General features: G+C 44.4%; 1 protein-coding gene across 1 annotated transcript; it reads left to right on the forward strand.

Annotated features, from left to right (window-relative positions):
* Positions 1 to 6,515: 6,515 nt before the first annotated feature.
* PEX19 (peroxisomal biogenesis factor 19) lies at positions 6,516 to 53,551 on the forward strand. The gene is made up of 8 exons (XM_085866554.1): positions 6,516 to 6,661; positions 11,719 to 11,870; positions 13,010 to 13,112; positions 17,341 to 17,375; positions 29,854 to 30,027; positions 33,908 to 34,066; positions 53,197 to 53,241; positions 53,431 to 53,551. Exons 1-8 carry the CDS (start codon positions 6,622 to 6,624, stop codon positions 53,467 to 53,469), a joined length of 747 nt encoding a protein of 248 aa, XP_085722680.1. The 5' UTR covers positions 6,516 to 6,621; the 3' UTR covers positions 53,470 to 53,551.
* Positions 53,552 to 70,829: the final 17,278 nt, after the last annotated feature.

A 70,829-nucleotide genomic window follows, 5' to 3' on the forward strand; every position in this document is an offset into this window, starting at 1 on the left:
GGTGGGTTGACAAACGATTTGTCCTGAGTGACGGGGTGAGACATTTTCCAGGATTGAAGGACATGTTCCATCTATCAGACCAGCATCTACCGTAGTCATTTCAAGGTCGATAGAGAATGACATTCTGTCTGTCAGTGGGTTAGGGAACTGTACAACACAGTCTAGAGTCAACTGCAAAAACAAAAGTGTTTTCCTGAGCATTGGAGTTGTCGTTTATATATATGTAGTTTGAGTAGAGAGCCAATCAGAAGAAAGCAGAGCATCTGGCAAAAACCCAAGTTTTGTTTATAGTCGTGCTACAAGTAGACTTGAGCCTCTCAAATCTATAGCACATTTCTCCATGGAGAATTTCAATTGTCTTTCTTTAAAAAAAAAAAAAATGGAACCTGAACATTTTGGGAAATTTGCAGATAGTTGAGGAAATCTCGCTAGGCTCTTCCACGTGCAATTCTTGAAATATTTGGCTCTACCTGCAGCACTTTCAGCCCCTTCCTATATTCAAACTTTTTTCTTTCCTGGAGATTATTTCTGAATCACACATGCTGTAATCAACCACAATGGAGATTTTCTTGCATTTGGTTGTGCATAAGGAGCCTTCACGCAACAGCCTCGCACAAAAAAAAATAAAGGTTATAATAAAATTCTAGACCCCATGGCATGTCAGTGAAAACTGACTTCCACATTTTGTCGGTTTTGAGTAATAATCTTGACGAGGGTATATAGGAATTAAAGAGATGAGTAGTAGGAACAACTATGAGAGAAAAGAGTATGGTTGCAACTGTAGTAATGTGTAGTTGCGAAGAACTATATCCTGCCGTTTTCCCTTACCAGGACTGCCTGGTGTGGATAAGCTTCTGTTGAGTTTTTTTAGCATCCTCTCTGAGCAGTCGACATGTTTATTGTGATTTTGTTGCTAACGATTACTTTGCAATAAAGTGCATGTTAATTTTTATAATGTATACTAGAATACTAGAAATATCAAATGAGAATGAGAGCGGTTGATTTCCTGTTAATACAATTGGTGGCCACAGTATCCCTGGTGTTGGCTTAATGGTTAGGGTGGTAGGCTTTTAATGGTTTGGATCCTGAGTCCAAATCCCACTTGGTTGTTGAATTAATACCAGATGGGGTGGATTCTGCCTGTCATCCTTCCGTGGTCGGCAAAATGAGTGCCAGCTTGCTGGTATCCTGTGTCGGAGTGGCGACCCATCCAGGATTGTGCCCAATAGCTTAGGCACAATACTGCTTAGGCAGCACCAATGCTCTGTATGGAGTCTGGTCCCAATGGATGGATGGCCACAGTGGATACACACACACACGTATTTATTTACAGTGCCTTCAGAAAGTATTCACACCCCTTGACTTTTGTCACATTTTGTTGTGTTACAGCCTGAATTTAAAATTGATTAAATTGAGATTTTTTTTTTGTCACTGATTTACATAAAATACCCTGTAATGACAAAGTGGAATTTTTCTTTTTTCAAAGTTCTCACGAATTAATTAAAAATGAAAAGCTGAAATGTCTTGAGTCAATAAGTATTCAACCCCTTTGTTATGACACTCCAAATTGAGCTCAGGTGCATCAAATTTCCTCTGATCATCCTTGAGATGTCTTGACAACTTGATTCAAGTCCACCTGTGGCCAACTCTATTGATTGGACATGATTTAGAAAGAAACACACCTTTCTATATAAGGTCCCACAGTTGACAGTGCATGTCAGAGCAGAAACTCTACCATGAAGTCCAAGGAACTGTCCGTAGAACTCCAAGATAGAATTGTGAGGAGGCATAGATCTGGGGAAGGGTCAAAACAATTTCTAGAGTGTTGGAAGTTCCCAAGAGCACAATGAGCTCCATTATTAGGAAATGGAAAGAATATGGAACTACCTCGACTCTTCCTTGAGCTGGCCATCCGACCCAACTGAGCAACCGGGCAAGAAGGACCTTGGTCAGGGAAGTGATCAAGACCTCAATGACCACTGACAGAAGGACAGAGTTCCTTGGCTGAGATGGGAGAACCTGCTGGAAGAATAATGGTTTCTGCACCACTTCACAAATCTAGGCTTTATGGGAGTGTGGCCAGATGGAACAAGGCCTTTTGCAGCACGTGACAGCACGCCTGGAGTTTGCAAAAAGGCACTTGAAAGACTTGACAGCGCGAGGTAAAATATTCTGTGGTCTGATGAGATGAAAATTGAACTCTCTGGCCTGAATGCAAAGCACCACGTTTGGTGAAAACCAAACACAGCTCATCACCCATCTAACACCATCCCTACTGTGATGTATGGGGATGCTTTTCAGTGGCAGGAACTGGGAGACTGGTAAGGATAGATCATAGAGTGAACAATGAATGGATCCAAATGCAGGCAAATCCTTCAGGAGAACCTGCTTCATAGTGCAAACGACCTTCGACTGCGGTGAAGATTTACGTTCCAACAGGACAATGACCCCAAGCATACAGCCAAATCAACAATGGAATGGCTTCAGCACAAGAACGTGATACTCCTTGAGTGGCCCAGCCAAAGTCCAGACTTGAATCACATTGAGAATCTGTGTAAAGACTTGAAGATTGCAGTGGACCGATTGAAATAATCAGAAATATCGAATTACCTCTGCCACCAAAGGTGAAGGAGGTCATGTTTTTACCCCTTTCTGTCTGTGCACAGGATACCTCAAAGTTGTGGACGGATCCAGATGAAATTTTGTGGACAGGTTCAGTGTATGACAAGGACGGACTGATTAGATTTTGGTGAAGATCCGTATCTGGAAAAGAAAATTACTTTGATTTTTTTTAAGTGATTCTTCACTATTGAGAGGAGGACATTAGGACCATACTCTTTGCAGAGCGTTGGTGCTGCTTCAGCAGTCTCCTTGGTTATTGGGCACAATCCTGGTTGGGTCACCACCCTGACAGTATACCAACATGCTGGCACTCATTTTTCCGACCTCAGAAGGATGACAGGCCGAGTTAACCCCACCTGGTATTAATTCAACAGCTGACAGGGCTAGAACACAGGACCCTGGGATCACAAGCCACCACCCAAACCACAAAGCCAATGCCAGGCTTCCACATAATTGGAAATGATGGTAAAGTATTGTTACGGTTGTGGGGGTAGATGGAGGAATTTACAGAAAGTTAGGATTGATTAGAGTTGTTCGGTCCATGGACGTGTAGGAGACATCTCAATGTAATTAAGTAGGGGATCTGTGAGCTTAAGTGTTACATGTCACCACACAGAGGGTGGTACCGTGTTAATTAGATAGGGTGTAAGAATAAGTTCCCACAGTATGTAATTGCCCACCTGTAACCTATTCCTACGTTTTTGCATTTACAACGAGCCAAACGTTCCGAGCAGGCAGAAGCGCCGCCTCCAAGGGTGACGGCAGGTGAAGTCACGCCCCTGAGGCTGATGATTGATGGGCATGACGTCAGAAACTAGCCAAACATGCCAAACGGGCGGAGGCCCACCTTCTCAGGTTTCGTGCGAGCAAGCCACGCCCCAGAGGAGAAAACGGTAATTCGGCGACATCAGTCAGTCAGAGTGGGGAGATAGGGAGAGCGCACGCACGAGGCAGAATTGAGAGCTCAGGAGAGCGCATGTACAATGTCAGTGTGAAGAGGAATGCACGAGTGCAGAGTGAGGGACGCACACAGTTGAGAGAGAACAGAGAGAGGAGATGGCCTGAAAGAACAGGGCTTTACGGCTGGCTTTCCTTCGACGAATGAAGAAGACTACACGATTCTCGTATTCGTGCTGAAGAGAATTGACTCACGTGGTGCTGGCCTTTGGCTCGTGGTTAGGTCGTGAGGAACGGACCCTGAGCCTCGTGTCTGTCAAGTCGGTGAGGATGATCGATGTATGAAGCAGCTGCATGGGGTCTCTGAGCCTTGGTGTTGAATACCTCTCACGAATTTCCTGATGTACGTTTGTCCCGATGCGAGAGAAGCTACTTGGCGCCATTTTCGATGCGTCTACACGTGTAAATAGAAGCCCCTCGATTCCAATTTCCAGAAAGACCATCTCTGGGCCAAGCTAACTACCAGAGTAAAGGAGGGGTTTTCTTTTATGTTGTTTCCCTTTGTATTTAAGTCTGTGTGTAGAGGCGCCTCGACTTCGAGTTTAATGTACCTCACATATTTATAATTATTACATTTATCATTGTCCTTTTGAAATATTTGTCTATTTTCATTACATGTGTTCATTTTATGAAACTGTATCCGTGTATTTGTCGTGGGGTTCGACGTTCGAGTATAAACCTCCCTGTGCCGTGCATCCATTTCTGTGCCCCGTCGCTCCGCCATTGCGCCCCTGCCCTTGTGCCGTCCTGGTGCAGCGCTTAACTGTTGTCCCGTGAGCGCATTAATCTCCGAGAGTCTCGGCTGTAGGACTCCCAGGGAAAAGTTCGACCGTCCGGGGCTGGCGGTGTTAACCGCCCGTCACCACAATTTGGGTCGGGGGATTAACCTTGGCCGGCCACCCCTGTGACAGTATGTTCTGTGGAAAAGGCAACTCAATTAATTTAAGTTTATACTGTGGGAAAGAAGCAGGCACCCTGGCAGTGTCCTCGCAACCTTCGACACTCACACCTGCCAAGTGGGGCTCAGATGAATCAAAGGAATGATGGACTGGGAGGAAAGAATTGTTGTGGTAAACGCTGATCAAAGCCACGTTCACACATCATCAAAGGCAAGCCAATGCAGCCTCCTTGACGCCAGACTTTGGAATGACCTTGTACAAGACAATAGGAGGCGAGCGCAGAGCCAAAGGAGGCAGGAGAGAGAACACGATGTAACCAGAGAGAAGCTACAGCGGAGTGCGCGGCAAGTCTAAGCTGTAGTTTGTTCGATAGATTGGGCTCAACAACAAAGAGGGTGCTGAGAGTGGCATGTCGACCACTGCCCTGAGTCGGTCAAGTTGCATCATTGTGGCTGCTGGTCGATCTTACCTGCTGGCCAGTTGGGTTGTCGAGGAACCCACGCAATGCTGCTGGTATCACAGAGCTGACGTCAAAGCAGACAAATCCTCTCTGGGGATATCAAAAAAGGAAAAAGCAAGTTCCTTATTCCTCATTCCTCTGCAATGCCAGATGCAACGTGGTCCTTAAAGGCGAGTAGTGGACTGGGTTCATCTGCTTTCTTCGGTGGTATGAAAGTCACCCTCTGGGGACTCGCAATGCAGCTGGCCAGTTGGACATCACTTTGTGTGTTCTCTTGCACTTATTGGAGCAACAAAGCCTGCTTCGAACGTGAACACAACCGACTTTAACATCAATTCGTGCCTTGCTGTGCGTCGTACGCCGGCTTCACCTGTTAAATAATAGATGGGACATATATTTGTCCGTCAGATTTTTCTGCCGTGCTCGCCATACGGATGCACGAAAGCAGCACGTACCAGTCCCATGGTGTAATCTATTTATAATTGCAGCAATCTGTGTGTGTGTGTCTGTGACTGCTGTTTCTCGACAACCACTGGTCCGATCTCATTGAAACTTGCCAGGTATATTGCTGGGGCCCTGTGGATGTGCCTTTTCAAGGTTTGATATTAATCGGACAAGTGGTTCTCAAGTTATGGCCATTTATTGACCAAACCAATGACAGTACACGGTGCTATGACGTCACGATTGATGTCACAATTTATTTTTATTTTTTTATTGTTTGCACGTACGGGCACGTGCACACACGTACGGGCATGCGAGAGCGAAGGAACGGCCTGTGTGGTTGTTGTTTCTGGCACGCAGTTTGAAAGTTTTTTTTTTTTTTTTGCATGTATGGCCACGCACGTACGGGCACGCAGTGTGTGTGTGTGTGTGTGTGTGTGTGTGTGTGTGTGTGTGTGTGTGTGTGTGTGTGTGTGTGTGTGTGTGTGTGTGTGTGTGTGTGTGTGTGTGTGTGTGTGTGTGTGTGTGTGTGTGTGTGTGTGTGTGTGTGTGTGTGTGTGTGTGTGTGTAACCGCTGTTTCTCGACAACCCCTCATCCGATCTAATTGAAACTTGCCACGTATATTGCTGGAGCCCTGTGGATGTGCCTTTTCAAGGTTTGATATTAAGCGGACAAGTGGTTCCCAAGTTCTGGCCATTTATTTACCAAACCAATGACAGGACACGGTGCTATGACATCACAATTGACGTCACAATTCTTTTTTTTTGCATGTACGGCCACGCACGTAAGGGCACGCACTGGTGTAAAGAAATCGTCTGACAACAACAATCACGTGTTTGGTTTTTATGGCAGAGAGTAGATAATGTGTTGCAATCCCCTATCCCAGTTCATAAAATCCATTATAATGGTAATTTTTTTTTTGTATAAATTTATGGCTGTGTAGTGATTTTGTAGCCGTCACGTTGGCTCCGAAACGCGACCCCACCGTCCAAATGTTTCCAGGCCGACTGGATTTTTTTTGTGCAGTGCGTAACGGCCAAAGCGGTATAGGTAGCAACGGTGACCATTGTGTTACTCGTTACTTCTCCCATGGTAGTATCACAGTCATTAAGCCTCCATGTAATATTACTCCCTGCCGGAAGACGAATAATAAATTTGAAAATATCATTTTAATATATCCGGGTTAACCCAAACATGGCCGAGGTGAAATCTTGAAATTCCCCAAAACGAGGCGACGCACGATGATGGCACAAGATGCGGAGTTGGATGAATTGCTCGAGAGTGAGGCTGTGTTTGTGTTTGTGTTTGTGTGTGTGTGTGTGTGATTGAGTTTGAGCTGTATTTTTACCTCATTGTCTGTGATATAATCTTGTCAATACATTTCACATGACTAGCAGTATTATCTGATGTTATTCTGTTTCAGTGATTCTTAACCTTGTTGAACATTTTGACCACTTTGAATGACCTGCAATCTTTGCCTTTTCCACATCTATTACAGTCATTTTGGGATTTGTGTTACTCCCACAATTTTAAGGCTGTTCGATGTTTTTTTTTTCTTCTACATATCCAAGCCACATCTATTTATTACGTACGCAAGTATTGCGGGAATTTAATGGTTCGGTTTTTTTTCTCTCAACATATCCAAGCCACATCTATTTATTACGTACGCAAATATTGCGGAAATTTAATGGTTCGATTTTTTTTCTCTACATATCCAAGCCACATCTATTTATTACGTACGCAAGTATTGCAGAAATTTAATGGTTGTGTACCCTCTCCCACCTATCCCCAACTCTCCCGTGTTGGCAGCAACAGACAGAACTCCTTCAGTTCACTCTCTCTTCTTCCTTCCTTGGTTAATGCATTTGTGACTTCTTCCCGCTGGTTGCATCACCACTGAGCTGTGGTTATCCAACTGATACAGAGTCATCCCATGCACGTTCGGACAGGAGTTTGTTTTAACATCCACTGATTGTGGTGGACGGGTCCTCAACTTGATGCCCCATCGTGTGCGGCCTTTCTGGCTGCTGGTTGCATCATTGGTTAGGAGCGCGGCTATGCCGCTGATGCAGTGCCCCTATTGCCAGTAGACTGGTGCTCATTTCGCCGACCTCGGAAGGATGACGGGCCGAGTCAAGCCCCTGGTGTTAATTCAGCGGCAAACAGGACTCTAACTCAGGACCCTAGGGTCCCAAGCCACCACCGTCACCACTAAGCCAACGCCAGGTTTCATCCTGAATGTGAAGCACCCAGATGGTAGTTTATAATTAGGTTGGGAATCGTACACGGTCTCGATAGCTCAAAGGCAACTGCGGTCTCTCTCGGCTATCCTGCCAGCCATTACATCCTCTTGGAGACACCGATTGAGGGATCTGTGTTTCCAATCACTCCCCTTTCTGAAATCCTTGTGATCTTTACGTTCCTATGATTGTTGGTTAATTGCTGCAAAGGATTTGAGCCGTTTGGTTCTTGTGGATCAATGGAATTTGAGTTCAATTTCACATTCGGGGATTTTCAACGTCGAACTTCCATTCTCCTATTTTGGCCTCGCAATATGTGGTGTTTTATACGGAGAGGGACGTAACGCTACATCTTGCATTTTTGTACATTCGGTGCAGACAAGATACCTGAAGGATCACATTCTCCCCAAGTTGTAACCACTTTAAGTTTTCTAAAACTGCCTTTTAGATCCTTCAAAATCTTTTAATTCTGAGAAGCATTCATTCCTAAGACAAATATTTAAAAATAGAACCACTGGACACTGGACACTGGACTAGCCTCATGTTGTAACCCAAGTTGGGTAGCATTCTGACTGTTGGTTCTAAAGAAGTTTTTTTTTTAAAGGGATTTATGGATTTTTCACAAAAATTGACCAAGTTGGCCATTTTGACACATTTCCTGTCATGTGATCGGCATGATCGCCACAATGTAACATCACGACCCTGTCCTAATGTTGAAACCCAAATTTGGTAGTATTGTTGTGGGCCGGGGGTCGGTGGCGAGGACGACCGCAAGACGGAGCAGTAGGGCCGTCTTCCACGGAACACCCGGAATCGAAAGGTCGTCAACCCAGATAACTCCGGAGTTGAGGGGTCGCTCAAAGGACCATAGTCGCCAATATTTCGACGGCATGAGGGAGGGTCCACTTGTGTCATTCCAATTTACCTAAGTACCCACGCCGTCTAACTACCAGGGTAGCCACACCCTCGGCTGACTTTGTCCGAACCAAGTCGCTGTTACCGACTCGGATCCGGCGTAACCGAGCGGAAGTTACCAAAGCCACACAGGACCAAATGAACAATTTACAGCACAAACGGCCTCACTCATTCTCAAGCCCGCACCGTGCTGGGTCAATGGAAGAAAACACGGACAACGAACTGGAACATTTAACAGGGGATTTATTTTACAATAATCGGGAAGGGTGACACAGAGCAGAGTTATTCCGAATAAAATGCAATGCACAATGAGCAATCAACACTTATACAATTCTACTTAAAGGATGGCGCCACCACAGACACGCACACACCAAAAGAAAACGGACCACACCGGGTCTTTATTTCGACCCTCGCAGCCAACGGGATAGACCGGCTGGAGGTCAGAGTTTGGCCAGGTAGCTGGCCGCCACGTGCGGTTACACCGACTCCAACCTACCACGGTGGGACTCGAACACACGACCCGGAATCCAACGAGCCCACGATCCTGGCTGCCACGACCACCACCACCACCACCACCACGACGAACCCCGGGAAAGACCACAGACCAAGACCACAGATGACGACTGCAGACCAAAAGACCAAAGAGCAAAGAGCGCAGACGAGGACGATGATGACTACTGACGCACACCAAGAGCAATGGCGACCCCTTTCGCCTCCGACAATTCCAACCCAACTCCAGCGAACACTCAGGGGAGCCCAGCGATTCTTATCCCTCCCCCAGACGGGGCGGGTGCCCGGTCCCCTGAGGTAATCATCTTTGACCTGATTGGACAGGATTTCGTGCTGGCCATCTGTGATTGGACAGGGGAGAACCCCCTCCTCTCCTGGGCGGAGTCGGTGTTCTGAGGTGAGGAAACCTCCGCCCACGTTCGTGGTCGAACGCACGTGGGCAATGGCGTCGATGTTGCGAAGAAGTGAAGGATTGATTTGTTGGCGTTGGGTATTGCAAAAATCTAACTAGAAGAAAGAAACTTGCAGCGCACGGACACTTATCAACCCATTAAACATAGGGGAGGGTTATAACTATAAACACATACTTATCGAAATCACTAAGCTGAGGGACTGCTGTCTGTTTGTGTGCAAGAGGCTTCCAAATCCGTAACAGTATTCTGACTGGTGGGTCTGGAGAAGATTTTTGAAAGAATTTACTAAGTCCGCCAAATTTAAGCCGGATCGGTCGAGCGGTTTGGATGGAGAAGTCAAAATAGGAGACGGACGGACAGACAGGGATGGTGGGTGCACAATGACAATACCTTATCTGGAATTCCAATTCCAGATAATTAAAAATAAACAAATATACCCTTTAAGAGTTGAAGGACTGGTAATGGGATGGCATTAAATTTCATGGGATAGGGCTCAGAACAAGAACAAGAACAAGAAGGACAACAACTCAGTCGCGGTTGAAGTACTGGCGGAATGCCATGACGTCATCCGACATGTCGAACGCTTTGAGAAAAGTGCTTTTGATTGAGCCATACAGAATAAATGTTGGAAGTACATTTAGATGGCCAAAGTAGATTTGTAATACATTGTTAATGATGTGTACAGACTTTGTTGACGATGTGCAAAGCGGTTAGATTGATTATCGACTCTGAAAGTCGGGGGAATTAACCACAGTACACAGTAATTTGAAGTGATGTTTTTTTTCTCATATATGTACTTTTAGAGAACAAGCAAAAACCTACTTTGGTGTTTATTTTCTGGGGAAGTGGGTGGTATCTGAATCGAATGTCCAGAGGTGGCCTGCCAATGAAGAGTTCCATTTTTAGCTCACCTGGACTTTAGCCTGGTGAGCTTATGCAATCGAGCAGGGTCCGTAGGTGAGTGCGAGTGACTCATTCAGTCAGTCAGTCCGCAGTCATTATCGCTTGAACCAAACACACGATTTTGATGAAACGAGACCACAACCTTCATCACCCATGATGTACCAAAGTTTGTTCATGACATTTAGAAAAATTGTGGTCCAAGGGGGAAAATGTGGGGGGGGGAGTGGCCCCCCAAAATATGTATTTGCTATAACATTGCTTCATTGATACATTTTGCTGATTCTGTCCCATGTTGACTTCCTCAGTATCATTATTCTACCAGGTGAGCACCCTGGGGTATTGCTCCTATTTTTAGCTCGCCTGTTCGAAGAACAGAGAGCTATAGCGATACCCTCGGCGTGAGCGTCAGCGTCAGCGTGAGCGTGAGCATCAGCGTCAGCGTGAAAATGTTAAAGTTTTTGGTGCAAGTTATTTCCTTTCTAATGTTTTTATCTATTATTTTATCACACTATATTGTTTTATCTATATATATATATATATCACTATATTGTTTTATCTATATAAAACACTATATGTTATATCTATTATTTTATCACACTATATTTTACTGATTACAATATACAAATACATATATTGCTTTGAAATTATTTGGATCAGACTTCACTGCAATGCTTTATAAAAAAATATTATTAGACGAGTCTTTTAAAAACGATAAATGTATAAACAGGTGAGCATTGGGTGGCTTTGACACCAACTCTCTGGTTATATAATGTTGTGAAACCGAGGTGAGCCCAATTGTTGCATTAAATTTACAGACATAGGTGAATCATTTTCACAAGAATGAAGAAAAGTTGTATTTCCTCCATGGCATATATTACACAGGCTGACAGAATGGCCCAGATGTACGCACAGTCGCACACTCACCTCAAAAGCTGTTTGGCCTGGGTTTGAATCCCGACCAAGCAAAAAACTGTCATTCTGGTGTTTCACAGGCAGGGTGATTCATCAACGTGTGTACCGTTGGATGGACATTAAGCCAGGTGTCCCATCCGCTGTCATTAGTTGGTTGATGTTAAAGATCCCACAGTGTCCTTTGCTAAGAGTAGGCGAGCTATCACCAACACCATGAGCAAATTTCAAATTCCTGCCATAACTATTCCTGGAAGGCAATGACAAACCATCCAGTATAACTCTTGCCAAAAAAACTGCTTCCGCAGCGCTGTGCTCTGTAACAGAGTATTGTACACCAGAATCTCATGCATATTTTTGTATATAATTTTATAATGCTGCCATTTTTGTTGTTTGATTTATCTTTTCTTAATATCCATTATTACTTCACTTGAACTTTGCTTTTCAGGCGCATTGGCAGATTTTGATTCATCCGATGGTCCTTCAGCTTCAGTTTCAGCTTCAGCTCCTCCACAAAATGTCCCACCCGTTAATTCAACGACTTCCAACTTCAGCCACACCCCAGGAAGTGAAGCTCTTCGAGATTTTCTCCCATTTGAGGTAGTTTTTGTGTCATTTGAGTGTCGTGGTTCACTTTAGGTTCAATTATGCATTCCACTTGATTTTCCTGAGGCACAGCATTTCCCATGTAGATTTTAAGACTGGAATTTATAGTTTGTTCATCATACCGGCACACAATGTCCTGATGTTTTAGAAAACACTCTTGAGTCTAATATCCGCATTAAATGCTGGCAAACAGGAGAGCCAGCATCGTGTCCACCCAAGGACCGTCCACTTCATCGTGTCCATAATCTACCAGGATACCAGTGTGCAATCTGATCCTATTCTGATGACAATTAAACCCAGATTAGACCGTGTCAGAGTTGAACATGTTACTAATCAGAACAACACTCAGTGGAGTGCATGCCTCCATCAGGCTGAATGATTTAAGTTTTGTATCCCACTCGTAGGCCAGATCTGGATCCGCACCTGAAGCGACATCTAATCGGCTTGTTCTCGTCGCCGACCCAACTCATCCAGCAAGTTTTGTCATAATGTCCACAACTTTTTTAGATAACCTACTCACAGACGAACAGAGACAGACAAACAAACAAGCAACCAAACAAATGGACAGAGGTGAAAACATAACCTCCGTCCATCTTCGGTGGCAGAAGTAATTAAATCTCCTTTACTAATTGAGATCAATGAGACCAACATGCTCATCTTTTTTTAGTGCCATTGTGTTTGACTACTCTGAAATTATTCTGGAGATGTCGTACAAATTCACAGAAAGTCACAAAGCATGGTCTGTTGTTGTCATGTCTGTCAGTATTAGAGTTTCGAATCCTGAGAAACAGATACCAGTTTTAAACAAGTTTGGACTTGTTTCTAATGAAACACAACATGATGTTATTTTGTTGCCTATTTTTTTTTTGTTCATATATTTAATATTTATATTTTTCTACTCGACAGGACGATACAACTCATTTAAATGATATTTTTTAAAGTTGCATAATTCAACAAAGTTACAATTTTTCTGCTTTCTTTGGACATTAACAATGTTATCTGATGTTTGTATCGATATGATTCCATACCCATACTTGAGCACTCTATGAAGCTTGAGATTCCTTTAAGTTACCCTTGCATTGCATCTTGCACAAGTTTTGCTTTGATTGACCATTCTGTATCACGGATCTCAGGGCTGGGAGGAGGTAGGAACAGAGCTTGAGCGGGTCATTTCGGATCTCCATGGAGAAGATCCTGCATTGGCCAACCAGCTTCGTCACCTGATCCAATGCGCAGGTCTGTCTTTTTCGCATTATCTTAAGCTCAGGAAGAAACTTTACATATTTTACATGCAGATCGAGTACATTAGAACACTCTATTGAATTTGAACGTGGTGTTGCAGCATGATGTAGCAATATGTGACTTTTGAAATGACGTACAGGTAGTAGCCAAAAAAATGGAAACGCTTGGATCAATGAGGGACACCATGCAACGACTTCCACACATGTGGCCCTTGTGTTAATTGAGCAAGTAACATCCCAGCATGCTTTGGGTCATGTATAAAAATGCTACACAGGTCTAGTTGCCTATAATTATGGCTAGCATGGCTGCACGTGGAGTTGGCCAATGGTTTGATGAGCATGACACTGATGTTATCCACATGTCATGGCCTTCTCCATAACCAGATCTGAACCCAATTGAGCATATATGGGATATTCTGGAATGATCGCTGAGAGCGTTTTCCACCTCCATCAAACAGGTGTGAGTTGATTGACTTTCTCATGGAAGAATGGTGCCGCGTCCCTCCTGCAGAATTCCAGACGCTGGTGGACTCTATGCCATGGCACATATAGGCTGTACTGGCTGCACGTGGTGGCCCAATGCCCCATTAAGTGACTTTACATTGGTGTTTCCATTTTTTTTTTCTCCACTGCCTGTATCAATGCCAAACGAGGCCGTGTGTGTGTGTGTGTGTGTGTGTGTGTGTGTGTGTGTGTGTGTGTGTGTGTGTGTGTGTGTGTGTGTGTGTGTGTGTGTGTGTGTGTGTGTGTGTGTGTGTGTGTTTACAATGACTTGCTTCAGTTCCCTGGGCACTTTCAACCTGTCATTTCTCGCACAAAATCTGAAATTCAAATAGTCTTTTTAACATTAATTTTCAGCATTTGGACAAGGAAGTGGCAATTTCCAAATAGTTTACCATAATTGTTCAGTTCCTTAGTGCAAATCGGAGCAAGCGTCGGCCATGGATGCATACACACACACACACACACACACACACGCACACACACACGCACACACACACACACACACACACACGCACACACGCACACACACACACACACACACACACACACACACACACACACACACACAGACACACACACATCCTTTTATCAATAGATGTAAAAACCTAGTGCAATTTATCTTATGGACCCAGCACGAAATTATATTTATAACAGCCCTCATGACTCCAATAGCTCCTTCCCCCTCCCAACATGATTAATAGTAAATATCATTTTAAACTTGCCCTGTACATTCCGAAGGTCCAATATGTCCGTTCCATCAGTGTTCAGAAGTACCTAATCCAGATATACACTGTCTATTCACTGGTAGCGATCCGTCAGGGGTTTGTGAGTCTCATGCCCGTCTGCTGCGCCAGTCCACATGGCCGGGAGTTTGTACCACGAGCAGCTGCCCTTTCAATGAGCTGAGAAAGTTCTCAAAGTCTTTCGTTGTGCAGAGTCATAGCCCTTTCTCTTGGGTACTTTTCCCAGTATTTTCGGTTTCCTTCAGAAGCTTTGTGAGCCATTTTAAACAACAATCCTTATCTCGCACGCATGATATACTTTATGGAGCCTTGACCGCCGCAGTTTCCAGGGGTTTCTATGCAGCGCACTGATCATTCTCCGGTGAATTATATAATTTTGAAAGTCGTATATTGCTTAGGTCGGTGGTTCCCAACCTGTGGTCTGCAGACCCATGCCATTGACTGCGGTCTGTGGAGAGAAAAAAAACAGCAGCCTCCCCACACTACCAAATGATGTCGCATGCTGTGATTTGCTACATGTCAGAACAACCTTTCGTAGGTTCATCATGCTTGCATCGTAATTTTGTCACTGATGGTTGTATGTCAGTCATTAAGATATTGTGACGTCCACGGGACTTGAACAGTCCCGCCAACGTAGAATGAGCCGAAACGATGGAGGCGGTTTATTTATTTATAACCCAAACATGGCGGTTCTAATCGCTCTACCACAAACGGGACGAGGAAGGTGGCACGAGTCGCTTTTCACTGAGTTGATGATGTTTATTTGTTTTTATTATTAACCAGAAATAACCAGACTCGGCAAGAAAAGAGATCCGGGGCGATTCGACGGGATGGTGTGGGATCAGGCTTGGGGAAAACACATAATTCCAATGAATATACAATTCTCAAACCCTCTAAGGCGCCAAGTACACACACACACACACACACACACACACACACACACACACACACACACACACACACACACACACACACACACACACACACACACACACACACACCGTAGCTACTTCTGGTGGTCAAGCTGGACCGTGGTGTGGACGCAACTGTCCCTGGATTGGCGTCAGACGAGCTGGCCTTGCTCTCGTCAGGGGGGCAGGAGAAACTGTGGTGCTGTCGACCTCCTGGTCTTGGCCCAAGTCCGCTCACAGCCGCCAGGGAACCAGTTCTGGCGCCAAATTGCGAGCAGGAGAGGGAGGCAGGTCCGCCCGCCGTTCGACCCCGTACTCCGAGTCAGCAGAACCCCAGAGCCAACCAAGGTGAGGCACGAGGCTCAGCAAGGCTCCACGACACGCTGAAGAACACGATCGAATCAGCACAACAACAAGTACGCTCTCCGCACAACAGCCTCCACACCAAAAAAACACGATCTTTTCGTCCCGATCTTCTTCCTCTTCCTTTTCAACCCCGAACAGAACCTTTTTATCCTCCCGTCCTCGTCACTTCCAATCGAGCCGTTTTATTGGCCCACCGCCGTCGCCTTCTGCCAATCGTGATCACGGGGCGGAGCCATCCGCAGCCCTGTCCTGTGACGTCACGGCCAGCCTCCAGGGACTACTAAAAGGGGTTTACGCAGACACACTTACCCTATCCCGTGTCCCTATCTAATTACGTGACAATTATCATTTCCCCCTTGAAGAAATGAACATTTACTCGACAACTTATCACCACTGAATTGCTACTTATTACATCGAGATCCTGGTAAACTCGAACAGCATGGCATACCTAATTAAACATCCTAATTACCCTTTGAATGCATACCCCCCCCCCTCAAACGTAACAATATGTCACGATGTCTTACTTTGTGGTCTGCAAATATTTTGGAGTTTTTAGAAGTGGGTCTGCATATCCACAAAGGTTGAGAATCACTGGCTTCAGTGATAACTCCAACCAAATTTGATTCCCTCACCCCTCTCCCCACCCCATCCTCCCGGCTCCCTTTCCTCCCAAATGTCGTTACATTTTGACGACTCGTAGTCAGATTTTAACTGTTCTTGATCTTGTACTTCAGCTGACTAATTTAAGAGGGTTCACTATTATTATACACTCACTTTTTTGGGGTTTATATGTCGATTGTGGGATTATCACTTCCAGGTGCCTTCCTTTCCACAAGGTTCCACATTATAACTTATCCATTAGTAATTATGAAGTTTAACAAACCATTTACTGTCCTGAACAGGTGAGGCATAAACCTGGTCATACCATCAGGTTATTATTGACAGATGAATACTGAAGCTCCCCTTGTATTCATTGGAATAATTGGAGAGTAAAGAACCCTTTTCTTACCAAACACTCCTTTTTTATAGGCTCTCTGCAGAGTACTCTTCGCTACGAAATCCTTAGGTGTGTGACCATTTAAAAATTTATCCAAGGCTTATGCTACAACAAATTATGAGTTTATTTTCCTTTGTTGTGGAATTGCAATGAGGTTTAAAAAAAATATGGCATCTTTTTCGGTGTCATTTTTATTTTATTTTATTTTCCTCTCGATGGATATGGCACAGTTTGTACAAATGCACCCTGAAGGATAACAGCTCTTAGCCACGTGATCATGAGTATCATCTTAGTTATCCTTTATTCAAAGGCATGCTTAACCAACAGATGTAGCCAATTTAAATAGTTTGAATATTGTTTGAATGATTCGACTTGCATCGACTCAAATGTATGGACATGTAATCCATTGGTTACGAGTCAGCAAATGCTGGATCAAAAATATTTTTCCTTTGTTATCTGTCTTGCACAATCGACCTGTTTTAACTATATTAGAGACAAAGTTTGACAAGATTATAATCTTGCAAAAATAATTATTATTAGCAAAAACAGCATTGAGTGAATAAATCATTTTTGGGGTAAATGATCTTGACAACATTCCGATAAAAGATTTTGTTTTGAAGGGAGTCTGCCACACTGTGTTTATTTTGATGTGGTATTCACACAGCAGAACCCATTATCACTTTTCTCTTTTCTGTTTACCAGGTGATCGAACGGAGGACGATTTGGAATCTGACCCGGTACTATATTTACCATCTCCTGTCATTGGGTTAGAGGGATTAGGGAAGTGGAGGTTGCTGGCAGAGGGGTGGTGAAACCTGTATTATGTGGTTATCCCTTTCATGTTATTCATAGTCCTTTAAGTCATTAAACGATTTTGCAAACTTACACTAGCGAACAAAAATTGTCTCCAAGTCCTTCATGGTAATTGAAATATGTTTCATACTTGCTTCTTATGATGTGCTCAAACTCAAGTGCAAGTTATGAAAGATTTTCGTAAAATTTATTTTTGCCCAACCATCTTTTGAAAATGATCCGCATGGATAGAATTTGCTGCAAAAGGCAGGTAACTTCATAATACTATTTTTAGTTTTGTATGCGGTACATTTTGCAATACTTTTCATGAGATATTTGTCGACTTGCTGTATTGGTGATTGCAGTTAGCATTAATGAAAGCAATCTATAAGATGTTGATATACACGCTCACTGTTATTCGACTGGGATTTCATTATGAATTCGGTCTGCTAATTGTATCGTTGCTGAGGCTCCCTTCTGACCATAGACACAACATACATATAGCTTTAATTCAAGAAACCAAACACGCATCAACCACCCGAACACCAAAGTTTTTTTTTTAATTACACTCCATTTAGAACAGACACACCACACGGTCTGGGAGGATGCCTCACTCACCCTTGTACACAGGGACATTTCTTTTACTGATGCAACAACTCGAACTGAATCAGCACTACCCGTGGCTGACAAGACCACCAAAATAGCCTCGATTAAAACTATAATGGGCACTCAGTAGAGCGCACACCTCTGTCAAGCTGAACAGTTTACGTTTTGTATTGCACTGATGGACTGGATATGCTGACCTGAACAAAAATCAAATTGGCTTGTTATTGTCACCTACCCAACTCATCCACAAAGTTTTGTCATAATCCATCCTCAACTTTTTGAAATATCATGCTATATCATTTTTGGCCCTATCTCTCAATGGTGAAGAATCACTTAAAAAAAATTCTCGTATCCGGATCTTCACCAAAATCTAATCAATTCCTCCTTGTCACACACCCAACCTGTCCACCAGGTTTCATCGAAATACGTACATAACCTTTTGAGATATCCTGCTGACAGACAAACCGGTAGGTGGCGATGGGTCGCCGAGCATGGAAACTATAAGATATAGAGCAAAATGGATGTCATATAGCGGAGAGGGAATCACCTTGAAGATTATGCATATCACATCTCATCCAGTTCCATCGACTGATGACTACTGATAACTATCTACTGATAACTATCATCTACTGATAGTAGAGTTCCATCTACTGATGATCCATTTGAATGAAAAGTACCGAAAATGCAGTTTGAAATCGGAAATCCCCAAAGTTCGAGGGGGTGCTGTGGGTAAACAAAGATCAAAATCAAAAATCCGGCTTGATCGTTTGTGCACAATGTATTCCAGACGATTAGTGTGAATTTTCATGACCATCCGACCATAACCCTAGGAGGAGTAGCATTTGGTGCGAAGGCACCTCCAGCTCTCGCATATTATCGATTTTTTTTTTTCACTAATTGACCTTTGACCCCTGACCTAAGCAAAATCGTCAATATGTCCTGAGGAAAAGTTGTAGTACTCATTGAGTACCATGAATCTGCAAAGTTTCATTCGTATCAATGTACTCACCTGGTCGCTAGGGGGCCTTCAATTTTCACGCATACCCGAATTGTAGGGGGCGCTGCGGGTAAAGTATTCCATATATCACAAAAACCGGAATATATTTGACAGATCATCACCTGTAGATCATTCGTGCCAAATTTCATAACCCTACGTGGGATAATGGCTTTCGGAATTGATTTTGCGTGAATGGTACCGATTTTCAAGGTTTTTCAGTTGTTGCTAGGGAACCAAAGCATCCCAAGCAACCATCACAATTACCAAAACACGAGGTCATAAGATGACCCCATGGGTCTACCACCCGAGTTTGGTCAAAATCGGCCCACGTTTACGACCAATTATGCTGATGACAAACAAACAGACAGAATTACTGACAATAAGGGTCACTTATTTCGGCGACCCAATACATACTTGCAAAATCCACATCCCACCCATGAAAAAAAAAGAAGAAAAGTTGCCATGGACACATTAAACTGTCCATTTTTTTTGTATACTTAGTCAAGGCTCATATAAGAGCGAACACCGAACATATAACAAAGGGAGCAGGAGACAAGAGGGGGAAAGAGAAGGAAGCACAACAACAGTAGAGCACAGGGACATCAGATCTGTGAAGGAAAGAGGGAAGAGGCGGGGTACACGAGGTAAACAAAATGGATGCTGCAGGGACTTTTCAGTAAAGAAAACAGGGAATTTGAAGGAGGTGGGTTTGGGGTGGGTTAATGGGTAGAAAAGATCATGGTTTGGATGGTGGTGAACAGCTGTTTAAATAACCTGGAGGGAAGAGTGGGATTGAAGAGAGTGTGGGAGCTTGTTCCAGATGTGGGGAAAAAGAGGAATGAAAGAGTGAAGGTGAGCAGTGATTTGTGATTTTTGGCAGTTTCACAAGAAGAGGGTTGCTGGCACACCTTGAGCACACTGCAGGAATATTAAGGGGACAGAGCACAGACAGACCAGGAGGTGCAATGCCTGAGAGGAGTCGGTAGAAGATAGAAAGACCACTGACCTACCTGCAGTGAGAGAGTGAAAGACCCAAAGACTCTGCTTCATTATGGGAGATACCAATGATCCTAAAAGCCTTGGTTTCCACAGCATAAAGCCGAGCGAGGTGTGAGGCAGTAACACCAGCCCAGAGGGGAAAGCAGTACTCCATAAAACTGCGGATCAAAGCTTTGTATGTGGTTAAGAGCTCAGGTGTGCCAGGAAAGTACTTTGCATGATGGAGGAAGGAGTTTTATTAAGATTAATATTTATGATCTTGATCAAAGCTCAAGTCATTTGGATGAAAATTGATGATTTTTTAAAGTTTGGCCTTGAATTGACCTTTGACATTTTGACCTCAATTGTTGGTTTCCCAATTCAGTGACCCAATATGCAAATCCTGTTTAACTTTCAAGTCAATCGGATGAAAACTTATTTTAGAAATTTGACCTTGAGATGACCTTTAACCTCAAAATCAAGAGACTTCTCAGTCGTGACGACCTCTACAACTTGGTAAAGTTTCATGACGATCGGTTTGGAATTGTGACCTAGAGGTGATTGACAGGCAAACAAATGAAATAACAAAGTGTCAAGAGGTCGCCTAACAGGTATGATGAAAACCATGCAAATGACGTCACTGTCACTGTCACCTTGACCTTTGACATGCACAGTCAAAAAAAGATTGACAGCCTCACTTTGTCCTTCGGAATCCTCTGGTGAAGTTTGATGAAGACAGCTGAAAGCGTTTGCGAGTTATTGCACTCAGTAAATACTGAGCCGTGCCGTGCCGAGCTACTAACAAACGAGACACACCGACATACTGTATAACAAAAATTTTCAATGTTCGTCATAACAAAGTCGACCGACAAATCTACTTGAAATATCTTTGATTTTGCAAGAAACAAACGGGTGAAAACATAACTTCCCTCCACCTTTGGTGGCAGAAGTAAATGATCTCTGATGTTTAAATACAATATCACCCAGTTAATATAACAACAAAATCAACAAAACTGGCAACATGCAACAAATCTTGAGGCTTTAAAATTAAATCCAAACAACTTTGGTCAACAAAAACGTTCATACATCCAGCAATACCTCAACCCTAACTGTTTGAAGCACCATCCAACACCATTCCGACAAACAACCAACAAGCCAACGTCATTAAATATCACTCGCACAACCTACGGACACTTGCAGAGGCAATAGACGTATAATCGAACAAACACTCAAAATCAAAGGAAACTGTGATGAAGTTCCTCTTTTTAAATGAGAACAAATATCAGCCACTACGAGAAAACGTAAAAAAAAAAAGGACCACTGGACCTGTAGCTTATCTGGGTCCTGGCCTAATGCAACCCAAATTTGATAGCATTCTGACTGTTGGGTTTGGAAAGGAAGACTTTGGAAGGAATTTGCACAACCGCCATTTTGGCACACTGCTGTACACGTAATCGGCATGGCCTCCGCAATTTAACGTCAGGATCTTGTCCTAATGTAGTAACCAAAATTTGGTAGCATTCTGATTGGTGGGTTTGGAGAAGGAGATTTTAAAAGGAATTTATGATGTCAGCCATTTTGACCGACTTCATCACGTGACCACAATGAGGAGGAGCTCCTTGTGAGCGGACGAAGGGTGGAGGAGCTCTTTATGAGACAACTGCCATCCATTTCTAGTGCCCAACGGTGTCTGCGGATGTCCTCTTGCAGTTGGGTTACTTTTTTTAGGAGATTGGTGGCAGAATTTGCACTCTGGCCAACCGTAAAACACTTCATTCCACAAAACCCACAAATGTAAGAAAATCTGAAAACGCACTCCGTGGGAGTACCTCCTGTGCTGCTGCCCTCCGCAGGGCAGCTCACCTGGATGATGGGATTGGTGCAAAGCCTTTGGGACCCCCACTCTTTGATGATGGGAGGGAAACCACGGGGTAACATTCCCGGGTCAGATTGTGGGAGAGTGTGTCGGAGTGGTGCTGAGGTGTTGTCCACCGGACGGTGGTCTCCTTGGGTTAACCTGAGGCAGTCCCTTCAGGTGGGTGCTGGAATGTCCCATCTCGAAGAGAGGATGATCACCTGTCTCTGTTGTCATCTGAGCTCAAGCGTTTGAATATAGGTATTGCAGCACTCTCTGAGGTTTGGAGACTGGATAGTGGTGAGATCATGCTGGGTGGTTATACCTACTATTGGCCTGGTTGCTCTGATGGTTACCATGCCCAAGGAGTTGCTGTAGCTATGTCTAATAAGCTGACTCCAATGATAATTGAGGTAACACCGGTCAATGAGTGCATTATGAGACCAAGGATTTGTCACTCCTTGGGTGTCATTTCCCTTGTTTCTGTATATGCTGTGACTGAGGCGAGTGATTTCACCGTGAAGTCATTGTCTGCCGCACTCTAGTCTGTGGTTGATCAGTGCCTTAGGCGAGATACGCTTCTGGTCTTGGGGATTTCAATGCATTGACTGGAACTTATAGGGATGGTTATGAGAGTGTGGTGGTCCCCATGGGTCTGAAACTGTGAACTAGAATTGCACCAAGTTCCTTGACTTTTCAAGAAGTCATGGACTTAGGGTAGGTGGTTCATGGTTTCAGCACCCACAGGCTCATCGCTGGACTTGCTATTCCAACGCTGCCGGTGTGGCAAAGGAGATTAACTCTGTGCTCGTTGATGGTCGCAGGAGGATGATCCAGAACTGCAGGGTCTACCGGAGTGCTCAGTTCCTCAATACCGACCACAGGCTTGTTGTCGCAACTCTGAAGTTGCAGATTAAATCCGGGAGAATGGCACCATCCCAGCTGAGGCTGGATGTTGGCGATCTCAAGGATGAGAAGGTGGCTGAGGAGTTTGCGAACATGCTGAGTGGGAATTTGGGGGTCTGGGGGCTTTTGGGGAATCCTGAAGAGTTGTGGAGTGTCTTCAAGATCACCATCCTTGATGTTGCCGGGGGATGTCTTGGAATTCACCAGAGGGTGAAGAAGAATTTTGTCTCTCGAGGGACACTGGATACCATTGACTGGAGTCGCAGGGCCAAGCTTAATGGCAGAGCTGAGCTGTTCAGGGAGCTGTGGCGTAAAACTGAATGTGCGCTAATGGTGGACAAGGAGGCTGATGTGCGAGGAATCTGTGAGTGGAGCATCACCTGTGGTCAAGTGATTCTCGTCCTGCTTCCAGGGGAAGTTGCGCATTGCGTTCCTCTCAGCCCATCCATTCCTCGGTGAACTGCAGTTAGAGCGGAGGGTGGTGGGCTCTTGACAGAGGAAGCTGAAGTGAACACCTGCTGGGCCGGTTACTTTGAGCGGCTCTACCAGGCTGATCCACCAGCTGTCGAGTTGGATGTCAGGGATGTGACTATCCCTATTGCTAACCCTCCAATCAACTGTGATCCACCTTCATTTGTGGAAACACATGGTGCGGTGGACCGGTTGAAATGGGGGTAAAGTTCCTGGGATCTGTGGCATACACGCTGAACTTTTCATGGCTGATGAAAATGCTGCACTCATGTCGTTGCATGCAGTTCTTTGCTCTGCCTGGAACACAGGCATCAGCCCAACTGACTCGAAGAATGGCCTTATTGTCCCTCTCTGGAAAGGGAAGGGTGATCACCAGGACTGCAACAACTACTGAGGGGTGATGCTGCTCTCAGTGCTGGGCAAGGTCTTTGCACGGATAATTATTGATAGGGTTGCCACCATTTGCTTGAGCACCAGTGTCCAGAGCAGTCAGGCTTTACACCAAAGAGGTCAACGATTGAACGTATCCTTGCTCTTCGAGTCTTCAGCGAACGCAGACGAGAGTTTTGGCAGGGGCTCTTTGCAGCCTATGTTGATCTCTACAAAGCGTTCGATTCGGTGAATCGGGATTCCCTTTGGAGGATTCTCGGTCTTCGTGGGTTGCCACCAAATCTGATCAATCTGATGTCTAAGCTATACTTTGGTACTGAGAGTGCTGTGAGATGTGGTGATACCATCTCTGACTTATTTCCAGTTGTTACTGGAGTTCCTTAGGGGTATGTCCTGCCCCCCACACTTTTCAGCACTTGTACGGACTGGATTCTAGGAAGGTTGTCGGAGAGATCATGCTGTGGTGCATCATTTGGGATTGTCAAGAATCTGACCTTGATTTCGCAGATGATGCAGTCATCTTTGCTGATACTGGCTATCCTTTTGGGGCCCTCAAGGTGCTGAATGAGGAGTTGGAGACCCTGGGATTACGGTTTCCCCTGGTCAAAACGAAGATCCAGGCTTTCAATGACATCTTGGATGCTGCTATTTTGTCTGCACCTGTTTGTGGTGAGGATGTTGAGGTAATGGAGAGATTCACTTCCCTTGACAGTGGTATTCATGTCTCCAATGGTTGTGAGCCAGAGGTCAATCGACATCTGGGTTGGGCTTGGGAAGTCATGGATTCACTGGATTGTGGGGTGTGTCGCTGCCGGTACCTGTGCAGGAGGACAAAAGTCAGAGTCTTCAGGTCCTTGGTGCTTCCAGCCTTGCTCTACGGATGTGACCGGGGATCTAAGACAGAGACTTAATTCCTTTGGTACCAGGTCTCTTCAGAGAATCCTCGGCCATTGCTGGTCAGACTTTGTGTCCAGCGAGTGGTTGCTGAGAGAGAGACTCAAATGAGATTTGTTACCTGCATAGTTCGTGAGCATCAGCTGCGGCTGTATGGACATGTGGCTCGTTTTCCTGATGCTGTTCCTGCTCACCAGATACTCTCAGCGAGGGAGCCTCATGAGTGGAGGAGGCCAATGGGCCGAACACGTGCCTCGTGTTTGCAGAAGGTTGATCGGCATCTCAAGGAGACGGGGATAGGCCAGGCATCTGCCTGGGGGATGGCCAGACGGAGGCCCTTGGAGTACCGGTGGAAAGTGGACACAGTGATTCGCTGCTCCGGCACATTCTCCCATACTTTACCTGACCTGGCAGACACTATGGATAAACAGTCCCTCTGGGAACAGTGCATGAGGTCGAGCAGGGAATGCATTAAATCATATAGCTCAATGAAGCTGGTTAATTTTGTCATGGTCCTAAATTTTTTGTTCACTCAATATAATTCTCCAAACAGGAGAAAAAGATGTTTAATGCTTTGGAAATTACACATTTTCTTGTGTATATATGATGGAGGGAACATATTCTTGCTTGCATAAAGTATATAGGTATATCAGCTTAGTTGTAAGACTCGTTATTTCTTTAAATTATCAGATTTCATAACAGAGTTCGACACACATTTAGTCCCGACGATTTCCGATCCTAAAAAGCGAAATAATATTTCGATTATATATTTTTGCTTTGATTATAAAGTTTAATGCTTTGGAAATTTCACATTTTCTTGTGCATCTTGAGAGAAGGAGGAAACATGGCCTTGTCGCCCGTGAAATAAACATTGCAGAGAATCCACCATCTTGCTTGCTTGTCTGTGCATGTGTCGCGTGGTACATCGGTTCGGGGTCCACACAAACATTGTTACTTTTTTTTTGGTTTAAACGTCCTTTTTTCACCAGATTTGCTTTGATTCCCAAAAGAGCAGCTTACGAACCCTCTGAAAATATCGACGCAGATCTGGCAGACGCTATGGACAGGCAGTCCCTCTGGGGGACAGGGCATGAGGTCTCGCATTGATTACACTAAATCATACAGCTTTATGGAGCTCATTAATTTTGTTACGTTCCGAAATGTTTTGTTCACTCAATATAATTCTCCAAACAGGAGAAAAAGATGTTTAATGCTTTGGAAATTACACATTTTCTTGTGTATATATGATGGAGGGAACATATTCTTGCTTGCATAAAGTATATAGGTATATCAGCTTAGTTGTAAGACTCGTTATTTCTTTAAATTATCAGATTTCATAACAGAGTTCGACACACATTTAGTCCCGACGATTTCCGATCCTAAAAAGCGAAATAATATTTCGATTATATATTTTAATTAGCCCGTGAGAGTAGATCGTAGAAAATCCCATCGTATCGTGCATTAAATGACTCCAAGCTCCGAATTTGAAGACGAGTGCTTACAAAAGCGATGTATACAGCGATTTGGAGCGATGATGAACAGGCATTCGATAACATGAGTGAGGAAAGTAAAAAATATACTTTATTGTTAGAAATTGTTTTGGTCTGTTCCAAGTCAAGGCATGGTTGAGCAGGCCAAAAACACATGGTGGCTTCAGACCCCAGCGAGGTTACCCAGGAAACTCCTTGAGATCCCAGAGAGCAAGTTGGCTGAGGATTGCCTAATGAAGGATATAAGTAAATAAGGCCGTTGATTATCTTCAAAAGGGGTGTTTTAATTGATCCAAACATCCAATTTTCAGTGTTGCACTTCCTTGGAGTTTTCTTACCATGCATGTAAAGTTTCAGGCGGCTAGATTTTATGGTTTTGGAGTTGTGGCGGACACGCACACGCACACACACACTTATTAGTAGAGATTATGAATGAATATATCTATCTGTTTTGTATGCATGTTCAGCTCATAACTTTTGAATTCCCCCCCACCCCCAGCCCCATATTCTGAAAATTACCATTGTACTATAGACCGATGTGACATGTGATGCTCTCAACGATGTCTTCATTGTCATGAAGAAGAGAAATAGAGAATTTTGGCTCCACATTTATTTGTTAAATTTTGAGGTTTTCTTTAATGCTTGTAAAATACCACAACAGTCCCTACTTGCCCGTTATTATCTCTGCCACCGAAGGTGAAGGAGGATATGTTTTTACCCCTCTGTGTTGGGTCGCCGAAATAGGTGACCCTTATTGTCAGTAATTGTCTGTTTGTTTGGATGTTTGTTCGTTTGTCATCAGCATAATTGGTAGTAAACGTGGGCGGATTTTGACCAAACTCGGGTGGTAGGTAAATCTTATGACCTAGTGCTTTGGAAATTGTGATGGTTGCTCTGGACGCTTTGGTTCCCTAGCAACAACAGAAAAACCTTCAAAATCGGTACCGTTCACGCGAAATCAATTCCAAACACCATTATTCCACGTAGGGTTATGCAATTTGGCACGAATGATCTACAGGTGATGCTCTATAAAATATATTCCGGTTTTTGTGATATATGGAATACTTTACCCACAGTGCCCCCTACAATTAGGGTATGCGCGAAAATTGGCGAAAATTGAAGGCCCCCTAGCGACCAGGTGGGTGCATCGATACAAATGAAACTTTGCAGGTTCATGGTACTCAATGAGTACTACAACTTTGCCTCAGGACATATTGACCGATTTCGCTTCGGTCAGGGGTCAAAGGTGAATTGGTGCAAAAATCGATAATATGTGAGAGCTGGAAGTGCCTTCGCGCCAAATGCTACTCCTCCTCGGATTATGGTCGGATGGTCATGAAAATTCACACCAATCGTCTGGAATACATTGTGCACAAACGATCGAGCCGGATTTTCGATTTAGATCTTTGTTCACCCACAGCACCCCCTCGAACTTTGAGGATTTCCGATTTCAAACCGCATTTTCGGTACTTTTCATTCAAATAGATACCGAGTAGTTATCAGTAGATGGAACTGGATGAGATTTGATATGCATAATCTTAAGGTGATTCCCTATCCGCTATATGACATCCATTTTGCTCTATATCTTATAGTTTCCATGCTCAGCGACCCATCGCCGCCTACCGGCTTGTCTGTCTGTCTGTGTGCAGGATATCTCAAAAAGTTGTGGATGGATCCGGATTAAATTGGTGGTCAGGTTTGGTGTGTGGCAAGGATGAACTGATTAGATTTTGGTGAAGAACTAGATCCGGATCTGACTCCTAGAATTTTTGAAGTGATTAATTATTCACCATTGAGAGATAGGGCTAAACTTGCATATAGCATGATATCTCAAAAAGTTGTGGATGGATTCGGATGAAACTTGGTGGACAGGTTCGGTGTGTGACAAGGAAGAATTGTTTTGATTTTGGTGAAGATCCGAGTCCAGATCTGGATATGAGAATTATTTAATTGTTATTTTAAAAGTGATTCTTCACCATTGAGAGAAAGGGCCAAAACGATATATAGCATGATATTTCAAAAATGTATTGGGCCAGATATGTTCTCGTGGATCAGGCATGACGTGGTGGAGGTATGCTCTCTACCAAGTGCCCTTGTAGTCTCTGTTTGTTTTTTCAGATGGATCATGAGCAGAGAGTAAATATAGAAACAAGAAGACGTCATGCAGAGCACGATACTTACAAAATCCATAAAACAAATTTGACTTCAAAAATAATTTGTGGTTGAATTCAATGACCAAAGATGCAACAAATTTCAAGTGAATCTGATGAAAATTGACAATTTTAGAAAGTCGGCCTATGTTGACCTTTTGGCCTATGTGGACCTCCAAAATAAGTGGTGGTTGAATTCAGTGACCTGAAATGTAAATCCTCTTCAAATTTCAAGTCAATCGGATGAAAATTGAGGATTTTAGAAATCTCACCGAAGTTGTTGACCTTTGTCCTTTGTTGACTTTTGACCTTTTGACCTCAAAAACAACAGGCTTCTTCGTTGTGACAAGCTCTATCATGTGTTGAAGTTTCGTGAAGATCGGTTTTAAATTGTGACCTGCAGGCGATAAACAGACAGAATCATAAAATCGACTAATTAATATACTTGAAAAATCTTCGAATTTGCAAGTAACAAATCTGCATAAATATTTTCAAGTGTGTGTTTGTTTGTGTATTTCTTTGTTTGTTTGTGTGTTCAGCCACCAAAGCACGTCCATCCTTGACGTCCATTTTGAAGCTACCAAAGGCAACTATAAAATGTGTATTGGAATGTGGAGTCAGGTAGTGCTGCCGCTGACCCGCAGGCAAAATATAGCCACCATGAGGCCAATAACTCCATCGCTTGTGAATGTCCAACATGTCCCAAAACCACCGCCGGGAAAAGCTCACCCAGTTGGGCATCGACGGGTGTCTTCCCCCCCCCCACTCCTCCACCCTCCGCGGGCAGTGCTGGGTTGCCCCTGCAACTAAACTAAAACTAAATAACTCACTAAATAACTAAAAAACTAATAAATAAAAATAAATAAATAACTGCAATAACTAAAACTGAACTACAATATTGTGAAAAAGATCTGTTTCGGTCATAAATTTGTTTTCGCCAAATATGTTCTTACAAAAGTAAAGGACTATCGGACCTCGACATTCGCGGACCCCGCGTATTCGCAGTTCATAAAATGTGACCTGCTTCTACATTTGCGTTTTCACGGTTTTTCATGGGATTCTTGATTTTTTTCCCTCATGAATCGCAAACCGCCGGGAACCTATACCCCTTTTAATTGAAATAATGCCCCGACATTCACGGCATTTTTCAGGAACCTGCGAATATACCCTGCGAATTCTGGGGTCCGACAGCATCTGCACATTTTATAAATCCATCTATATTGATAAGTGCAACGAATAGTATCTGTCATATAGCGCGAATATAGATGAATGTGGTATTTTAAAAAGCACTTTCATGTGTAATGTTAATGCTTTACTGTTCAGCATTATAAAATGTTATCATCCATAAAAACTAGCTTGAGAATTTAATTTTTTGGGGATTTATCTTTGCTGGCATGCAGTTTTCTTTACCTCCGTTAAATTTGGAGCTATATTTTTGACATATAATAAATTTATCTTTGATACCCAACTTCGATGGGGGCATCTGAAGATAATTTGAATGAGTGGTTTTGAAATATCAGCAGTCTATGAATACAATTGCTCCCAATAATTTTTTTAACTCCAATCTTAACAGCATATGTAATAATTATGACTGCAGATTGTAATGTGCTTAAAATTAGAATTTTGTATTCAGCAATTTGTTCATTTTGTAGACACTATGTTTGTTCAATCTCTGACCCATCCTAGGCAAATCTTGTGGAGACCCTGGCAGCTCTTGGATTGACTGAGGGATCTGAGGAAGGCATGCTTGGGGTGCGACCTGATGACGAGGCCACCATTGCACCAGCATTGGAGCGATTATTGGACAACTTGTTGAGCCCAGAACTCTTGCGACCAGAGCTACAGAGATTAGTGGAACGGGTGAACCTCAGCACTCGAGGAAAACAATCTTATGCTTGATGGTGACGAGTGGTGGATTGCAGGAGATGACGTCTGTGCTCACCCATGTCTGACGTTCTGTGCTCGCCCATGTCTGACGTTCTGCGCGCGCGCCCAAGTCCGACGTTCTGCGCGCGCGCCCGCGTCCGACGTTCTGCGCGCGCGCCCGCGTCCGACGTTCTGCGCGCGCGCCCGCGTCCGACGTTCTGCGCGCGCGCCCGCGTCCGACGTTCTGCGCGCGCGCCCGCGTCCGACGTTCTGCGCGCGCGCCCGCGTCCGACGTTCTGCGCCCGCGTCCGACGTTCTGCGCGCGCGCCCGCGTCCGACGTTCTGCGCGCGCGCCCGCGTCCGACGTTCTGCGCGCGCGCCCGCGTCCGACGTTCTGCGCGCGCGCCCGCGTCCGACGTTCTGCGCGCGCGCGCCCGCGTCCGACGTTCTGCGCGCGCGCCCGCGTCCGACGTTCTGCGCGCGCGCCCGCGTCCGACGTTCTGCGCGCGCGCGCCCGCGTCCGACGTTCTGCGCGCGCGCGCCCGCGTCCGACGTTCTGCGCGCGCGCGCCCGCGTCCGACGTTCTGCGCGCGCGCGTCCGACGTTCTGCGCGCGCGCGCCCGCGTCCGACGTTCTGCGCGCGCGCGCCCGCGTCCGACGTTCTGCGCGCGCGCGCCCGCGTCCGACGTTCTGCGCGCGCGCCCGCGTCAGACGTTCTGCGCGCGCGCCCGCGTCCGACGTTCTGCGCGCGCGCGCGTCCGACGTTCTGCGCGCGCGCGCCCGCGTCCGACGTTCTGCGCGCGCGCGCCCGCGTCCGACGTTCTGCGCGCGCGCCCGCGTCCGACGTTCTGCGCGCGCGCCCGCGTCAGACGTTCTGCGCGCGCGCCCGCGTCCGACGTTCTGCGCGCGCGCCCGCGTCCGACGTTCTGCGCGCGCGCGCCCGCGTCCGACGTTCTGCGCGCGCGCGCGTCCGACGTTCTGCGCGCGCGCGCCCGCGTCCGACGTTCTGCGCGCGCGCCCGCGTCAGACGTTCTGCGCGCGCGCCCGCGTCCGACGTTCTGCGCGCGCGCCCGCGTCCGACGTTCTGCGCGCGCCCGCGTCCGACGTTCTGCGCGCGCGCCCGCGTCCGACGTTCTGCGCGCGCGCCCGCGTCCGACGTTCTGCGCGCGCGCCCGCGTCCGACGTTCTGCGCGCGCGCGCGCCCGCGTCCGACGTTCTGCGCGCGCGCCCGCGTCCGACGTTCTGCGCGCGCGCCCGCGTCCGACTTTCTGCACGCGCGCCCACGTTTGACCGTCTGTGCCCGCGTCTGACCTTCTGCGCGCGCGCCCGCGTCCGACGTTCTGCGCGCGCGCCCGCGTCCGACGTTCTGCGCGCGCGCCCGCGTCCGACGTTCTGCGCGCGCGCCCGCGTCCGGCGTTCTGCGCGCGCGCCCGCGTCCGACGTTCTGCGCGCGCGCCCGCGTCCGACGTTCTGCGCGCGCGCCCGCGTCCGACGTTCTGCGCGCGCGCCCGCGTCCGACGTTCTGCGCGCGCGCCCGCGTCCGACGTTCTGCGCGCGCGCCCGCGTCCGACGTTCTGCGCGCGCGCCCGCGTCCGACGTTCTGCGCGCGCGCGCCCGCGTCCGACGTTCTGCGCGCGCGCCCGCGTCCGACGTTCTGCACGCGCGCCCGCGTCCGACTTTCTGCACGCGCGCCCACGTTTGACCGTCTGTGCCCGCGTCTGACCTTCTGCGCGCGCGCCCGCGTCCGACGTTCTGCGCGCGCGCCCGCGTCCGACGTTCTGCGCGCGCGCCCGCGTCCGACGTTCTGCGCGCGCGCCCGCGTCCGACGTTCTGCGCGCGCGCCCGCGTCTGACGTTCTGCGCGCGCGCCCGCGTCCGACGTTCTGCGCGCGCGCCCGCGTCCGGCGTTCTGCGCGCGCGCGCCCGCGTCCGGCGTTCTGCGCGCGCGCCCGCGTCCGACGTTCTGCGCGCGCGCCCGCGTCCGACGTTCTGCGCGCGCGCGCCCGCGTCCGACGTTCTGCGCGCGCGCCCGCGTCCGACGTTCTGCACGCGCGCCCGTGTCCGACTTTCTGCACGCGCGCCCACGTTTGACCGTCTGTGCCCGCGTCTGACCTTCTGCGCGCGCGCCCGCGTCCGACGTTCTGCGCGCGCGCCCGCGTCCGACGTTCTGCGCGCGCGCCCGCGTCCGACGTTCTGCGCGCGCGCCCGCGTCCGACGTTCTGCGCGCGCGCCCGCGTCCGACGTTCTGCGCGCGCGCCCGCGTCCGACGTTCTGCGCGCGCGCCCGCGTCCGACGTTCTGCGCGCGCGCCCGCGTCCGACGTTCTGCGCGCGCGCGCCCGCGTCCGACGTTCTGCGCGCGCGCCCGCGTCCGACGTTCTGCACGCGCGCCCGCGTCCGACTTTCTGCACGCGCGCCCACGTTTGACCGTCTGTGCCCGCGTCTGACCTTCTGCGCGCGCGCCCGCGTCCGACGTTCTGCGCGCGCGCCCGCGTCCGACGTTCTGCGCGCGCGCCCGCGTCCGACGTTCTGCGCGCGCGCCCGCGTCCGACGTTCTGCGCGCGCGCCCGCGTCCGACGTTCTGCGCGCGCCCGCGTCCGACGTTCTGCGCGCGCGCCCGCGTCCGACGTTCTGCGCGCGCCCGCGTCCGACGTTCTGCGCGCGCGCCCGCGTCCGACGTTCTGCGCGCGCGTGCCCGCGTCCGACGTTCTGCGCGCGCGCGCCCGCGTCCGACGTTCTGCGCGCGCGCCCGCGTCCGACGTTCTGCACGCGCGCCCGCGTCCGACTTTCTGCACGCGCGCCCACGTTTGACCGTCTGTGCCCGCGTCTGACCTTCTGCGCGCGCGCCCGCGTCCGACGTTCTGCGCGCGCGCCCGCGTCCGACGTTCTGCGCGCGCGCCCGCGTCCGACGTTCTGCGCGCGCGCCCGCGTCCGACGTTCTGCGCGCGCGCCCGCGTCCGACGTTCTGCGCGCGCGCCCGCGTCCGACGTTCTGCGCGCGCGCCCGCGTCCGACGTTCTGCGCGCGCGCCCGCGTCCGACGTTCTGCGCGCGCGCGCCCGCGTCCGACGTTCTGCGCGCGCGCCCGCGTCCGACTTTCTGCACGCGCGCCCACGTTTGACCGTCTGTGCCCGCGTCTGACCTTCTGTGCGCGCGCCCGCGTCCGACCGTCTGTGCCCGCGTCCAACCCTCTGTGCGCGCGCTCGCGTCCGACCCTCTGTGCATGTGCCTGCGTCCGACCTTCTGTGCGCGCGCCCTTTTCCGACTTTCTGTGCGCGCGCCCACGTCTGACCGTCTGTGCCCGCGTCCGACCTTCTGTGCGCGCGCCCGCGTCCGACCTTCTGTGCGCGAGCCCGCGTCCGACCCTCTGTGCGCGCGCCCGCGTCCGACCCTCTGTGCGCGCGCCCGCGTCCGACCCTCTGTGCGCGCGCCCGCGTCCGACCCTCTGTGCGCGCGCCCGCGTCCGACCCTCTGTGCGCGTGCGACCGTCTGTGCCCGCGTACGACCTTCTGTTCGCGCGCCCGCGTCTGATCTTCTGTGCACGCACCCGTGTGCCAAGTGTGTCTGTGCACGCGTACCCACGCCCCAGGTGTGTCTGTGCGCACGTGCCCGCGCCCCAGGTGTGTCGGTGCGCGCGTGCCCGCGCCCCAGGTGTGTCGGTGCGCGCGTGCCCGCACTCCACATCTGTCGGTGCCCACACTCCATGTCTGTCGGTATGCATGTGCCCATGTCTCTGAGTGTGTATGTCTCTTTACGACCATCTGCATGTGCGTGCATCATTTCTCTGTCTCTCTCCTGCCCCCTCCCTGTCTTTTTCTCTCTCTAATATTTGTTGCTTTGCCATTTACTCATGTGCTGTTGTGTCTTGTGATCGGACAGTATCCAACATGGTTTGATAGCCATGCAGACAGCCTCAGTGCAAGTGATCTGGCTCGGTATCGTGCACAGCACGTTGCCATGGGTAAGCTGCTGCAAGAGCTTGATCGTCATGGCAATGGGCAGCAGCGCCTTGTTGTCTTGACATCACACATGGAGGAGGTGTGGCACTCTTTTTGCTTATTTTAAATTCTCGACATGATTCATCATGACCTCGTTCATCTTATCTGGCCTAGATTACAGGAGTCATTCTTCCACAAAATCATTCTACCATGGTATCACATAAGTGTCCCAACACAATTACCACTATATTGTACCAGTGACAAATCCAGATCCATAGCGGTCGTTTACACCCCTTGAAAGTCACGTTCCCATCTTTAATATTGTGTAGCTACAATGTAACAAATATTTCAAAATGTCAATGTTTTATTTGTCATTGAAAATGTTTATCATGGTGCTAATGTAGTCATGACATTTCCAACACCTGGATGGTCTGATAGCATGTCATCTGATCATCATGTGAAATGTCATCGCACATTCGGTATTGACCATTATGGTTTTGTCACTTAACTAAGCTACGCTATTGATCCTGGGATTTGCGTGAAGACTACATAAATAGTTGGTACGGACTATGAAAAGGCAACATTTTATGGTTCTTCTCTGATTGCAAAAACATTACAATGCTCAGTAAGTTCGTTGTTTCGTGTATGTTTTGTCATCTGTCAAACATGGTTGATAAGTAATTCTGAATTGGGTAGACCTTGGAGATGGATCCACATCTTCTCTGAGTGGGGCTTTGTTCACTCACACTTTTGTTCACACTTGTAGATGGGTCCACATTTCCCCTGAATGGGGCTTTGTTCACACTTTTGGTCAATCGGTCAAAGGTCAGAGGTTATGTTAGGTAAAATCCTATAACCGTGACAGCCTGTGAAACAGTGATGGGGTTTTGACCAAACGTGATATAAGTATATATATATATATATATATATATATATATATATATATATATATATATATATATATATATATATATATATATATATATATATATATATATATATATATGATGATGATGATGATGATGGTGATGCAAAGATGCATCAAAAGGTCAGAGGTCATGTCAGGTTAAAAAAATGTTATGGTAAGGATTTGAACTCAACCAAGTACACATACCATGAGACGTGTGCAGATTAGATATTAAGGTCAAATGGTCTTGAGGTGTATACATCAAAGTTAGAATAAACAAAAACTTGATTTGGGTGGAGGCATATCGGTCGACATTGTGACGTCAAATTATGTCTGGTTAAATGTTAACTGGTAAGAATCGTATCTACTACATGACACAATGTTAAAATGAGATAGTAAAGCAATCTGAAATCTGTCACTCCAAAGACCACTTTGGACAATCCTTCTCGGACCATCTTCAAGAAAAACCACAATGCACTCAAGGTGGGTGCTGAATCGTGCCGTTATGTTTCTCTTCTTCGATGTCAAGGTTGTTTTGAGATTTGTACAATAACAACAATTTTAGAAGTGAAAACTCTCTGCATGCATGGTCCTCTTATGTTGAGATAGGAAATTTCTTCCATTCTGTTCATTCTCTTGTTAGAACTTGAAGTTTTAGAATTTGTTATTTTGGGTATTAATGTTTGATTTTTATTTTAAATGGTGTTCACCTCAAGTTTGACAATTCCTTGGCCAATTTCCCTCAACATTTGCATACGTGATGGGGTACCGTGATTGGGTGCAGCCAATGCAGTTTTCCTTGGCCAGAATGCACAATTCTGGACGGGTCGCCACTTCATTGCAGGATGAAGTATTTTCACTGTCAAAATAATTCTGCTTTGACATTTTATTTACATAAGTGGGAGATTTGGCAATTTCCTTTGAGGCAGTTTTTTATTTTAACATGTCAATTGGGCTGCAGCATTCTGCTGATTGGGTTGCATGTGGCGTGCGGATTAAGAGCCACTGATATTCGAACGTTAAGGCCCAATGATGCATGCATGTCGATCATTCAGACTTTTAATCACGATCAAACCCCTGTAACAGGCGCATGGTGTGATGGTAACTTTTTGTGACCCGAACACTCATGTATTTCCATTAATTGATGTAAAATGAATCGAGCTTCAGTCCCTTAACGCTAACCATTGTGATGTAAAATGAGACGAGCTGTAGTCCCTTATACGTTGACCTTAATAGTCAACTCGTACTGTGTGTGCATGATCTGGAGTTGTGGATTTGTTACGACATTCTTTTTGTCAATCTTATCTTCAATGAGAAGTGATTTGCTGTGACCTGAAAGCTGGGCCCTGATGATTGGGACGTAATGGACGCTGGTCATTCTGGTTGCCCAGTTAGAATCCAGCGAGGTACGTCTAAGCGACCATGACAGTCAACCGTTTCAAAGACACCTCGCTGGATCTTTGCGTCCAACGCCATGTTACCATGTATGTTAGAGTCTCCATATCGGGTGAGTAGCCCTGCTTTGAGTTCAAGTAAATCATCCCGAAGCTTGGGAGACACAAAGAAGGGACACAACTCGGCAGAGTGGGCATGGTGTCGGCTGGATGGGGTATGGCGTCGGCTGGATGGGAGCGTGGCTTCTGCTCCACCAGCTCAAATGTCTCCAGCCTGGATTTGCCTTCAGTTGAGGGCCAAATCTTCCCCATTCTTCCCTGCTGCCCGGATTTGTCAGGGCAGCGCGGTCACAGTCAAAGTGTGAATTGGTCCCCGTGGTCTCTCTCTCTCACTCTCTCTCTCTCTCTCTCTCTCTCTCTCTCTCTCTCTCTCTCTCTCTCTCTCTCTCTCTCTCTCTCTCTGTCTCTCTCTCTCTCTGTCTCTCTGTCTCTCTCTGTCTCTCTGTGTCTCTCTGTGTCTCTCTGTCTCTCTCTGTGTCTCTCTGTGTCTCTCTGTGTCTCTCTGTGTCTCTCTGTGTCTCTCTGTGTCTCTCTGTGTCTCTCTGTGTCTCTCTCTGTCTCTCTCTCGTGCCCTCACTGTCTCTCTCTCTCGTGCCCCCACTGTCTCTCTCTCTCGTGCCCCCACTGTCTCTCTCTCGTGCCCCCACTGTCTCTCTCTCGTGCCCCCACTGTGTCTCTCTCTCTCTCTCTCTCTCTCTCTCTCTCTCTCTCTCTCTCTCTCTCTCTCTCTCTCTCTCTGTCTCTCTGTCTCTCTGTCTCTCTGTCTCTCTGTCTCTCTGTGTCTCTCTGTCTCTCTGTCTCTCTGTCTCTGTGTCTCTCTGTGTCTCTCTGTGTCTCTCTGTGTCTCTCTGTCTCTCTCTGTCTCTCTCTGTCTCTCTCTGTCTCTCTCTGTCTCTCTCTGTCTCTCTCTGTGTCTCTGTCGCTCTCTCGTGCCCCCACTGTCTCTCTCTCGTGCCCCCACTGTCTCTCTCTCGTGCCCTCACTGGCTCTCTCTCGTGCCCCCACTGTCTCTCTCTCTCGTGCCCCCACTGTCTCTCTCTCTCTCTCTCTCTCTCTCTCTCTCTCTCTCTCTCTCTCTCTCTCTCTCTCTCTCTCTCTCTCTCTCTCTCTCTCTCTCTCTCTCTCTCTCTCTCTCTCTCTCTCTCTCTCTCTCTCTCTCTCTCTCTCTCTCTCTCTCTCTCTCTCTCTCTCTCTCTCTCTCTCTCTCTCTCTCTCTCTCTCTCTCTCTCTCTCTCTCTCTCTCCCCCCCCCCTACCCCAGCTGTTACTGCACGCGTGTAATCACAAGGGTTTGCTGCACGGTGGTTCTCGTGGGTGCGCTGCATGTAGTGGTATTGCTTTCTACCCTTTTCTCTCTATTTACTATTTTTCCCTTGTTATCTCTTCACTTTCCTTTGAACTAGAGAGAGTGAGAGAGCGCACCCGTTTCCACGGTGCTTATTTGTTCCGAGGTATCGAGTGTTTTTCCCGCCCGTGATCATGGCGACCGTCAAAAGTGTTTCGGGATGAGAATTGTTGACTCGGAAAAACGGCCTGTCGTGCACGCCGCCGCCCAAAATGTCGGTAGAGCAAATCATTGTTAGCATCGGAGAATCCATCGGTTTTTAGAATGTAATTGCTGCATCGAGGATGAATCATCGCGTCGTCGTTTTTGTCTCGAAAGAGGAATGGTGGCGCAGATCGTTGAGACGGGTCACGTATAGAGCCAGATATTAGATTCGCTATATATGAGATATCCCTTATTGTCGGGTTTTCCAGGTGTGTGTGTGTGTGTGTGTGTGTGTGTGTGTGTGTGTGTGTGTGTGTGTGTGTGTGTGTGTGTGTGTGTGTGTGTGTGTGTCTGCAACGCGAGGCTCCACAGCACGAACCAGCAAACCGATTTCGATGAAACTTTGCCAACAGGTGGAATATATACTGGGAAGGTGCGTGTTTGAATTTCGTTGCCTAGCAACCACCCGTTGCTGTGCAGCAGCCGAAAAACCGCGTACAGTATTTTCAATACTTGTCCAGTTTTGAATGTAGCGAAACGAGACTTCGGAATTAAACACTTCGAGATATTTAGATAATTTTACTTGAGCCGATTTTTGATTGAGGTTTTATTTTTCAAATGGTAGTCCTTCAAAAATCGGGTGTCTATTTACCGTCATTTAAGGTGTGTATACAGTGTTTGTAAGGAACTACACCGTCGTTCCACCTTCGATCTCTCCTCGATCCAAACGTTATTGACCAAAGTGAAAAGGATCCAAAATAAATGGAATCACCAGCATTTCTGTCTTTGTGGATTTCTAATAATATGTTTATTTATTTACCGAAAACGATTCCACGACCCACACACCACCTTCAATTATTTATTTATTTACCGAAAACAATTCCACGATCCACACACCACCTTCAATTATTTATTTATTTACTGAAAACGATTCCACGATCCACACACCACCTCCAATTATTTATTTATTTACCGAAAACGATTCCACGATCCACACACCACCTCCAATTATTTATTTATTTACCGAAAACGATTCCACGATCCACACACCACCTCCAATTATTTATTTATTTACCGAAAACGATTCCACGATCCACACACCACCTCCAATTATTTATTTATTTACCGAAAACGATTCCACGATCCACACACCACATCCAATTATTTATTATTTAAAGTGGGAGTGGTGTAGGAAAGTGGTCGTGGCTTATGAAAAATATTGTGTGGCTCAGGAGGTGTGGTCAAACAAGAGCATTGAGAGAAGTTTATCGGGTTGTGTGTGCGTGTGTGTGTGTGTGTGTGTGTGTGTGTGTGTGTGTGTGTGTGTGTGTGTGTGTGTGTGTGTGTGTGTGTGTTTGCTTGCTTGCAACGTGAGGTTCCACAGCACAAACCAGCAAACCAATTATTTTTCAAATGGTAGACCTTCAAAAATAGGGTGTCGATTTACTGTCATTTTTTATGAGTGTCAGTTGGCAAAATACGCAATAGGAAAAATCTTGCCAGGCAGATGAACAATTGTATGTGAACCAATACGTCTTTGCAATGAATCTTCGTCGGTGGATCGGTCAGAATGAAAAGCATCCTATCCAGCGCTTCGATCCTAGCGAATCTCTCGTCGCCTACCGGCTTGTCTTCATGTTTGTTTCCCAGTTAGACGCACAATCGGTGAAGGTAATCATCTCAAATGTTCCTCCTTTCCTCCCGCGTAAGCAGATCATGACTGCTATGGAACAATATGGTAATATTGTGTCTAAAATAACCTTCGTTCCTGTTCGTGTTAAGAATATGGAGGCAAAACTTGTCCTGTCGTTTCGGCATCAATTATTTATTATTCTAAAGCTGAACATTCGACAATTAGAAGTTATGGTGAAAATTAAATATAACTAGAACTGCCACTTTATAACTGCTGGCAGTGATGACCGGGTACCCAGACGTCCGCCTTTGATACATGAGACTTTCTGGAGATGACAGTTGCAAAGTTTTGTTTCGATAGGATAAGTGGTTCCAGAGAACATTATTTAATAGTGATACAAATGCAGCCTTGCTTCGATACAACGCGGGACTGACGAGTTACGAACCGGGTAGCACAAAGTGTTCAATCTATTTATTACATATGCAGTCAGCCCTTTTTCCTGGGGACATTGTCGGTATCAATTGAATTGCTATTCCTGTACCATCAAACGCATGCAGGTGCAGCCAACTGAGCCTTCTGGAAAAAAAATCTAAAAGTTCTCAAGTTCAAATAATTAAATAATTCTGCCTGCCAAACCGTGTGGCCGATCGGGTTGAGATTTTAAAATTATGTTTCAAATGTCATCTAGATAATAATTGTTAAGTTTCACATATATTGACACTGGTTCCAGAGTAAATATCTATATATTAATATTGAAGGACAAATTTTGTGCTCCTCCTAGCGGTCGCGTCACGTTTTTCTCGGTACTGTGACCTGGACTGAAAGAAACTTCGTACCTGTAAGAGTGCATCGCACATCATGCCAATTCTGCTTCAACTCTGAAGCAGAATAAACACTTTTCCTTTTACATTCGTTTACATGGCGACGTGTGACGTCACCGCTGAGAGGTGTAAGGACGTCATGACATCATCGGTCATTCGCTGACGTCATTACGTCTGTCGTTGACAGATCGTTACCGCTGAGAGGTGTAATTCCACTCCTCGAAAATAGCGTCTGCAATGTAAAACCCTCTTCTGCACATGCTGACTACCTCAGAATGTGAATTTGACACAAAAAATGTAACAAGAAACATTGTATCGATATATTAATACTGAAGGACCAATTTTGTGCTCCTCCGAGCGGTCTCGTCACGTTTTTCTCGGTACTGTGACCTGAGAAGTTTTGACACGGTGTATGTCAAAGTAGACACGTGCAGAAATCAGGGGACTTCTTCACTAGGAGTAGTGTACACCAAAAATGTCGTGTACAAGCACGTTTTGTAGGCCTCATTAGGTAAGGCCATGGAGTACATCGACTGGGATCCGGCTCTTACAAGAGCCGCCACTGGTTGTCATATTGGGCTCATGGAACGGAATCCGTCTGTGATGGGTTTCGGCTAGTTACTTAATATTTCCCCTTCAATCCAACATGGCTGCCAAACTGTGGGCCCGATCGAGTTGAAATTTCAACCCTTCATTCCACATGACCGTTCCATCATAACTCTGAAATTTCACATTTATTGATGCAGTAGTTCCAGAGTAAACATTAATTAATATTTTTCCTTCAATCCACTATGGCTGCCAAACGATGTGTTGTACATCAAAGGGGGGGGGGGAGAGAACATTTTGTTCGTCATGGAGAGGCGGTCATATGTGTGGAGTTTCACCTCGATCTGTTCAGCCGTTTCAGAGAAGAAGACTTTTAAAGTTATTAATTTTCAATCCAATATGGCTGCCTTACCATGTGACCTATTACAACATAAATTTAAATTCTCCCTCTAATGGGGAAGTGGATTATGCTTGTTAAGTTTCGTGTTGATCGCACAAGGTGCGTTTTTCTATTCAAGATGGCCTCCAAACCATGTGACTTGTGACATCAAATTTTTTTTCCCGTTTCTGCAGGCATGAGGGTAGATTATAGTTGCCAAGTTTCGCTTCGATAGGTTATGTGGTTCCAGAGAAAACATTATTTAATATAATTCTTGAATCCAATATGGCCACCAAACCATGTGACATCAATTAGAAAATAACAAACTTGTGAAAGGATGACTTGGGGAAAGTGTGTGTGTGTGTGTGTGTGTGTGTGTGTGTGTGTGTGTGTGTGTGTGTGTGTGTGTGTGTGTGTGTGTGTGTGTGTGTGTGTGTGTGTGTGTGTGAATTTTTGCCTCAATCTGTCCAGCTGTTCTCGAGAAGAAGATTATTTAAATTTATTAATTTTCAATCCAACATGGCTGACGAACCATGTGAACTATGACATCATAACTTTACATTCTGCTTCCAATTGTGTAGTGGAACACGTGTGTGAAGTTTCGTGTTAATCGGATAAGGTGCGTTTTTTATCCAAGATGGCCACCAAACCATGTGACGTGTGACGCCATAATTTTTTTACCATATATGCAGGCTTGGGGGTTGATTACAGTTGTCAAGTTTCGCTTCGATAGGTTATGTGGTTCCAAGAAAACATTATTTAATATTACTCTTGAATCCAACATGGCTGCCAAACCATGTGACCTCTCAATTATTTATTAACAAACTTATATTCAATACGCGTCTGCAATACGTATGTGAAATTTCCCCTTGATCTGACCAGCTGTTCTGGAGAAGAAGATGTTTGAGGGTTTTCAGGTAAATTCAAGATGGCCACCAAACCATGTGACCTATCAATAAGAAATTAACAAACTTGTAAAAGGATGTCATGGGGAATGTGGGTGTAAAGTTTCGCCTCAATCTGTTCAGCCGTTCTGGAGATGTTTTAATTTTTTTTTCAAAACAAGATGGCTGCCGAACCAAGTCACCTATGACGTCATAATAAACTTTTTCTTCGGTGATTTGTTGTGGAGATGATGTGCAAGAAATATCAGATTTTTCCTATGCAGCATTCTACTTGACGAATTTTCACCGGCATACTGCTTCACTGATGACATCACGAAAAGTCACCCGTGTTCCCCATATAGGGAGCTTATTAAAATGTATGAAGCAAAAATATTTTCCATTGCACTGTTTCAGAGATACAGAGGTCCAAAGTTTATCGGTATTTTTCAAGATAGCGCCCGTACCACTTGACCTATGACGTCATTATCAATTGTTTGGTCTTCTTTATGTACTTGCCATTGAGCCCCTTTTAGTTCGGTTGTGGGAGAAACTGTCAGGGTTCTCTGCTTCCCCAAATGAATCTTCCATAAAAGTTATTGCTTACACAGATATTGCTTTCAAAAAAGATACATACTATGGTGAAAATTTTGTGTCGATCAGACTTACCGTTCCAGAGAAAATGATTTTTAAAGCGAAAAAGCCCGCCAATTGCCGGCGGAAAAAGAAAAATGGAAAATAAATAATAATAAATAAACAGAACAAAAACAATAGGTTACCCAGTTCATTTGACTGGGTACCCTAATAACTATGCATACCGTGTGTTAGCTACTTCGCAGACCTCGGAATGTTTTAATTGTGGTCAGTGCGGACATGTTAAAAATGATTGTTCCAGTCGTATGCCAAAACAGCCAGCAAGATAATGTAGTTATCAACACGAACCTGTGCCAGACAATGAAACTCCCTCAGAGCCAGGCGAAAGTTCCGAAAATCGAATTGAGGATATGAGTGAGCCTTGTGTGGTTGCACGTGGAAAATTACGGCACCAAGGTTCAAGTACAATCGAGCCTGTTTCATATGTAGAAGCAGTCTCTCTGAAAAGAGTTTCATGTGGTAGGAGTGAAACTCAACTGAAACCTTCCAGTGTTAAATCCTGTGCTAGTGTTGAGGAGGAAGCTATGGAGCATCAACAGGCTTCATTAGCTGAGACTCCAGGTAGAGATGAATCGTCTACGGACTGTGCATCAGTGAATGGTGAACTCGATCAAGATGTTCAAACAATCGGTGTGCCAAGTACACTAGAACCCCTTGAGGACCCCCCCCCCTCAAAAACGGAGGCCGATCCTTTACCTGAAGAATTGGTCTTCCTTAAGCTGACACCAGTATCTCCTGCACCTGAAAAGGTGAAAAGCATTGTTATCGAGCACGAATCGTGCGTCTCAGAAGATGTCAGTGAGACAGAAGGTGCAGTTGGGGATTCACAGGACGGTGGGAACTTTGACCCCCCCCCCACCCCTCTCCGACTGAAATAATACAATTTCTCCACAACACCTTTCAGAAAAAAAATCAAGCTTACTGATTATTTTCCACATTTGTACAAATTTAGTATTACTGCTTCTCGTATTATAACAAAAATCCATCAGCCTATGATGCCAACGAGTCCCAGGTGTATAGCCTGACGAACTTAAATGATCATTTCTTTAAATAACTCATTATGGTGTTATCAATTGCAAATATAAACATAAACGGGGGCCGCGCCCCGATACAAAAAACGTATGTCAAACTATTATTAAAGCAAAGGCATGAAGACGTAGCTTTTCTCCAGGATGTACGTTGTGGTGACACCTGTTTAGTGGAATGGCAAAATACAATAAGAGGCTCATGGTTCTTCAGCTCGTTTGATTGTCCTAGAGCAGGAGTCACTTACTGGCTTCGTACAAAAATCCCATCTGACCAAATAGCATGTCACGAAGTTATGAAAGGTCATTTGGCATTTGTGGTTTTTCCGTATGGAGGTCATAAGGTCACATTTCTGAATGCTTATATCCCAAGCGATCCTTCTGGAAGAAAATGTTATTTTTCCTTGTTAGATAATTGTTTAGCTCTAATTGATTTTGGTGGTCTTGTTTGCCTAGCTGGTGATTTTAATTACACCTTATAGCCATCTCTCGACCGTAACGGTGTTGAACCTCACCCGGAGAGTGCAAAACATTTGGCTGCAGTTCTCATAATATATCACCTGATTGATGCATGGAGGTTGCAGCACCCTCAAGTCAAACAATTTTTATGGTGTCAAGCCTCTAATGACAGAGTATCCGTTGCATATTTAGATAAATTGTATGTTAACAATTCTTTCTGGAATTTCATTTTGTCAACGGTGATTTCGCCCTCTGATTTTTCAGATCATCATCTGGTGTCTTTGAAAATGTTTTTTCCTCATATTCCACGTAAGAGTGCCTATTGGGCCTTAAATGTTGGTTTGTTAGAAGGGGTGCATTTTTTTTTTTTTTTTTTTTTTTTGTAATTCATTTGGAGCCTTCTGGTGTTCTCTTCTCACCAGAAAAAACACTTTTCAGAGTTAGAGTCAATGGTGGGACATCGCAAAAACCCACATCAAAGTTTTTTGCCAACAATGCAATGTGTATTATTCAAAGGACAATTATTTTAAGATCTCCCAACTTGAAAAGGAGATTTTGGAACTACAATCCAAACTTACTACATTGATTGGTAACACAAGAGAGCACAAAGACTTTATAAGTAAGAAAAAGTTGCTTTGTCACCTTGGAGACTGTAGAGGAACGTGCAAAGGGGGCTTTAGTGCGGCTGAGAATTAAAAACTTGAATCTTCTTGACTCTCCTTATAAGTACAGTACTTATTTTCCTTGGAGAATAGAACTAAAACTCAACAACAAATGCTATCTTTGCAATCACCTGATGGTGGCATTGTAAGTGATACTAAGATGTTTAAGAAGTTAGTAAATGATTTATTTTCCTCTCTTTTATGAGCTAAGAAAGTTGATTTGCAGTTGCAAATACTTTTATTGAACCTTTGCCGAAGTTGTCTAAGTCACAACGGGTCTCGATGGAGAACCCTATCACTCTGGAAGAATTGAGGCTTGCGCTTTCTGGTGTGGCATCTGGGAAAGCTCCAGGACTGGACGGCATTCCTCATGAATTCTATGAAACATTTTGGGACATTATTCGTCCTGAGCTTCTGGAAATGTTCCAAGAAAGTTTTCAGGTTGGGGAGCTTCCCCTAAGTTGTAGACGAGTGGTTGTCTCCTTGCGACCGAAAAAAGGAGACACCCAGCTCCCCAGTCATTGGTGTCGAGCTTCTCTATTATCTACCGACCTATAAAATATTTTCCAAGGTTCTTGCCTCTCGTTTAAGATCAGTTGTTAATTTTATAGTCCACACTGATCAAACTTGTGTGCCTGGACGGTCAATTTTTTGATAACATCGGTGCTGTTCGTGATATTGCTGACGTGTGACATTTTGCATAAAAGCACAGGTTTATTGTTTATAGATCAAGAGCATGCCTTCGATAGCATAGATCATAAATATATATATTTGCAGTTTTGAGGAGTTTTGTATTTGGTACTACTTTTATTTCGTATATTCAGTTATTGTATCACAATATATATATATATATATATATATATATATATATATATATATATATATATATATATATATATATATATATATATATATATATATATATATATATATATATATAGTTTGGTTAAAGTAAACAAAGGTTTGATTTCTCCTTTTCCTGTATCGAGGGGTATAAGGCAAGGTTGTCCCTTGTTTGGTCTTCTTTATGTACTTGCCATTGAGCCCCTTTTAGTTCAGTTGTGGGAGAAACTGTCAGGGTTCTCTGCTTCCCCAAATGAATCTCCCATAAAAGTTATTGCTTACACAGATGATGTCTGTGACCAGTCCAGACCCAAGATATGATGTATGTGAGCTAGCTTAAAGATCTTCAAAATTTTAGTGTTTCTGGTTCAGCTAAGGTGAACTGGTCGAAGAGTTCTGCCTCCTTTTTTGGACTATCATCAAGTTTTTCTTTCCCGTCACTCCCTGGAAATTTGGCCTGAAGGAATGATGGAGTGCACCATTTGGGCGTACGTCTCGGTGATTCGTGATGTATCCAAAAAAACTGGGATGGTTTAACCACCAAAGTGTTTTCCAAACTCCAAAAATGGAGTGGGTTGCTTTGTAAACTTTCTTACCATGGTAGAGTATTGGTGGCAAACAATTTGATCACTTCCACTCTGTGGCACAGGTTTATGGTGCTTCAGCTACCAGAGCGGCTCATCAAAAACACCCAGAAACAATTGATTGATTTTGTTTGGGGTGGTAAACACTGGCTCCGACTTTGTGTCCTCAGCCTTCCTCGTAATGAGGGGGGCCTGGGGCTTGTTGATATCACCAGCAAGCTCATGACTTTCCATCTTCTCTTTGTAAAGAAGCTTCATTACAGCCACATGCCTTGGGAGAGTTTAACCCTGTGTTTGCTGAAGCAAGCATGTCGGCTGGGATATGGTCGTGAGCTTTTTTTGCTCGACCTTCCTAAGATTGATGTCATCGCTTCCTCTGTACTTGCAGAGTGTCATCAATGTCTGGCAAGCTTTGTCACTGCGTCGTGAGACCAGTTCCTTTACCACCTCAATGTTTCTGAACGAACAAATTTTTTACAACCCCTGCTTTGCAGCCATTCCTTCTTCCAGGACCTTTGTCCAGCACTTTGTAGGGTCAGATTTCCTTTCAGTCCATAATTTGTTGGACTTTCAAAGAGAAAGATGGAAGTCCAGTTGTGAAGTTTCTGGCTTTTCTGGCTTTCAGTCAATTCGTATTATTGGTCAGATTTTTCTTGCAATTTTAAGAGCATTCAATAATTTGGGAGTAGAATTCAAGAACCTCTTTGAATCTGGTAGCTTGTTTAACCAATATGTTTTCTGTGTTGCTTTTGAGTTATAATGGCAAATCTGTACCTTTTAACTCGATTGAGAAAGAGACTTTACATGACCTTTGTGTTCATTTTATATTTGCTGATTTAGTGAAAGGCCCTTTTGGTGTCCAATGGAAAGAGCACTTATCAACCCTTTCAACCCTTTCTTCGCTTATTCCTGCATGGCAAAGTCTATACACAGCTCCAATTTCAAAACGCTCAGGCGACGTGCAATGGAGATTAGTGCATTGCATTCTTCCTTGTAATGTTTTGTTGCACAAATTTTCCAATGAAATTTTGGAAGTGTGCCCTTTCTGTAAGAATCGTGAAACGCTGTATGATGCACAGGTTGAGTGCACAAGACTTGTTCCCTTTACTTGTTTAATTTATTTACATGATTTTTTTTGAAACTGGGTTTTGCTTTTTCTTTTGAGAAATTAATTTATTGTTATGCTATGTCCTCTGTACGTAAACCTGAAACTGCTTTGGTTAACTTTTTGATCACCGAGGCGAAAATGTCAATTTATAAAACCAGGAAAAAGATGGTGGAAAGTGGTTATCTTTCTGCTTGTTATATAATTTTGACTTGCAGAACTTTAATTTCTTCTCGAATCCAGCTGGAGTACCTATACTGTCGCAGGTATGGGAAAGAGCAGGAGTTTATTGATAAATGGTGTGTGAAAAATGTTATTTGTTGTGTAACAAATGAAACACTTGTTTTTTTCCTTTTGATGTATTCATAAATTGCTTCTCATGTTCTGTTTCCTAAAAATGTTTCCTTAACATTTGTTTCTTTGTTTTGCAAATGGTTTGTAAAATTAATTTTACACTTTTGTAATAAAAGTCAAAAAGAAAAAGAAAAAAAAAAGTCAACAGTGTTTCTCTCTCTCTCTCTCTCTCTCTCTCTCTCTCTCTCTCTCTCTCTCTCTCTCTCTCTCTCTCTCTCTCTCTCTCTCTCTCTGTCTCTGTCTCTGTCTCTGTCTCTGTCTCTCTCTCTGTCTCTCTGTCTCTCTCTGTGTCTCTCTGTGTCTCTGTCTCTCTCTGTGTCTCTCTGTGTCTCTGTCTCTCTCTGTGTCTCTCTGTGTCTCTGTCTCTCTCTGTGTCTCTCTGTGTCTCTGTCTCTCTCTGTGTCTCTGTCTCTCTCTCTGTGTCTCTGTGTCTCTCTGTGTCTCTCTGTGTCTCTGTCTCTCTCTGTGTCTCTGTGTCTCTGTCTCTCTCTGTGTCTCTCTCTGTGTCTCTGTGTCTCTGTGTCTCTCTGTCTCTCTGTCTCTCTGTCTCTCTCTGTCTCTCTGTGTCTCTCTGTCTCTCTGTGTCTCTGTGTCTCTCTGTGTCTCTCTGTGTCTCTCTGTCTCTCTGTGTCTCTGTGTCTCTCTGTGTCTCTCTGTGTCTCTCTGTGTCTCTCTGTGTCTCTCTGTGTCTCTCTGTGTCTCTCTGTCTCTCTCTGTGTCTCTGTCTCTCTCTGTGTCTCTCTCTGTCTCTGTCTCTCTCTGTGTCTCTGTGTCTCTGTCTCTCTCTGTGTCTCTGTCTCTGTCTCTCTCTCTGTCTCTGTCTCTGTCTCTGTCTCTGTCTCTGTCTCTGTCTCTGTCTCTCTCTCTGTCTCTGTCTCTGTCTCTGTCTCTGTCTCTCTCTCTGTCTCTCTCTCTGTCTCTCTCTCTGTCTCTGTCTCTCTCTCTCTGTCTCTGTGTCTCTCTGTGTCTCTCTGTGTCTCTCTGTGTCTCTCTCTCTGTCTCTGTCTCTCTCTCTGTCTCTGTCTCTCTCTCTGTCTCTGTCTCTCTATCTGTCTCTCTGTCTCTGTCTCTGTCTCTCTGTGTCTCTCTGTCTCTCTCTCTGTCTCTGTCTCTGTCTCTGTCTCTCTGTCTCTGTCTCTCTCTCTCTCTCTCTGTCTCTCTCTGTGTCTCTCTGTGTCTCTCTGTCTCTGTCTCTCTCTCTCTCTCTCTCTCTCTCTCTCTGTCTCTCTCTGTCTCTCTCTGTCTCTTATCCTCTATCTTTTTCTCTCTCTTTCTCTTTTTCTCTTTCTTTTTCTCTCTTTCTCTTTCTTTTTCTCTCTTTTTCTCTTTCTCTTTTTCTCTTTCTTTTTCTCTCTTTCTGTCTTTCTCTTTTTCTCCTCTTTTTCTCTGTTTCTCTCTCCTCTTTTTCTCTCTCAAATTCTGTTGTGGCCCTGACTTTGTGAAGGTGGGAGTACACCATCCTGGATGTAGGGGATCTCTTGGTCGCTTCTGGGAGATCGATCGGTTGTCTCCCTGCCGCTGGCTTGTTCACGAGAACTGTCCGGGGATAAACAACAACAAAAAAAAGTCTTATTGTTGTTGTTCTTCTTCTTTTCACGTGCGCAACTTCTCCACCCTGATTGTGATTGCTCCTGCCTTTTTTATTATCACACCGACTGATGATGATTCACATCCCTCCCCTCCCTCTCACCATTGGCCCGTGTCCTGGTTGTTGGTGGGTGGGGACCCTGCCCCAACCTTTCACCCGATCTTGATGCGATACCACGGCCTTGAAGGGATGACAGTGTTTTTTGGTGCCTCGCAGCCTTGCGAGCATTGAAAAACACATTTGACAGATATCACAAAGGAAAGAAAAACACTAGATCACAGGGATGAGGATTTTTAGACAGACATGAGGGTGAATTTGACTTCTCTCCATGATATAAACAACGTAAGTCTAATATCGCATGTAATTACTTTTACGCTTATTCTAAACACTCATTAAAGGGGAACCCAAACACTCAGACCACCTCAACACTGAATTATCCCTTGATACCCTACAAAATAGATATATGATGTCTTTTTTCCGATTTATAAAGTAGGTCATTTTGCAATTAAAAGTCGAAATCTTCTATTTCATGCTTATCCATGATGTCACACCCGGGAGTCGACCGCCAGATTTGTATGGTCTTCGGGTTACATTTGCGGTACGATTCAACTCAAGCGGCGAATACTTTTCGATTTTCCACAAATATGCCTAATCGATGCATCCTTGGTGGTTGTTGTAATACAAAACGAGATGGTTTCATGTTACACCAATGACCAAAATACCCTAACTTTGCCAGAAATCGGACAAGGTTTGTCCGAAATACCCATGTGGATCGGGGCTACAAAATGTTGGCTTTTGTGCTCGGAACATTTCAGAGAGCACTGTTATGAAACAACAGAAATAGCTAGATGTTGTGGTTATCCACCATGATTGAGAGAGGATTCCATCCCCATGATTAAGTGGAAGAAACGGCTGTCGCTCGAAACCGAAACACCATCTCTAAGCAGCTACCAGCATATGTACACAGGTGACAACCCCCCCACCCCCCTCCGCCATCACCCAAAAATACCCACCCCTCCTCCATCCCCCTACAATACCCACCACCACCTTACACCCCCTCCACCATCACCCCAAAATACCCACCACCACCCACACTCTCTCTCGCCCATAGCACCAATCCCTCCTTCACTGGGGAAGGACATCGACACAGCATGGACATGGCACAACCACACACAAATGATATCCCAGGAAATTATGAAACTGGACAACTCGTAACATACAAGACACCTGGTCAGCCTGCGATGTTAGGACAAAGCATTCGTCACCCATTTTGTCCGCTGTGCCCTGTCCCTGTCCGTGCCGTGTTTCCGCTGGCACAGAATAACTAATTTATCAATAATGCAAAATCCCTTCTAATCTGTCATTTTAATGGAAAAACAAAACCTACCAATCTGTCGTGAACAAGCAACCAGCCTTTTCGTCTTCACTAACACCTCCATTGTTGCCATCTTCATCTGAATCACTTGCATGAGGCTCAAAATGATAAGGCTCCATAATTCCCCTGAAAGCACTAATTTTGTCTCCAATAATTTCTTCAAAATTCCACTGATCAATTTCAACATGCTGAGAACCTTCAGAGGAATCCGAACCCATAATACACTGTCTCTCTGTGCAAGCCGACATTTGGATCAAGGTGTGACGTGACTGGCAAAAATCGACACTTTAGGGGCTTTTTTTTGGCACTTTGTGATTCGAAAAAAAAATTACAATTTTTCCCCCTCCCCTTCAAATTCGACTGTGATTAATGATTTTCAATGGTTTTCAGAAGAAAAAAAAAATTGTGTTTGGATTCTCTTTAAGGAAATAACTGTGCTATATTAAGCATTTTGAAACCTGTACGACTCATTTCCACAAAAGTACCTTGAAAAGTGATTTGCTGTGACCTGAAAGCTGGGCCCTGATGGCAGGAGTCATAGTTTTGATTTGGACATAGTGTGAACCCTCAAGTATGATCACATTTGGATTTCAAGTGTGTTCACAAACCAAATTTGGATTTGCTTACAGGACATGTGAGAGAGAAAAATAACTTTAAGGACTTTAAGCACAAGCACTTTAAGGATGTTGTTTATCTTGCAGCACTAATCCAGAACATACCACATTTGGATGAGCGAAGGAAGGAAATAATTGTGCTGTGAACATTACAGCACTGCTCCAGCATAATATTGCAACGTGACTAGGTCTTGGCGGACCACGGCTGCGCTGGGCGTAATTGCCCCACAATAAACCAGGCCTGATTGACTTAATCTAATCCTAAAGGTATTGGTGGGAAGATGTTCTTCATACCTAAACCCAATGACTTTTCTAACCTGACACCACTAACAATGGAATGTGATGGTAACCTCATGCTACTTTAAGCGATTTAACGATAAGATGATTAATTTATTATGTCAATGAACCAGAATTCAGTTATATAAATAACAAAAACAAAAACACAATAAGCGACTTGTGAAATGACGTATGATTGCTAAACGAGACCTTCTGCCCGTGCACTGTGTGTGCGTTTTCAGTGACTCGGTTCTACTCGCCTGGAATGCTTTACCTACCGTTACTAGTGTGAAATCTGTTATTCAAATCATCTTTTAAACTAAACTTTCAGCATTTAGACGAAAGAATGGCTAATTTCGTAGTGGTTAACCATAATTGCTCTGTTCCTGAATGCAAATCGGATTCTCGGGAACGTATGAATACGAAAAATATCCGTGGAAGAGAGGGGTCGGGTTCGTACCATTTCCTTGTTAATACAAATACAGTAGTTGGCAGCGACAGTGGTTATCTCACACACACACACACACACACACACACACACACACACACACACACACACACACACACACACACACACACACACACACATACACACACACACACACACACACACACACATACACACACGCACACACGGACACACACGGACACTTCTCCATTCACCAATAGATGAAAAAAATCTAGTATAATTTAGGCCTCATTTTATAATTTATCTTGTGGACCTGGAACCAAACAAACAACATGCAGTATTTATAACAGACCCCACAACTCCCTGGTTCTTCATTCTTTTTCCACATCACTATCCAAACCACGTAACATAGTCTCTCTAATCCTTTCTAATCCTTTTTATGGCCAGGTAATTATAGCTATTTATTTGTATTGTTTGTCATACAGAGATCAATATTTTTACAGTCATAGGAAAAATTCGTTATTGTTTCATTTTATGACTTGGTTACTGCTTCAAAGGTGTCCCCAACACAGACATAATTGTGACACTTGTGGAGACAAGTCCTATTAATTGGTTCCCCAATCTGAAAGGCCATGGATATTGAAGCAAAATGATTTGCTTTTGTCCACGCAGCCACCGAGCCACACAGTGGTCGGAGTTCGATTTCTTCCACTTAAGAGGTTTGTCACCTTTGATGCCACTCGATGGATACAAAGCACCAATACTCAAATTTCTGTTCTTTAGTCATTTCTAGTTCAGTCAAATTAAGACGGCATAATTGCAATATATCATGGAAATGTATCATCCAGTGTTAACGTTGTTTCTGGTGGAATTGTGTCTTTTTAGGCTTTCCATTTACATCATCTCACTCGTCTCTGTTTTGTTTGTTCTTACGTTTATTTTATCTATTTATTTTCCTCCTACTTGCAAGGCTTTTCATGTTATGGTATTTTTTTCATTTCTTGCACACCTAGTTTCTCAATGCATCTCATATCCACCAGTTTCCTCGTATTTAGTTTGAAGTATTCACCTTATTGTCTTCCACAACCCTCTTTTATTGTACTTGGCAGTTTGTGATGCAGTGCAAATGAACCTAGTATTGCTCCTTTTGACTTGTCTGTATTGCCCATACAGCTTCAAAAACTGGGGTTGCCTCCTGAGGACCTGCTGGCAGGAGAGGTGGGTAAGGGGTGGCCATTCAGGCAATCTTCTCACGGTCTATAGGTTTTAATGGACTGTCACAATGCATATTTTCCACAAGTGTTCACACACACATTGGGTTTGAAAAGTTTGTGGAATTGAAGTGAGGATTGACACACAGTGTTATCCCTACTCCAGTAATGTAAACTCTTATTTTTGTTCCCAAAGGCAAATTCTGGATCTTCTGAGCACTGCATACTTATGTGACAACGTGGGCCAAGAATACCAATTCGTTCACATACAAAGCAGTTTGTGATAAATCAGCCATTACTTTATATGCTCACCTTCCTCCCCCCCTCTTCTTCCCCCTCTTCTTCCCCCTCTTTTTCCCCCTCTTTTCCCCCCTTTCCCCCTTTCCCCCTTTCCCCCTTTCCCCCTTTCCCCCTTTCCCCCTCTTTCCCCCCTCTTCCCCCCTCTTTTCCCCCTCTTTTCCCCCCTCTTTTCCCCCCTCTTTTCCCCCTCTTTCCCCCTCTTTCCCCCTCTTTCCCCCTCTTTTCCCCCCTCTTTCCCCCCTCTTTCCCCCTCTTTCCCCCCTCTTTCCCCCCTCTTTCCCCCTCTTTCCCCCTCTTTCCCCCCTCTTTCCCCCCTCTTTCCCCTCTCTCTTCCCCCCTCTTCCCCCCTCTTCCCCCTCTCTCCCCCCTCTTCTCCCCCTCTTCTCCCTCTTCTCCCCCTCTTTCCCCCCTCTTTCCCCCCTCTTTCCCCCTCTTCCCCCTCTTTCCCCCCTCTTTCCCCCCTCTTTCCCCCCTCTTTTCCCCCTCTTTTCCCCCCTCTTTTCCCCCTCTTTTCCCCCCTCTTTTCCCCCCTCTTTTCCCCCCCCTCTTTCCCCCCCTCTTTCCCCCTCTTTCCCCCTCTTTCCCCCCTCTTTCCCCCCTCTTTCCCCCCTCTTTCCCCCCTCTTTCCCCCCTCTTTTCCCCCCTCTTTTCCCCCCTCTTTCTCCCCCCTCTTTCTCCCCCTCTTTCTCCCCCTCTTTCTCCCCCTCTTTCCCCCCTCTTTTCCCCCCCTCTTTTCCCCCCCCCTCTTTTTCCCCCTCTTTTTCCCCCCTCTATTTCCCCCTCTTCTTTCCCCCTGCTCTCAAATCCTACTGATCCTAAACCTACTCTCCATTAATTCACCCGCATTTTCTCTTGCCCCCAATTAAATAATCAGATTATTGTATTGCTTTAACCATTTACCCCCATGCCAATTTGGTATGTGTGTACTGGTCCTGTGTATTTGTTAAACTGGTGTTGGCTTGGAAACCAACCTGGTGGGTTCATGATCTGGTTCATGATCTTTGTTATGAAGTTCCACTTTTATTGGCATTGAAGAGCATGCTGTACTGAGTCACTTTACAGAGAGGAGATTGAGATTGTAAATGTATTTTTGCATGTTTATGCCCAAGGTTATAAAACATACATTAGGCCCACTTTTAATTTTTTTTTTTTTTGTTTGTTTGTTTGTGACATTTCCTTTTTTTGGTTTAGACTCCTGCATAAGAGGTATAATGGTGTTCTTTCTGAAAGCAGGTTCAGTGCTGCTGAAGCAGTTTATTGACAAGGGTTATACTGGATGGTTGGCCATTGCCTTCCCAGCAGTAGTTAGGGTAGGAATGGCGATAGCTCAACTACTCTTCACGAAGGAGACTGCGTGATCTTTAACATCCACCAACTGATAATGGCAGATGGGACGCAAAGTTTAATGCTCATCCAAAGGACGGCACACATGTTGATGAATCACTCTGCCTGTAAAACACTGGAATGGCAGTTTATAGTTGGGTCGGGATTTGAAACCAGGCTAGATGGCTGAGAGGCAAGTGTGTGTACCTTGAGGCCATCTCGCCACCCCTCATGCACTATAACCTCTGTACATTTCAAATTACTTGTATTTTTCTTTTTTGGTTTTTTTGTGGTATATAATATGAGAAAGTAAAACTTTGTCATCGTGTTCTTGAAGACTTAGAGATGGATATTTTGCAGAAACTATTTCTTGGGAGTATTCTGGAGAAACTTTACTAAGTTTCAGAGTTCTGCCCAGAAAAAAATAATTAAAAGATATGAAAACTTTTGAAACCAAAGATGTGCCACACAACACCCAGTCTGTGTGCAAAGTCCACAGTTTTTTGAACAATGAATAGGAAAAGGGGTTCGTTGACACTTGTGACTCAGTTGTGTGTGAGGAGAAAGTTTTATTCCCTTTTAACCGGTGTTGACTCCACCATCAAATCAAAACAATTTGCAATAAAAATCCATCTTTCTTCCTTTATTATCTCTGCCCTTCTCTCTTTTCTTACAATCTTAATTTTCTGTCACAGTTTAGGTTTCTTGGTTTGTGACACCTTTTTTGATTGCTGTGATAACCAAGAAATGTGTGGGGTTTTTTTGCTTGCTGCACTATTGCTTGTACAGACAAAGGGAAGCGAAGTTTCATGAAAATTGGTTGTGCAGAATGCTGAAGTAAGACGAAGAGGGAGTGGCCACAAACATGACGCTGTCTCCGATGTAGATTTTTGCATAATGGCGAAGACAGACAATTGGGGACAAAGTTTAATAACCAATCAGCATACAGTGCAATTCCATGATGAAGATGATGTTGGCTATGCATGATATATAATTGATGTAAATTATTGTCTGGGGGTGATTCCATATCAAATCTAAAACCCAGAAGACTTTTTTAAAAACAAAAACATTAAGCTATTGCTCCAAAACGTTATTTTAACGAACCCAAAACAGAATAATCGTTTTTGAAACGTGTTGGCTGACACTTAAAGCATCTATCTATATATTACTAAAACTCTCATCTTGTATGTATGTATGTATGTATGTATGCATGTTCCCGAAATACAGGCAAAACGGTACACGATAGCGCAAAAAATTTAGGGCCACCTTACTCACCATTCTCCTGCGGTGTATCAAGTTTCGTTCAAATCTGGCAACGAAAAAATTATTAAAAAATCAATTCCCAATTCAGTCAAGTACTCTTCGGGATTATTTGATCAATGCAAACAACCTCAGTGGTATAGTTCGCTGGAGCTATCTTTTTTTTTTCCTTGAAATGATGCATTAAAAAATCTCAAACATTCAGTATAGACAGAACGATTTATTTTTAAGCATAAAATAAGCATCGCCATTTTGATCTAATACTTCCGTGTTCATTAATAAATAAAATTGTGTTTCGAAGATTATGCACAATAATTTCTTCAACTTTCTTTTCTCCGTTTTGTTTTTTCACATTGACGCGCAATATCAAGTTTTGTTCAAATCGGGCAACGAAAAAAATTATTAAAAAATCAATTCCCTATTCACTCAAGTACTCTTCAGGATTATTTGATCAATGCAAACAACCTCAGCGGTATAGTTCGCTGGAGCTATCTTTTTTTTTTAATGATTTTTTTATCAACCCCTGTCACAATGGGAACCCAACGGGTTCACGGTCGTCTGGTATCAGTTAAAAGCAAAATATGTTCTAAGATGATGGTGTATTCTGCTGATGATGCCATAATGCCCCAGGGAGAAAACCCTGTGTTCATTGTGAGGATTTTGAGAAGTTGGAATGTTTGGTAACGTTTATCTGCAGCCTTTATGACTGTCAACTGATCTGAGTTAAGTTACGGAAACGGGGACTAATGTCGCCGTGCTCTTTTCCACAGCATCGTCCCGTGCTGTCCAAACTTTCTTGGAAAGTTACGGTTTCTGACAATTCCATTTTGCAACCATAATCTATGTGAAGATTGAACTGGAAAATAACATTGCCAGTAATGACCTTTTTGGTGATTGAGCATTTTATTTTTTCAGAAATTCTCAGCTGTCGACCTTGCTGCCTTTTAAAAATCTGCACGGCCTGATCAGTTATAACTTACAAATCCCTCCTAAAAATCTCATCTTTTTACTGTTGCTTTTTCTCAAGTATTACTTTTTTAAAATCCCATCCTTCTTTGTCAAGAGCTTTGAGATTTTACTTCTAAATGAAAAACGCTGTATAGAGAGATCGATTGAGTGATTGATTGATTGAGCCGTATTTTTGAGAATCGGGCTGTTTTGATAAGTTGGTAAAATTGCAAGTCTGTGACTTAATGTTTTGAATTACAGAAAGTGGCAATTGCTGTATAATTTTGTAGCTCTCTTGCATGAACATTGCTTTATTCTCGCATTCACCCGTCCATTCCTTCTATGTTGGCCTGAAGGGCATTTTGAAACTAATTTGCGTGCTGATGAGCCCCGTGATTAATGTTATGGGTGCTTATAACTGCTCTTAAGATTATACTTGACATTTACTGTAAATCTGTTTCAATGGTGTGCTGTGATCTTTGGTGTATTAAAACGATTTTCCCTTGCACAGTAATTCTTTTTTTAACCATAGAAGAAGGACATGGTTTTATGTGTAAAAGGATAATCTATTCATCAGAACATTCTCGTGTGGCAGTGCAGTTGGTATCTACATCAGAAGCGCATGAAGCTTTGTGAAGCTCAGCTTTTTGAAGCCGAAGTAAGGCAGGACTTTGTTCCACCTTCCCCTTGATTAGTTATGTCAGGAATGACTGGAACATTCGATTCTGTGACATCTTTTTAAAGTAGAACACAAAGATGGTGGTTATGATCTTAACTTTGAACTGAACCAAAGGAATATGGAGCAAAATATGAATTGGAATTGCTGTGACTTGTAGAAAAACAAGGTAAGTCAGTCATCGACATTTAATTTCAACACTCAATGTTGATGATCAGCATTTTGCCTTTTCCTCTCCCTCTCTCCCCTTCTCGTTCCCTGTCTTCCCTTCCCTCTCCCTTCCTGGAGGTTTTCCATCAGAGCCTTGTTGGCTGAGCTTACAGCTCAAGGCAGTTAGAGGCAATAATTTTTTTTTATAAGAGCGTGTCGACTCCAGTCACTGATGAACAAGTAAAGGAATTTTTACTTACATTTTCCTTTACACCGAAGGTGGACGGAGGTTATGTTTCCATCCCTGTCTGTAAGGACAATATCTCAAAGTTCTGGACGGATTCGGACAAAATTTGGTGGACAGATAGAGTGTGTTCCAGGGATGAATTGATTCGATTTTGGTGAAGATCAGGATCCGAGTTTTTTTTTTTTTTTCCAATTGATTCTTCATTATTGAGAGATGCGGCCAAAAATTACATGACAAAACTGTAGATGACAAAAGTCGGTAGATGAGTTGGTTGTGTGATGAGAACAAGCAAATTTGAGCGTTTAAAAAATATATATTTGAGGGGGGGGGTTCAGGTCTGGATGCAGATCTGGTCCATCAGTGGGATACATATCATAAACTGTTCAGCCTGGTGGAGATATGCGCTCTACCGAGTGCCGTTCTAGTTTTAGTTGTATTGTTCTGAAATAAAATGCAAAAATAATCATGCAAAAGTGAATTGAAAATGGCCACATAAGTATGAAAATTTTAAGCAGCTGTAGGTGATTGTTGAAACTTTTTGCAGTGTAAATAAATACATTTACAAATCAGCTTTGTTTAACATTTCTAGAAAAACTTGTGATCCCCTTTTTAAGTGTGGCATGGAGGTATGTGACAGATTCTTGTTCGACAAAATCATTGTGACTCAAATGCTAATTAACGTGTCTGACATGAGGATGGTGCAGAGGTACATTTTAACTGTCGAGGTTGGGTTCGATCCCCGTTCCAAATAGAAAATGAGTTGCCAGATTGGTGCTTCAAAGGCAAGGACTGGCATCGCAGCATCCCGTATGTCCGATGGACATTGAGCTGGATGTCCCATTTATTGGCTTGGTCGAGTGAAATAACCCATGGTGTCATTCACAAAGGGGAGGTGAGTTATCCCCGGTGCCCTGAACAAAGTGCAAAAGAAATCCACCTTCAGTTAAATATCTGACCTGGTTCGGAGGTTTGTAAAATACTTGGGCCAAAAACGTTCCCCAGCCAACCCCCATTAGGTTGAAATAGGTTCAACCCATTAGGTTCAACCATTAGGTTGAAATAATTGGGGCCATTAAAGTTGTAGTATTGTACATGTAGTTTAAATCCTAATTCCCCGAGTAACTTGTAGGTTGGGGCTCTAGTAAACACACTTAAATATACATTGTTGTATTGCACTCTAGAAACTACTTATTTTGCTTTCCAGAAACTTTTCCAAGAGATCCACAGACTCACCACAAGAGCAAAGTTTGAGTTGGATGTCATTTGAGCAAATTTGAAATATGGAAAAGGAATATAAAGAGTGAAGAGATAGTGAGGAGGGAGGAAAGGCAGACGTGCGGTAGAGCGTCAATTACGATTCATACCGTCTCATCATAATTATTCTGCATCGTATAGCAGTGAAGATGGAAACAAAATAACGTCTGAAATCCATTTTCTACTGGTCATACTATACCACCCAGAGACAAACACCGCTCAGACATGTCCGGAGACAAACTCCCGTCCGGACATAAACACCACGTCCGGAGACGAACTCCTTTCCGGACACATCTAGAGATAAATACCATCTGGACATGTTTGGAGACGAACCCCGCCCGGACATTACCACTGTCCAGACACATATGGAGATGCACGTCCGGAGACAAACTCCCGTCCAGACATAAACACCGCCCGGATACGTTTGGATACAAACACCGCCCGGATGCATCTGGAGCCAAGCTGTCCAGAGACAAACACCGTTGGGACGTGTCCGGAGATAAACTCCTGTCCAGACATAAACATTGCCCAGACACGTTCGGAGACAAACACCGCCCGGACGCGTCCGGAGCCAAGCTGTCCAGACATAAACACTGCCCAGACACATCCGGAGATATATGCAATCCGGACACGTCTGGAGACAAACCCCACCTGGACATAACCACCATCCAGACACATACTGAGATGACCACTGTCTAGACTAGACATAATGACCTTCCAGAGACAGAAAGAGGGGGAGAGAGAGGGGTGGGGGTAGGGGTGTTATCAGCGAGAATATGTTATGCTTTGTGAACAACACACACACATACCGCACCACATACACACAAGCCGGTAGGTGACATGGGTGGTCGCTAGACTAAGGCAAATTTGAAATATGTAGATAAGAGAACACAGATGGCATTTTTGCCGTTCGTTGTTCCATATAGGAACATGACGAGCATCTATCCATTCATCATTTGTGTTCGATTCCCTAACCCTACGTTAGGGAATCCCAACGCGAATGTTGGGGTGAAAGCATATAGTAACAAGTCTGGAGATGGCGATGGTTCACGAGCAATGTACACGGTTCGCCTTTTTTATTTTTTGACTTTCGAGGGGACGCCACGGACAAACTGGCAGGAATCGGGAAAAACGAAAATGATGAAAGTTGTAGTACTCGAAGAGCACTACTTGCATACCAACTTTCATTTGAAACAGTTGAAAACCCTAGGAGCTCGATGCCCAATTTATTGATTTTTTTTGGATATTTTCTAAGTTTGTGACCTTGTGACCTTGACCTTGGGACGAAAATGAAAAATTGAGCTCCGTGGGGCTATGCAGGGGCCATTGCGCGAACCAAATACCAAAACCCCTGCCAGATTCGACAAACCCCCTCGGAGAAGATGAAACTTGAAATCGGCTACCCCCTAAAAACACATGTTTTTGGGCGTGGCTCCGCCCATAATGGGCGCAGCACACCCATTTCTCAGGAAAACAGAACTAGATCATGATATAAACCTCCCACCTAAATTTTATCAGGATTGGATGAAAACCCACGGAGCTATGCTCAGGACAGACAGACAGACAAACATAACAAATATAGTGGTCACTCTGGCTCTGGCGTTCGTGAACCAATATAATTGCATACTCGTCATACAGTTTTTGACGAATCGGGCTGAAAATTTTTGACAGAGGTTGATTATAGTGCACATTAAAGCACGGAAGCCGATTTTTGATTTTCGAAAAAAAAAATTTAGGATTTTTTTCAAAAATTTCAAAGTCCCATTGCTAGGCAACGGTAGCGTCCATAGCAACGGTGCCCAAAAGCATACAACTAGAACCTGGTATGAACCTACCAGTCAAGTTTCATCAAAATCGGTTGACTCCTCTGGCCTCCAGAGCTGTCAATTACATACAAACAAACAGACAGACAGAAAACCTGAGAATAAGGGTAGTCTAGTGACCACCCAACAGATACATGCTTGGCCGATATCACCAATTTTTTGAGAATTTTCCCAAAAGTTGACTAAGTCAGCCATTTTGACACACTTCTGGTCACGTGATTCGCACGACTTCAACAATATAATTATAATCCCTACCCGACCATAATGTTGCAACTCAAATTTGTTCGCGTTCTGACAGTTGGGTCGGCAGAAGAAAATTTTGGAAGGAAGTTGTGTGACCGCCATTTTGACACACTTCCGGTTGCATGATCAGCATGATCTCCGCAATTTAACATTGGGACTGTATCCTAACGTGACCCTAATTTGGTCGGATTCTGACTGGTGGATCTGGAGAAGAAAATTTGTGAAGCAATTCATACGATTTTCACAAACATTGAGTAAGTTCGCCATTTTGTCACACTTCTGGTCATGTGATCAGTATATTCTCTGAAATTTAACATTAGGACCCTGTCCTCATGTTGTCACCCAAATTTGGTAACATTCTGACTGGCGGGTCCGGCGAATAAGATTTTTGAAGGAATTTACGCGATTTTCCAAAAAAACTTGACTGTCGGCCATTTTGACACACATCCGGTCACGCGATTGGAATGACCAGCAATTTAATATCCTTGCCCTTTCCTAATGTGGTAACCCAAATATGGTAGCATTCTGACTGGTGGATCAGGAGAAGATTTTTTAAGAAATTTACAGTCTGTCATTTTGACATACTTAGTCATGTGAGCGGAATGAGCTCAACAATTCCTGTTACCAGTCAGGAGAGGAACATTGCGTGCACACATCCACCACAACCTCCTCCCCTCCCGTTAAATTAAGTGGTCGTTTTTACCCTCACCAAAGGAGAGCGTTATGGTTCTGAGTCCATTTGTTACTTACGAAATGTAAAGATTTCGTAAGTATTTTGATGACTTCCGTCCTCTGTGTGTTTGTGTGTTTGTTTGTAGGCACGATAACTCGAAAATGGAAGAAGCTACCAATGTCAAATTACATCACGTGATTCAGGACGGTGATGGCTACCGCTGATTAGATTTTGGTCAAATTCGGTCAAAGGTCAAGGTCACAGTGAGCTCAAACATCTAAAACATGATAACTCGAGAAAAGTTACCACAGTTATTATTGACGGAGCGTGAGTTTGGAAGATCGAGGAAAGTTCGGCGGAATTTGTGTGTCAATTCGTCGAGTTACGGCTGTTTTAAAAATTTCAGTGTTATAAAATAATATTAAATAATTCTGTAACTTCCTGTGGAGAAATGGATTATTTTTGCTTCGGTCGACGTTACGAGATCGTTTTAACTTCGATTTTAATTTTGTCTTCGGTTTTTGCGATCGCTTAGGACGCTTAACACTCGGTTGTCGAAATTCTGGTAAAAATCGGATGTTTTGGAGACGTTTTAAGATTGTATAAAAATATTTCACCTGCCGCGTCACGGCTCGTCACATGGCGCAGCACTCTCGAGCAGACGCGTCATTGAGTCACGTAAATCGGTTTTGCGTCTGTGCGCCGACGCCATCGCGTAAATTGGCTGATGTCACTGACGGGGCCGTCGAGTGTGACCTTTACGTTACGTTTATCTGCGGTAACTCGAGAACGGAAGAAGCTACCAATGTCAAATTACACCACGTGATTCAGGAGGGTGATGGCTCGCGCTGATTCGGTTTTGGTCAAAGGTCAAGGTCACAGTGAGGTCAAACATTCGATTTTTGATGGTTTGGTACAGAATCATCGTAGAAACTTCTGGTTTGCGTCGCTACCTTCTCTGGAGACAGCTTTTATTAGACAAGTTCAGAGGTCAAGTTGACGATTTTGGAAGTACCAGTCTATGACTGCTTGCTTGTTTGTTTGTTACTTGGCAAAATGTTGTTTTTTGCTAAGTATTATATGTTGGTCTGAAGCATTTGTCTGTCTGTCACACACGATTTTTGGCCACGGTTTTCAAGCATTCGTTCTGAATTTTTTTTTTGTGTGTGTTTTGGTGACTGGCCAAAGACAGCAATGCTTAATTTTGATGAAGATCCAAATCCGGATCCAGATTTGAGAATTTTTTCATTGAATCTTCACGATTGAGGGATGGGGGCCAAAATGATATATAGCACAATATCTCAAATGGTTATGGATGGATTCACACGAAACTTGGTGGACAGATTGGGAGTACCACGAAGAACAATTTAATTGATTCAATTTTGGTGAAGATCCAAATCAGATCTGGATACGAGAATTATTTAATTTCTAACTGATTCTTCACCATAGAGAGATGGTGCAAAAACGATATTGCATGACATCTCAAAAAGTTGTCGACGGATTCGGATGAAATTTGATGGACAGTTTGGGTGTGTGACCATGACATATTGATTCGATTTTGGTGAAGATCCAAATCCGGATTCGAGAATTCCTTCACCATTGAGAGATGGGGCCAAAAACGATATATCCATTCATAATCTCAAAAGGTTATGGATGGATTCTGCAGAAACTTTGTGCACTGGTTGGGTGTGTGAAAAGGATTAATTGGTTCAATTTTGGTGAAGAAACGAATCTGGATACGATAATTTTTTTCAGTGATTCTTCACTATTGAGAGATGGGGCCAAAAACTATGCATAGCATGACATCTCGAAAAGTTGTGAATGACTTTTGACATAACGAGTTGGTAGAATTTGCTTGGTGACGAGAACATGCTGATTTGATTTTGGTTGAGGTCCCTATTAAGATCTGACCTATCAGTGGGATACAAAATGCAAACTATTCAGCCTGGCGGAGATATGCATTCTACCGAGTGCCGTTCCATTTCGCCGAGTGTTACTCTATGAGTGAATTTTCACCTCTGTCTGTCTGTCTGTCACACGATTTTTGGCCACAATTTTGAAGCATTAGTTCTGAATTTTTTTGTGTATGTAGTTGACCGGCCAAGGACAGCAACGCTTAATTTTGGTGAAGATCCGATCTGAGAATTTTTTAAGTGAATGTAAGAAGACGAATTGTCTCGTCGGCGCTGGTCAGACACCCACACGCACACCACACACTCGCTTGCCCAAGCACTGGGAAGGGCGAATTGTCTCGTAGGCGCTGGTCAGACACTCGCTTCTTGCTCGCTTCTCTCACCCTTTGCTTTTTCCTCTCTCCTTTCGCTTTTTCTCTTCACAATTTTCTCTCACAACGTTTTACCCTTCACACGTTTTCTCTCCTCTTTTCTCCTCCCGCTTTTCTCTTCACACGTTTTCTCTCCTCTTTTCTCCTCCCGCTTTTCTCTTCACACGTTCTCTCTCCTCTTTTCTCCTCCCGCTTTTCTCTTCACACGCTTTCTCTCCTCTTTTCTCCTCCCGCTTTTCTCTTCACACGTTTTCTCTCCTCTTTTCTCCTCCCGCTTTTCTCTTCACACGTTTTCTCTCCTCTTTTCTCCTCCCGCTTTTCTCTTCACACGTTTTCTCTCCTCTTTTCTCCTCCCACTTTTCTCTTCACACGTTTTCTCTCCTCTTTTCTCCTCCCGCTTTTCTCTTCACACGTTTTCTCTCCTCTTTTCTCCTCCCGCTTTTCTCTTCACACGTTTTCTCTCCTCTTTTCTCCTCCCGCTTTTCTCTTCACACGTTTTCTCTCCTCTTTTCTCCTCCCGCTTTTCTCTTCACACGTTCTCTCTCCTCTTTTCTCCGCCCGCTTTTCTCTTCACACGTTTTCTCTCCTCTTTTCTCCTCCCGCTTTTCTCTTCACACGTTTTCTCTCCTCTTTTCTCCTCCCGCTTTTCTCTTCACACGTTTTCTCTCCTCTTTTCTCCTCCCGCTTTTCTCTTCACACGTTTTCTCTCCTCTTTTCTCCTCCCGCTTTTCTCTTCACACGTTTTCTCTCCTCTTTTCTCCTCCCGCTTTTCTCTTCACACGTTTTCTCTCCTCTTTTCTCCTCCCGCTTTTCTCTTCACACGTTTTCTCTCCTCTTTTCTCCTCCCGCTTTTCTCTTCACACGTTTTCTCTCCTCTTTTCTCCTCCCGCTTTTCTCTTCACACGTTTTCTCTCCTCTTTTCTCCTCCCGCTTTTCTCTTCACACGTTTTCTCTCCTCTTTTCTCCTCCCGCTTTTCTCTTCACACGTTTTCTCTCCTCTTTTCTCCTCCCGCTTTTCTCTTCACACGTTTTCTCTCCTCTTTTCCTCCTCCCTCCTTTCTCTTCACCCTTTTTCTCTCCTCTTTTCTCCTCCCCCTTTTCTCTTCACACACTTTCTCTGCTCTTTTCTCCTCCCGCTTTTCTCTTCACACGCTTTCTCTCCTCTTTTCTCCTCCCGCTTTTCTCTTCACACGCTTTCTCTCCTCTTTTCTCCTCCCGCTTTTCTCTTCACACGCTTTCTCTCCTCTTTTCTCCTCCCGCTTTTCTCTTCACACGTTTTCTCTCCTCTTTTCTCCTCCCGCTTTTCTCTTCACACGTTTTCTCTCTTATTTTCTCCTCCCGCTTTTCTCTTCACACTTTTTCTCTTCACTATTTTCTCCTCCCCCTTTTCTCTCAGAACGTTTTACTCTTCACATGTTTTCTCTCTTTTCTCCTCCCGCTTTTCTCTTCACACGCTTTTCTCTTCACACTTTTTCTCTCCTCTTTTCTCCCGCTTTTCTCTTCACACTTTTTCTCTTCACAATTTTCTCCTCCCGCTTTTCTCTCAGAATGTTTTGCTCTTCACATGTTTTCTCTCTTTTCTCCTCCCGCTTTTCTCTTCACACGTTTTCTCACGCTTTTCTCTTCACACTTTTTCTCTCCTCTTTTCTCCTCACGCTTTTCTCTTCACAGTTTTTTTTCTCCTCAGAACGTAGCTCGTGCTCGTTTTTATGTCTCCGGGCCGTCTCCACCGGTCAGTCCGCCCCAAGCTCACCCCGCCCCACTGGTGCATGGTTACCATGACGACCCGTGCGCTCTCAAAAAAGGCAGCGTCAGAGCTCACGAAGGAATGTTGCTGAGGAAAAAGGAAGGCGGGCTTCAGAGCTCGTGAAAGAAATGTGTGTGAACGTGTCTGTCGTAAAGAAAAAAAGCTTCCCATAAGAGAGGGGATCTATCCTTTACCCTTCTCAACGCATCACATTTAAGATCCCATTAGACATGGGGATGGGGCTAATCTGAACATGCATTTATGTAAATAACTATCTGAGGACCTGGATGTGTGGATGCATTCATCAGACCGGATTCTAAAATCCATAACACTATATATGTTTAATCAACAATATTAATTAAAGAATTTACCTCACTAAAATAATTAATTCATTATTATATCAAATGCAATGTAATAGCAACTTGTTGACATGAAAACCAACCAAACTTAAAAGGTGACGATGGAATCTAAAGACATTCTTGCAAGACCTGATCAGACAATCAGTCAAACAAGTCTGAAGACGACGATGGTTCACGAGCGGTATTTGACGATGTAGATTGTTTCAGAATTCAAGGATGAGACAATGTGATAATGTTTGACCAAGTTATAAAAATGATAAACATGATGTGGTACGAGTGACGGATTATTAGCTGCAAAATGTCGAAAACCCGGTTTCGTTCAACAACTTAAAAAATTTGACCTTTGCATAACCTTTAAAGGTCACAAAACAATGTTGTGGACATTAAAATAAGGAAGCAGGATACGTGCTATAGGTTATTGGAGTTATTTCGTCGAAGAAGGTCGAAAACCCGGTTCGATTCCAACAAATTTGAAAATTTGACCTTTGTGAACTTTAAAGGTCAAAGGTCAAGGATTATGACCTTTGGTGCAAAACTTCCTCTGGAACATTCCAGGAACAATATAACGTCATATAGGCTATATGGCATTTTGCACTCCTCGGATTATCCATACTTTGATGAAATCAGCGTAAAAACAAACTTGAAGTGGGCGCCGCGGGCAAGGTGTTCGAGATAGAGCAAAATGGTTTCAAGACTTTAGGTGGGGAATGACCTGAAGATTATGCATAAAAAATATTGTCATCCTCGCTCTCAAAGTTTGGGTGGTCGTATGATTTTTATGTCAAAATTCAAAATTTTCTAAGTTCGTGACCTTGTGACCTTGACCTTGGGACGAAAATAAAAAATTGAGCTCCGTGGGGCTATGCAGGTGCCATTGGGCTAACCAAATACCAAAACCCCTGCCAGATTCGACAAACCCCCTAGGAGAAGATGCAAATTGAAATTGGCTATCCCCTAAAAACACAATTCGCAATTTTCTAAGTTAGTGACCTTGTGACCTTGACCTTGGGCCGAAAATGAACAATCGAGCTCCGTGGGGCTATGCAGGTGCCATTGGGCTAACCAAATACCAAAACCCCTGTCAGATTCGACAAATCCCCTAGGAGAAGATGGAAATTGAAATCGGCTACCCCCTAAAAACACATGTTTTTTGGGCGTGGCTCCCCCCCATAATGGGCGCACCAAGCCCATTCTCAGGAAAACACAACTAGATCATGATATAAACCTCCCACCAAAATTTTATCAGGATCGGATCAAAACCCACAGAGCTATGCTCTGGACAGACAGACATACAGACGGACAGACAGACACACAACAATAACGAATGTAGTGGTCACTTATTTTTTTCGGGAAAATATTTTTTTCGTGAACCAATATCCTCTGTTTAACATGGTTTAAAAAAACCGTCTCACCATGTTCCACAAAATCATCCTTTACTGAACAAATTCTTGCAAATCTACCGAAGTAGCTGAGATGAAAAGACATTGTCACCGTTTTTAATTGGTACATTGCTACCTGGAAAGGTGTACAAGACTACAGGGAAACTGAAATCATCAACTTTATGAGATACACTAGTACTAAAACCATTCTGTCCAACTCCAACCAACACATCCAGATATGCAGCAACCGTGCAATCATTACCACTCCTGTTGGCAATCAGGTTGTCTGGATAAATCTTGTGAAGATCCTTCACCTTTGAGAGATGGGGCCAAAAACGATATATAGCGCAATATCTCAAAAGGTTATGGATGGATTCTAAAGAAACTTTGTTGACCGGTTGGCTGTGTGAAAAGGACTAATTGATTCAATTTTGGTGAAGATTCTAATCCGGATCCAGATACAAGAATTTTTCAGGTGAGTCTTCACCATTTTAGAGATGGGACCAAAAACTATGTATTGCATGTTATCTCTAAAAGTTGTGGATGGCTTGTGACAAAACGTGGTGGAAGAGTTGGTTAGGTGACATGAACAAGGTGATTTGATTTTGGTTAAGGTCTGGATTCAGATCCTACCTATCAGTGGGATACAAAATGTAAACTGTTCAGCCTGGCAGAGGTTTGTGCTCTTCCGTTTCACCAAGTGTCACAGTGATTTTTCATTTGTTTGTTTGTACGCACAGAACTTTAGTGGTTTTTTTTGCAACCGCTTGTCAGATCGAGACAAAATTTTCAACATGGGAGCGACGACTCCTGTAGAATGTTTCAATGATAATTATGACGTCATAGGTCACGTAATGTGGCAGCCATGTTGAAAAAACAGAATAACTTTGGACCTCTGTAACTCGGAAACCGCAACAATTACAAAATTGAAAATTGCCACATAGCAAGTACTCGTCATGAGGAATGTGTGATTTTTTAAAATGATGTCATAGATGCCTTCGTTATGACATCATAATTGCATATGCAGAATGCGACATCTGATCAGTATGGAAATGTTTGAGTGTCATCTTGGGATAAAATGGTCCACTGAAAAAAGTTTGATGACGTCATTGGTCACGTGATTAGGCAGCTATATTGTTTGTTCTTTTAAACCTTCAAAAATCTTCTCTGAAGGGGCTCAACAGATCGAGGTGAAACTTCATACATTTGACTGGCTATCCATGAGGAACAAAGGGTTCACACATATGACATTATCGGTCACATGGTTTGGCAGCCATATTGGATTTACCCTAAAACCTATTAAAAAGAAAATCTCCAGAATGGCTGGACAGATCGAGTGGAAACTTCACACAAATGATCCCCAAGCCATGGGTGGACAAGTTTGTTAAGGAATAATTGACAACTCACATGGTTTGGTAGCCGTATTGGATTGAAGAAAAATATTAAATAATGTTTTCTCTGGAACAGCTTAATCAATCGATATGAAACTTTGCAATTATGATCTAGAAGTCATGGGGAATACAGGTTTGAAATGTCAACTTGATCAGGTCCATGGTCTGGCAGCCAGAATTATTTATTTTTTTTGATCTGGGTTCTTTTTGATTTTTTTTGCATTAAATTTTTTTTTTTTTTTTTTTGCGAAAAGGCTCACTTGGCTGTGCCGGATGGGTTTGAGGGTGGAGAAGTTGCAGCTGAAACCTGAATCCTATCGAGGTTCCTCCTGATGACTTCATCTTTGCTCTTTGCTTGTTTTGGGTTCCTTCTGATTACTCCAATGGAGGACTGTACCTATTTGGTCTTCCATTTAATTTGAATTGAATTTATTTGAATCCCATTCTGAATTCAGTTTCATAATAATAAATGTCATAGGTCAGGTTCAAGTGTCCGATCAAAGCGGGGTTGCATGAAAGTGGGACGTTTTGGTACCCGGTCATCACCACCAGCAGTTATAAAAGTGGCCTTTCTAATTATGTCTCTGATTAATTACGTAACACACCTGTACACAAAACATGTCCGGGCGAGGGTCTGCAATCTCTGATTATTCTTTTTCTAGTTTTTATATGTGTTAAGGTGTGTATATACCGGAAGATGTGGTCTTGGGATGTGGGATCACCAGATATTCCTCAGACCACAGGTGGTGTCGACCACAGCGTTCAACATGGAACTGATTTGTCCCATTCAGTTTGTTTCCATGGTGGATACTTGATAATTAACAAATTACCGGAATCATTTGTCATCGGAGATGTTTCTTCTATCCAAACCATCCATAAACCAAGAAGTGGAATGGTATCCCACGTTTCAGATAATAGTGTCCCTATCATTCTGTTTGGATTTGACACTCAGTCCGTGTTTTCAACACTCAAGAACATGTTTTTTGACCGTGGGAAATTCTCCAGGGTATACAGTTGCAGGTATCACATGTGTTGGAGAAAAAAGCTTTGTTATAAGTGATTCACATCGTCGAGGTGATGAATGTAAATGGTCAGCTGATGGGAAAAACCCTAATTCTGATCGAAGGTCACTTCCATGTCAAAACTTGTTCATAACGTCAGAGACGTTGATTTGATTTCATCATGACGTCATTTGTTTCATTATATGCAGTGTCTGCTTTTCAATCGGATTTTTCATGAGAATACTTCTTTTTCAAGCGTATTGGAGCGGTTTTTGTCGAAATTTGGAATTTATCACAAAAAGAAAGACCCACAAAAAAAAATGTTCGTTCTGCCAAATTATAGCAAAGTGAATTATTGCGCCCCCCCCAACAACGTCGCTCTGGGAGTGCTTCTTCTGCTTCTTAAACCTTCGGACTCGGCTCTTTTATATACAGGATCCGAATCTCCTTAAATACTTAACACCTGTATACATCCTCGCATTGAGGGTGCCTTTTGAGAGCGTCTATCATCAACTTTTAATTATATTCGGACATTTG

The sequence above is a fragment of the Eptatretus burgeri genome, chromosome 2 (assembly GCF_056783735.1).
Source record: "Eptatretus burgeri isolate ZD-2024b chromosome 2, Ebu_testis_v1, whole genome shotgun sequence".
Taxonomy (NCBI): domain Eukaryota; kingdom Metazoa; phylum Chordata; class Myxini; order Myxiniformes; family Myxinidae; genus Eptatretus; species Eptatretus burgeri.

What these genes read in the sequence shown, in the direction of transcription:
- PEX19 (XM_085866554.1), top strand. Translation starts at nt 6,622, where the DNA reads ATGATGGCACAAGATGCGGAGTTGGATGAATTGCTCGAGA. An exon ending in GAGATTTTCTCCCATTTGAG is followed by an intron (nt 11,871 to 13,009) that starts GTAGTTTTTGTG and finishes CACGGATCTCAG; the next exon opens with GGCTGGGAGGAGGTAGGAAC. An exon ending in ACGATTTGGAATCTGACCCG is followed by an intron (nt 17,376 to 29,853) that starts GTACTATATTTA and finishes GACCCATCCTAG; the next exon opens with GCAAATCTTGTGGAGACCCT.